The sequence below is a fragment of the Oncorhynchus keta genome, unplaced genomic scaffold (assembly GCF_023373465.1).
Source record: "Oncorhynchus keta strain PuntledgeMale-10-30-2019 unplaced genomic scaffold, Oket_V2 Un_scaffold_2232_pilon_pilon, whole genome shotgun sequence".
Taxonomy (NCBI): domain Eukaryota; kingdom Metazoa; phylum Chordata; class Actinopteri; order Salmoniformes; family Salmonidae; genus Oncorhynchus; species Oncorhynchus keta.
In genome coordinates, this window is record NW_026290868.1 from 282,501 (window position 1) to 333,114 (window position 50,614).

The window sequence follows — 50,614 nt, forward strand, 5'->3', positions numbered from 1 at the left end:
TACCACACACTAGAATGTAATAACTCTCAGATACTACACACTAGAATGTAATAACTACAGACTAGAATGTAATAACTCTCATATACCACACACTAGAATGTAATAACTCTCAGATACTACAGACTAGAATGTAATAACTCTCATATACCACACACTAGAATGTAATAACTCTCATATACCACACACTAGAATGTAATAACTCTCATATACCACACACTAGAATGTAATAACTCTCATATACCACACACTAGAATGTAATAACTACAGACTAGAATGTAATAACTCTCATATACCACACACTAGAATGTAATAACTACAGACTAGAATGTAATAACTCTCATATACCACACACTAGAATGTAATAACTACAGACTAGAATGTAATAACTCTCATATACCACACACTAGAATGTAATAACTCTCATATACCACAGACTAGAGTGTAATAACTCTCAGATACTACACACTAGAATGTAATAACTACACACTAGAATGTAATAACTACAGACTAGAATGTAATAACTACAGACTAGAATGTAATAACCCTCTGAGATGCTGTCTACACATTGATCCACTACCCTCTGAGATGCTGTCTACACATCGATCCCACTACCCTCTGAGATGCTGTCTACACATCGATTCCACTACCCTCTGAGATGCTGTCTACACGTCGATCCCACTACCCTCTGAGATGCTGTCTACACATTGATCCCACTACCCTCTGAGATGCTGTCTACACGTCGATCCCACTACCCTCTGAGATGCTGTCTACACGTCGATCCCACTACCCTCTGAGATGCTGTCTACACATCGATCCCACTACCCTCTGAGATGCTGTCTACACATCGATCCCACTACCATCTGAGATGCTGTCTACACATCGATCCCACTACCCTCTGAGATGCTGTCTACACGTCGATCCACTACCCTCTGAGATGCTGTCTACACATCAATCCCACTACCCTCTAAGATGCTGTCTACACATCGATCCCACTACCCTCTGAGATGCTGTCTACACATCGATCCCACTACCCTCTGAGATGCTGTCTACACATCGATCCCACTACCCTCTGAGATGCTGTCTACACATCGATCCCACTACCCTCTGAGATGCTGTCTACACGTCGATCCACTACCCTCTGAGATGCTGTCTACACATCAATCCCACTACCCTCTGAGATGCTGTCTACACATCGATCCCACTACCCTCTGAGATGCTGTCTACACATCAATCCCACTACCCTCTGAGATGCTGTCTACACATCGATCCCACTACCCTCTGAGATGCTGTCTACACATCGATCCCACTACCCTCTGAGATGCTGTCTACACATCGATCCCACTACCCTCTGAGATGCTGTCTACACATCGATCCCACTACCCTCTGAGATGCTGTCTACACACGTCGATCCCACTACCCTCTGAGATGCTGTCTACACATTGATCCCACTACCCTCTGAGATGCTGTCTACACATCAATCCCACTACCCTCTGAGATGCTGTCTACACATCAATCCCACTACCCTCTGAGATGCTGTCTACACACAGAGCTGATCCACTACCCTCTGAGATGCTGTCTACACATCGATCCACTACCCTCTGAGATGCTGTCTACACGTCGATCCCACTACCCTCTGAGATGCTGTCTACACATCGATCCCACTACCCTCTGAGATGCTGTCTACACGTCGATCCCACTACCCTCTGAGATGCTGTCTACACATCGATCCCACTACCCTCTGAGATGCTGTCTACACATCAATCCACTACCCTCTGAGATGCTGTCTACACATCGATCCCACTACCCTCTGAGATGCTGTCTACACGTCGATCCCACTACCCTCTGAGATGCTGTCTACACATCGATCCCACTACCCTCTGAGATGCTGTCTACACATCGATCCCACTACCCTCTGAGATGCTGTCTACACGTCGATCCCACTACCCTCTGAGATGCTGTCTACACATCGATCCCACTACCCTCTGAGATGCTGTCTACACGTCGATCCCACTACCCTCTGAGATGCTGTCTACACATCGATCCCACTACCCTCTGAGATGCTGTCTACACGTCGATCCCACTACCCTCTGAGATGCTGTCTACACATCGATCCCACTACCCTCTGAGATGCTGTCTACACATCGATCCCACTACCCTCTGAGATGCTGTCTACACATCGATCCCACTACCCTCTGAGATGCTGTCTACACGTCGATCCCACTACCCTCTGAGATGCTGTCTACACGTCGATCCCACTACCCTCTGAGATGCTGTCTACACATCGATCCCACTACCCTCTGAGATGCTGTCTACACATCGATCCCACTACCCTCTGAGATGCTGTCTACACATCGATCCCACTACCCTCTGAGATGCTGTCTACACATCGATCCCACTACCCTCTGAGATGCTGTCTACACATCGATCCCACTACCCTCTGAGATGCTGTCTACACATCGATCCCACTACCCTCTGAGATGCTGTCTACACATCGATCCACTACCCTCTGAGATGCTGTCTACACATCGATCCCACTACCCTCTGAGATGCTGTCTACACATCGATCCCACTACCCTCTGAGATGCTGTCTACACATCGATCCCACTACCCTCTGAGATGCTGTCTACACATCGATCCCACTACCCTCTGAGATGCTGTCTACACATCGATCCCACTACCCTCTGAGATGCTGTCTACACATCGATCCCACTACCCTCTGAGATGCTGTCTACACATCGATCCCACTACCCTCTGAGATGCTGTCTACACATCGATCCCACTACCCTCTGAGATGCTGTCTACACATCGATCCCACTACCCTCTGAGATGCTGTCTACACATCGATCCCACTACCCTCTGAGATGCTGTCTACACGTCGATCCCACTACCCTCTGAGATGCTGTCTACACGATCCCACTACCCTCTGAGATCCCACTACCCTCTGAGATGCTGTCACACATCGATCCCACTACCCTCTGAGATGCTGTCTACACATCGATCCCACTACCCTCTGAGATGCTGTCTACACATCAATCCACTACCCTCTGAGATGCTGTCTACACATCAATCCACTACCCTCTGAGATGCTGTCTACACATCGATCCCACTACCCTCTGAGATGCTGTCTACACATCGATCCACTACCCTCTGAGATGCTGTCTACACATCGATCCCACTACCCTCTGAGATGCTGTCTACACATCAGATCCACTACTACCCTCTGAGATGCTGTCTACACATCGATCCACTACCCTCTGAGATGCTGTCTACACATCGATCCACTACCCTCTGAGATGCTGTCTACACATCTGAGATCCCACTATCCCCTCTGAGATGCTGTCTACACATCAATCCACTACCCTCTGAGATGCTGTCTACACATCGATCCACTACCCTCTGAGATGCTGTCTACACATCGATCCCACTACCCTCTGAGATGCTGTCTACACGTCGATCCCACTACCCTCTGAGATGCTGTCTACACATCGATGCCACTACCCTCTGAGATGCTGTCTACACATCGATCCACTACCCTCTGAGATGCTGTCTTCACATCGATCCCACTACCCTCTGAGATGCTGTCTACACATTGATGCCACTACCCTCTGAGATGCTGTCTACACATCGATCCCACTACCCTCTGAGATGCTGTCTACACATCGATCCCACTACCCTCTGAGATGCTGTCTACACATCGATCCCACTACCCTCTGAGATGCTGTCTACACATCGATCCCACTACCCTCTGAGATGCTGTCTACACATCGATCCCACTACCCTCTGAGATGCTGTCTACACATCGATCCCACTACCCTCTGAGATGCTGTCTACACGTCGATCCCACTACCCTCTGAGATGCTGTCTACACATCGATCCACTACCCTCTGAGATGCTGTCTACACATCGATCCCACTACCCTCTGAGATGCTGTCTACACATCGATCCCACTACCCTCTGAGATGCTGTCTACACATCGATCCCACTACCCTCTGAGATGCTGTCTACACATCGATCCACTACCCTCTGAGATGCTGTCTACACATCAATCCACTACCCTCTGAGATGCTGTCTACACATCGATCCCACTACCCCTGAGATGCTGTCTACACATCAATCCACTACCCTCTGAGATGCTGTCTACACATCGATCCACTACCCTCTGAGATGCTGTCTACACATCGATCCCACTACCCTCTGAGATGCTGTCTACACGTCGATCCCACTACCCTCTGAGATGCTGTCTACACATCGATCCCACTACCCTCTGAGATGCTGTCTACACATCGATCCCACTACCCTCTGAGATGCTGTCTACACATCGATCCCACTACCCTCTGAGATGCTGTCTACACATCGATCCCACTACCCTCTGAGATGCTGTCTACACGTCGATCCCACTACCCTCTGAGATGCTGTCTACACTCTACACGCAGCCAGACAGCATTACTTTCGGCAGGCACACCAGCCAATGCATTCACGTGCTCGAGTGAGCATGCTGCTATGCTGTGGTAGGGTAAGCCTAACTAGCAGTGATGGAGGGAGGCTGGACTTGGAGCCAATGGTAACCCAGAGCTGTAACGACGGCCCCAGGCTCCAGCATCTCTTCTCTCTGACTAGAAACAGTCCGATGGTAACCCAGAGCTGTACCGACGCCCCCAGGCTCCAGCATCTCTTCTCTCTGACTAGAAACAGTCCGATGGTAACCCAGAGCTGTACCGACGGCCTCAGGCTCCAGCCCCATTCCCTATATAGTGCACTACTTTAGACCAGAGCCCTATTCCCTATATAGTACACTACTTTAGACCAGAGCCCTATTCCCTATATAGTACACTACTTTAGACCAGAGCCCTATTCCCTATATAGTGCACTACTTTAGACCAGAGCCCTATTCCCTATGTAGTGCACTACTTTAGACCAGAACCCTATTCCCTATATAGTGCACTACTTTGGACCAGAGCCCTATTCCCTATATAGTGCACTACTATAGACCAGAGCCCTATTCCCTATATAGTGCACTACTTTGGACCAGAGCCCTATTCCCTATATAGTACACTACTTTAGACCAGAGCCCTCTTCCCTAATAGTGCACTACTTTAAACCAGAGCCCTATTCCCTATATAGTGCACTACTTTAGACCAGAGCCCTCTTCCCTAATAGTGCACTACTTTAAACCAGAGCCATATTCCCTATATAGTGCACTACTTTAGACCAGAGCCCTCTTCCCTATATAGTGCACTACTTTAGACCAGAGCCCGTATCTGATCAGCCACTCTTCAATGACTAATGCCTGATGTGCATTGAGACACAGAACAGCTCTCGGTTGGAAGGGAAGGAAGAGACGGCAGCAGCCTCCCAAACAGCCATATGTCACCGAAGCTCTGTTAGTGTCTGTAGAACGAGGTGGACGGATGGTACGTGTGAGCAGACGGCTGAACAACACAGGCTGTGTTTATACCGTAGTAGTCTGTTATCATCACGTCTCACCAGAGGGGGAGTGCTGCGGGCCGCGGAGGCGGGCCCAAGCCTGATTGAAATGGATGTTTTGATTTTTAATTTTACCTTTATTTAACTAGGCAAGTCAGTTAAGAAGAAATTCTTATTTTCAATGACGGCCTAGGAACAGTGGGTTAACTGCCTTGTTCAGGGGCACCTTTACACTCTAACCACTAGGCCACCCTGCCACCTCTACACTCTAACCACTAGGCCACCCTGCCACCTCTACACTCTAACCACTAGGCTACCCTGCCGCCTCTACACTCTAACCACTAGGCTACCCTGCCACCTCTACACTCTAACCACTAGGCTACCCTGCCACCTCTACACTCTAACCACTAGGCTACCCTGCCACCTCTACACTCTAACCACTAGGCCACCCTGCCACCTCTACACTCTAACCACTAGGCCACCCTGCCACCTCTACACTCTAACCACTAGGCTACCCTGCCGCCTCTACACTCTAACCACTAGGCTACCCTGCCACCTCTACACTCTAACCACTAGGCTACCCTGCCGCCTCTACACTCTAACCACTAGGCTACCCTGCCGCCTCTACACTCTAACCACTAGGCTACCCTGCCACCTCTACACTCTAACCACTAGGCTACCCTGCCGCCTCTACACTCTAACCACTAGGCTACCCTGCCGCCTCTACACTCTAACCACTAGGCTACCCTGCCGCCCTACACTCTAACCACTAGGCTACCCTGCCGCCTCTACACTCTAACCACTAGGCTACCCTGCCGCCCTACACTCTAACCACTAGGCTACCCTGCCGCCTCTACACTCTAACCACTAGGCTACCCTGCCGCCTCTAAACTCTAACCACTAGGCCACCCTGCCGCCTCTACACTCTAACCACTAGGCTACCCTGCCACCTCTACACTCTAACCACTAGGCTACCCTGCCACCTCTACACTCTAACCACTAGGCCACCCTGCCACCTCTACACTCTAACCACTAGGCCACCCTGCCACCTCTACACTCTAACCACTAGGCTACCCTGCCGCCTCTACACTCTAACCACTAGGCTACCCTGCCACCTCTACACTCTAACCACTAGGCTACCCTGCCACCTCTACACTCTAACCACTAGGCCACCCTGCCGCCTCTACACTCTAACCACTAGGCCACCCTGCCACCTCTACACTCTAACCACTAGGCCACCCTGCCGCCTCTACACTCTAACCACTAGGCTACCCTGCCGCCTCTACACTCTAACCACTAGGCTACCCTGCCACCTCTACACTCTAACCACTAGGCCACCCTGCCGCCTCTACACTCTAACCACTAGGCTACCCTGCCGCCTCTACACTCTAACCACTAGGCTACCCTGCCACCTCTACACTCTAACCACTAGGCCACCCTGCCGCCTCTACACTCTAACCACTAGGCTACCCTGCCACCTCTACACTCTAACCACTAGGCTACCCTGCCACCTCTACACTCTAACCACTAGGCCACCCTGCCGCCTCTACACTCTAACCACTAGGCCACCCTGCCGCCTCTACACTCTAACCACTAGGCTACCCTGCCGCCTCTACACTCTAACCACTAGGCCACCCTGCCGCCTCTACACTCTAACCACTAGGCTACCCTGCCACCTCTACACTCTAACCACTAGGCCACCCTGCCGCCTCTACACTCTAACCACTAGGCTACCCTGCCACCTCTACACTCTAACCACTAGGCTACCCTGCCACCTCTACACTCTAACCACTAGGCTACCCTGCCACCTCTACACTGTGATAGACTACATCTATTTTGATGAATAAATGACATCGCCGAAGTCAAGGATTGGTCGGAAAGTCAGTTTTACGAGGGTATGTTTGGCAGCATGAGTGAAGGAGGCTTTGTTTGCGAAATAGGAAGCCGATTCTAGATTTAATTTTGGATTGGAGATGCTTAATGTGAGTCTGGATGGAGAGTTTACAGTCCAACCAGACACCTAGGTATTTGTAGTTGTCCACGTATTCTAGGTCAGAACCGTCCAGAGTAGTGATGCTAGTCGGGCGGGAGGGTGCGGGGCAGAGAATCGGTTGAAGAGCATGCACTTAGTTTTACTACTCTGACTCAGAGGGACAACATGCTAGTGTGTATGGAAGGATCTCACTGCGTTTATTTAGACTTTCAGAGAGGTGTGTGTGTGTGTGTGTGTGTGTGTGTGTGTGTGTGTGTGTGTGTGTGTGTGTGTGTGTGTGTGTGTGTGTGTGTGTGTGTGTGTGTGTGTGTGTGTGTGTGTGTGTGTGTGTGTGTGTGTGTGTGTGTGTGTGTGTGTGTGTGTGTGTGTGTGTGTGTGTGTGTGTGTGTGTCTTCACTCCTGAATCCTGACTCCTGTATGGTCAGGGCTGAGACTAGGGGAGTAGACAGACGTTGTGTGTGTGTGTGTGTGTGTGTGTGTGTGTGTGTGTGTGTGTGTGTGTGTGTGTGTGTGTGTGTGTGTGTGTGTGTGTGTTCACTCCTGAATCCTGACTCCTGTATGGTCAGGGCTGAGACTAGGGAGTAGACAGACGTTGTGTGTGTGTGTGTGTGTGTGTGTGTGTGTGTGTCTTCACTCATGAATCCTGACTCCTGTATGGTCAGGGCTGAGACTAGGGGAGTAGACAGACGTTGAAGGAGCTAAACCCTTCTAGTAAACCAGTACATTCGTCCATTCCACCAAGCTTCCACCCTTCACTTCCTTTGGGGAATATTACAATAGTTTGCAGCCTGACAGACAGACTCCATGCCGTATTTTCAAGGTAGGTTGCTAAACAAACACAGCACTAATTCACTGCTAATAATGCACATTTGTAAACGGTTTGCACTTTAAATTGCAACTCAAATCAGAGTTTATTTGTCACGTGACCCACAGGATACAACAGGACTAAACAGTAATGCTTTCTGGTGAGCTCTTCCTTAACAATGCAATTATACTATATCACCAAAAAGGAAACGCAAACATGAATAAGAAAGTTCTCGAGAATAGAAGACAGGTTAGTATCAGTACCAACCAATAGAAGACAGGTCGGTATCAGTACCAACCAATGGAAGACAGGTTAGTATCAGAACCAACCAATAGAAGACAGGTTAGTATCAGAACCAACCAATAGAAGACAGGTCGGTATCAGAACCAACCAATAGAAGACAGGTCGGTATCAGAACCAACCAATAGAAGACAGGTTAGTATCAGAACCAACCAATAGAAGACAGGTCGGTATCAGAACCAACCAATGGAAGACAGGTTAGTATCAGAACCAACCAATGGAAGACAGGTTAGTATCAGAACCAACCAATAGAAGACAGGTTAGTATCAGAACCAACCAATGGAAGACAGGTTAGTATCAGAACCAACCAATAGAAGACAGGTTAGTATCAGTACCAACCAATAGAAGACAGGTCAGTATCAGTACCAACCAATAGAAGACAGGTTAGTATCAGTACCAACCAATAGAAGACAGGTTAGTATCAGAACCAACCAATAGAAGACAGGTTAGTATCAGTACCAACCAATAGAAGACAGGTTAGTATCAGTACCAACCAATAGAAGACAGGTTAGTATCAGAACCAACCAATAGAAGACAGGTTAGTATCAGAACCAACCAATGGAAGACAGGTTAGTATCAGAACCAACCAATAGAAGACAGGTCGGTATCAGAACCAACCAATAGAAGACAGGTTGGTATCAGAACCAACCAATGGAAGGCAGGTTAGTATCAGAACCAACCAATGGAAGACAGGTTAGTATCAGAACCAACCAATAGAAGACAGGTTAGTATCAGAACCAACCAATGGAAGACAGGTTAGTATCAGAACCAACCAATGGAAGACAGGTTAGTATCAGAACCAACCAATAGAAGACAGGTTAGTATCAGTACCAACCAATAGAAGACAGGTTAGTATCAGAACCAACCAATAGAAGACAGGTTAGTATCAGAACCAACCAATAGAAGACAGGTTAGTATCAGAACCAACCAATGGAAGACAGGTTAGTATCAGAACCAACCAATAGAAGACAGGTCAGTATCAGAACCAACCAATAGAAGACAGGTTAGTATCAGAACCAACCAATGGAAGACAGGTTAGTATCAGAACCAACCAATAGAAGACAGGTTAGTATCAGAACCAACCAATAGAAGACAGGTTAGTATCAGAACCAACCAATAGAAGACAGGTTAGTATCAGAACCAACCAATAGAAGACAGGTTAGTATCAGAACCAACCAATAGAAGACAGGTTAGTATCAGTACCAACCAATAGAAGACAGGTTAGTATCAGAACCAACCAATAGAAGACAGGTTAGTATCAGAACCAACCAATAGAAGACAGGTTAGTATCAGAACCAACCAATAGAAGACAGGTCAGTATCAGAACCAACCAATAGAAGACAGGTTAGTATCAGAACCAACCAATAGAAGACACAGGTTAGTACAGGTCAGAATCAACCAATAGAAGACAGGTCAGTATCAGTACCAACCAATAGAAGACAGTATCAGAACCAACCAATAGGTAGTATCAGAACCAACTAATAGAAGTATCAGAACCAACCAATAGAAGACAGGTTAGTATCAGAACCAACCAATAGAAGACAGGTCAGTATCAGAACCAACCAATAGAAGACAGGTTAGTATCAGAACCAACCAATGGAAGACAGGTTAGTATCAGAACCAACCAATAGAAGACAGGTTAGTATCAGAACCAACCAATAGAAGACAGGTTAGTATCAGAACCAACCAATAGAAGACAGGTTAGTATCAGAACCAACCAATAGAAGACAGGTTAGTATCAGAACCAACCAATAGAAGACAGGTTAGTATCAGAACCAACCAATAGAAGACAGGTTAGTATCAGAACCAACCAATGGAAGACAGGTCAGTATCAGAACCAACCAATAGAAGACAGGTTAGTATCAGAACCAACCAATAGAAGACAGGTTAGTATCAGAACCAACCAATGGAAGACAGGTCAGTATCAGTACCAACCAATAGAAGACAGGTCAGTATCAGAACCAACCAATAGAAGACAGGTTAGTATCAGAACCAACCAATAGAAGACAGGTCAGTATCAGAACCAACCAATAGAAGACAGGTTAGTATCAGAACCAACCAATAGAAGACAGGTTAGTATCAGAACCAACCAATAGAAGACAGGTTAGTATCAGAACCAACCAAGAAGACCAGTATCAGAACCAACCAATGGAAGACAGGTTAGTATCAGAACCAACCAATGGAAGACAGGTTAGTATCAGAACCAACCAATAGAAGACAGGTTAGTATCAGAACCAACCAATAGAAGACAGGTTAGTATCAGTACCAACCAATAGAAGACAGGTTAGTATCAGAACCAATAGAAGACAGGTTAGTATAGAAGACAGGTTAGTATCAGAACCAACCAATGGAAGACAGGTCAGTATCAGTACCAACCAATAGAAGACAGGTTAGTATCAGAACCAACCAATAGAAGACAGGTTAGTATCAGTATCAACCAATAGAAGACAGGTCAGTATCAGTACCAACCAATAGAAGACAGGTTAGTATCAGTATCAACCAATAGAAGACAGGTTAGTATCAGAACCAACCAATAGAAGACAGGTTAGTATCAGAACCAACCAATAGAAGACAGGTTAGTATCAGAACCAACCAATGGAAGACAGGTCAGTAGCAGTACCAACCAATAGAAGACAGGTTAGTATCAGAACCAACCAATAGAAGACAGGTTAGTATCAGAACCAACCAATGGAAGACAGGTCAGTATCAGTACCAACCAATAGAAGGGATAGTTGTAGTCCTGTGAGAACGAATAACACAACGGTTTAGTACAGTTGATGAATGTTAATGTGTAGATCCAATGTTGTGAATCTGTAACAGACGAAACACAGTTGTACCCCTTTGCAGCCTGACAATACCTGCAACTCAGACACTAATGAGAGAGTCTGCGTGCTAAAAGCTCATTGTTCAAGTAATGTACAATAGGGATTTCAGTTGCTATTGTCTGAAGAGAATGCATGTTGAAGTCCCATAGTGTGTTTCCTGGAGGCCTCATGATGGGCTCGTTAGACACATAGTGGTTCAGTGGGGCACCAAAGTGGGGCACCACAGTGCAGTAGAGTATCATATGTGTCTAGGGCTATACAGACTATTCTGACGTGCAAACCGATATTTAATTTCACAATATTATAAGAATGTGGTTAGGGGGGTGGTCAGGTGTTTGGTTAAGGTTTAGGGTTAAGGTAAAAGTTCTGTTTTAGTTTTTTGGATCGTTGCAAGTCAGAAAAGTCCTTATAGATCTTCCTATCACGTTATATTAATTAATGGTCCGGTTGGGTTTGGGTTCGTGATCACCAAGTGACCAAGAGGACTTCCCTAAATGTAGGCTGTCTGTCGGTTCCTGCTGGAACATAGGCTGGTGGTGCGTCGCCAGTTTAGCAACCGAACCAACCACATCTCACGCTCATTAGTGCGTGAGTCTGAGCGAGAGAGAGAGAGAGAGAGGTGGATGAGTGCAAGGACGATAGATAAGGAAGAAGGCAACACCCAAACTTGTTGACCGACTTATGTATTTGCAGTGTATGTGAGAGCGAATGATGCCGCTTCTGTTGCATCTGACGTTCGAATGTTGCTTGTGTTGAAGAAGAAGAAAAAACACGGAGTTAGTTTGTTGTTGTACTGATCTACAGTAGCCTAGCGTGGGATATATATATATATGTTTTTGTATCTATAGGTTCGTGTTTTTGGGGTTGTATTTTCAAGCGATGGTGGCAGCAGAAGCCACATTTCAGCTGGTGTTGATGGAAGACGTCCCAGTTTTGCAGAGTTGCACGTTGCGAATGTAAGACTGGATGTAGCTGATTGGAGTAGCGACATCGGTGATCACACAGCCGAGTGGGAGGAGGGGAGATTCTGAAAGTGGGTTTTTCTGTGTGTGTGACTCTCCAGCGGCCATGTTATCCAAGAAGCCGTGCGCTGCCGTCTACCCAACTGGTAAGGAACAACAATATGGAGCCGAACGGGCTAAACAATACGGTTAAACTCACTTTGATCGCCGGAGGAATATTGTTGATGGATTTTATGCCTTTTTTGTCGGGTCCTTTGTAACAAGTTTATTACACGTTTACGCCGAGTCTTGCTTCGGGTTTTCCCTGGTCTGTTGAAGAGGGGGGGAGCCTTTGCTAAAATAGTGTATCCCTGCTCTATGTTTTGAGTAGTTAATGGCGATACATTCGGGGATTTTGTTTCTTTCTTTCTCTAAAAGCCTGAAGTGGGCTGTTTGCAAAACCAAAGTCAAATGCTGGTGTGTTATTTATCCCATATGACAGTATGTGTGTGTCAAGAGAGAACACAGGTTTATTTCTGCAAGCACGACGGAATCATATGCCCACTGGTTTCTGTGTTGTTTTTCCCGATCTCTATATGCTACACGACTATGGGGCGCAAAGGGATCTTACAACCAGGACAGCCTACACTCTGGCGGTCGTCATCTGTTTTTCCAAGCACACATCACGGGGAATTAACCTACCTGTTTTTGCCGAAGCCATTGTCGCAAGAAGGATTTCCACCTACAATGACCCCCTAAATGCCTGCTTAAATTACTATCCTTAAAAGGGATTAAGACAAGAGTCCATAGCCTACTTTACAGCCTGACAACTCTGAGGTGGCCTATATGTGGGTAAAATAGGCCCATTCAGATTAACCTCATTTCCTGTGTCATTTTGTACGATCTGCAGGCAAAGGGGGTGAGATCTGCCAGCTACAGTCTTCCCCCGGAATCGGAGTCGGGGGTCCCCGGGCCGTAGCAGCGACAGACCCGCCATCGCCCGTCACACTACCACCCCTCAGGAATATCAAGTCGCTCACGGTACGTAACCGACGGAGCCATGCTTGCTTGTGGGTTTACTGTGGACTAAACATCGGCTTCTTCTTTTAATAATAATACTAATAATAGTGTGGACCTGCTGCCTATTGCAATGGGATACAGTAGTTTCATTTACATCGTGCATCTCTTATCTATAGGCTATAGAGACCGGAAATGGTGTCTAATAAAAACATGTTTTGTTGCGAACAGGGGAGTGTCGTTACATGGTTGTTACAACGTAGCGCCGCGGTTTGGTTTAGATTCAGCTGAACGGAATGCAACCACGTAACAAGTAGTCCTGCCACACTGTCACGTGAGGTGTACATTATAGGGCATTAGCACGTGTAGGGTACAGCAGACAATACATAGATATCAAGCTATATAGCGTGTAATCCTAGATAACGCGTACGGTAGTAGCCCTATGTCACGTGTGCTTATAGTTTTGTTTATGACCGTGGAAGGGCTACACGGTATTCGTTCTTTACGGTGCTGTAACTTTTACGATGATCGTAGCAGGCTGGCAGAGGCTAGATTTCAAGCTTGGAGCTTTAACGTTAGTTAGACTTCTCAGTGATACAGTTGCAACTTGCAGAAACCCAATGCACCATATTTAGGATTTGTTATTGCTGTTGTTGTTGCTGTTGTTGTTGCATGCCTACAGCGTTGTTGAGTTGACAGTTAGTTACGATGTTTAGCATGTTGTCAGACTGGTATAAAATGTGAGGCCACACGATAAGAGTGTTGTCTCGAAGCCATGGCCAGTGTGTTGTGTGTCTGGGGAGGGGAGGGGGGCGCACATGGATTCAGGGAAATTGAAGGTTGAGATTTAATAGGAGTTTGCATGCTGTGGAAAAAGATACAGTTGTATTTATGGTTACGATAATCACGTTGACAGAGAGCCTCTGCTTACCTGAGTATATGTGTCTTGTGGAGGTTGAAACAACCCGTACCGTGTACAGTGTAGCTACGTTAGCCGACTGACTTATAGCCTACCCGATGTTTACACGTGATCTCAGACAGATATGTCTTTATTTTGACAATCGAGACTGTAAGGTTCATATGTTGGGGGGGGAAGGGTTGTGTAAACATGACCCAAATGTAAACATGAAATGATATTGTAATGTTTTAATACTGGTGGATAGTTGGTCCAGCAGGCTCTATAAAAGCGTGTCCTGAAGTAATGGAGGATTTGGACGCCAGTTAAATGAAGGAGGAGTTTCCAGTCCTTTATTTAGTCCTTCCTTCAAATAGCTATAAATATAGACTCGGCCAGAAGGACGAGCTCAGCAGCTCAGCAGCTTTCTCCTGACAGAGGATTTTATTGGGCCCTTGTGTTTATCTTCAACTATGATTTAAGGAAAATAAAAACCTGACCAGGAAGTTCAAATCAAAATGAGGAAGATTTATATGGGTCCTTCCTGAAATAGCCCCAGGGACAATGTTGTTAAGTTGTAAATAAACCACGGATATATTCCTCACCAGTGTCTGTCTGTCTCTGTGAGGAACAGACATATTCCTCACCAGTGTCTGTCTCTGTGAGGAACAGACATATTCCTCACCTGTCTCTGTGAGGAACAGACATATTCCTCACCTGTCTCTGTCTCTGTGAGGAACAGACATATTCCTCACCAGTCTCTGTCTCTGTTCTGTGAGGAACAGACATATTCCTCACCTGTCTCTGTCTTTGAGGAACAGACATATTCCTCACCAGTCTCTGTCTCTGTGAGGAACAGACATATTCCTCACCAGTCTCTGTCTCTGTTCTGTGAGGAACAGACATATTCCTCACCAGTCTCTGTGTCTGTGAGGAACAGACATATTCCTCACCTGTCTCTGTGAGGAACAGACATATTCCTCACCAGTCTCTGTGCTCAGGACAGGTATAATCAATGGCTCGTGTCTACCTCCACCGTTCTCTGAGTGCTGATACTATTTAATCAGGTAATCTGTTAATTGTCAGGTTCAGACAGTGTTAGGTGTTGTATCTGGTCACACAATGTGTAGACTGTATCATAAATTCACAATTTCGCTTTCTGATTTACTCAACTATTTACCTCTAGTCATCCAAAGAACAAGTACATAGATTTGAACATAGATTTGACCGAATCTGCAAAACTAACTTTCACTGGGGAGGAACAAGACAATTCTCACCAGTGTCTTGTCTCTGTGTCTGTGAGGAACAGACATATTCCTCACCTGTCTCTGTGAGGAACAGACATATTCCTCACCAGTCTCTGTGCTCAGGACAGGTATAATCAATGGTCGCGTGTCTACCTCCACCGTTCTCTGAGTGCTGATACTATTTAATCAGGTAATCTTTGTTAATTGTCAGGTTCAGACAGTGTTAGGTGTTGTATCTGGTCACACAATGTGTAGACTGTATCATAAATTCCAGTAGCTTTCCCTGTCAGGCCTGTCCTTTTTCTAGTAATTCCTATTTACCTCTAGTCATCCAAAGAACAAGTACATAGATTTGAACAGTAGTTTGTCCATTCCAAAACTAACTTTCACTGGGGTCAGGGTCCTTTGTTCAAGTAGTCCTGGTGTCCATTCCAGTACTACTTCCCTGTCAGAGAATGTAGTCTTGTTCAATCAGTAGTCTTGGTGTCCATTCTGCAACTTCCCTGTCAGGCCTGTCCTTTGTTCAAGTAGTCCTGTGTATTTGGAATCATGTCATTGTAGCTACTCTCCCTGTCAGGCCTGTCCTTTGTTCTAGTAGTCCTGGTGTCCATTCCAGTAGCTACTCTCCCTGTCAGGCCTGTCCTTTGTTCTAGTAGTCCTGGTGCCATTCCAGTAGCTACTCTCCTGTCAGGCCTGTCCTTTGTTCTAGTAGTCCTGGTGTCCATTCCAGTAGCTACTCTCCCTGTCAGGCCTGTCCTTTGTTCAGTAGTCCTGTCCTGTCAGGCCTGTCCTTTGTTCTAGTAGTCCTGGTGTCCATTCCAGTAGCTACTCTCCCTGTCAGGCCTGTCCTTTGTTCTAGTAGTCCTGGTGTCCATTCCAGTAGCTACTCTCCCTGTCAGGCCTGTCCTTTGTTCAAGTAGTCCTGGTGTCCATTCCAGTAGATACTCTCCCTGTCAGGCCTGTCCTTTGTTCAAGTAGTCCTGGTGTCCATTCCAGTAGCTACTCTCCCTGTCAGGCCTGTCCTTTGTTCAAGTAGTCCTGGTGTCCATTCCAGTAGCTACTCTCCCTGTCAGGCCTGTCCTTTGTTCAAGTAGTCCTGGTGTCCATTCCAGTAGCTACTCTCCCTGTCAGGCCTGTCCTTTGTTCTAGTAGTCCTGGTGTCCATTCCAGTAGATACTCTCCCTGTCAGGCCTGTCCTTTGTTCAAGTAGTCCTGGTGTCCATTCCAGTAGCTACTCTCCCTGTCAGGCCTGTCCTTTGTTCAAGTAGTCCTGGTGTCCATTCCAGTAGCTACTCTCCCTGTCAGGCCTGTCCTTTGTTCAAGTAGTCCTGGTGTCCATTCCAGTAGCTACTCTCCCTGTCAGGCCTGTCCTTTGTTCTAGTAGTCCTGGTGTCCATTCCAGTAGCTACTCTCCCTGTCAGGCCTGTCCTTTGTTCTAGTAGTCCTGGTGTCCATTCCAGTAGCTACTCTCCCTGTCAGGCCTGTCCTTTGTTCTAGTAGTCCTGGTGTCCATTCCAGTAGCTACTCTCCCTGTCAGGCCTGTCCTTTGTTCAAGTAGTCCTGGTGTCCATTCCAGTAGCTACTCTCCCTGTCAGGCCTGTCCTTTGTTCTAGTAGTCCTGGTGTCCATTCCAGTAGCTACTCTCCCTGTCAGGCCTGTCCTTTGTTCTAGTAGTCCTGGTGTCCATTCCAGTAGCCTGTCAGGCCTGTCCTTTGTTCTAGTAGTCCTGGTGTCCATTCCAGTAGCAGTAGTCCTGGTGTCCACAGTTCTCCATGTCAGTTCCTGTCCATTGTTCCAGTAGTCCTGGAGTCCAGGACAGAGCTACTAAGGTCCATGTTCAGGCCTGTTATTGTGGTAGAATTAGCCCATCTAATGCTGTCAAGGTTCCAGTAGCTCTCTGTCCCTCAGTCAGGCCTGTCCTTTGTTCAAGTAGTCCTGTTTGTCCATTCCAGTAGACTACCTCATCCCTGTTGGCCTGTCACATCTGTTCTGGAACCAGTGTCCATTCCAGTAGCTAGGTGGTGAAGACATCTGTTCAGGCCAGTCCTTTGTTCAGTAGTCCTGGTGACATCCATTCCACCAGAACTCTCCCAGTCAGGCCTGTCCTTTGGTCAAGTACATCTGTGTCCATTCCAGAACTCACAGTACAGACAGTTGCTCCATGTGTTCCAGACAGTCATTGTTATCCAGAGAGGAGAAGGACATCTGAGAACCAGAACCTCACAGTACAGTGAGGTGGTAGAATTGGCCCATCTGTGTCAAGGTTGAACCAGAACCTCTACAGTACAGAGATGGTGAAGACATCTGTTCCGGAACCAGAACCTGAACTACAGTACAGAGGTGGTGAAGACATCTGTTCTGGAACCAGAACCTCTACAGTACAGAGAGGTGGTGTAGACATCTGTTCCGGAACCAGAACCTCTACAGTACAGAGAGGTGGTGAAGACATCTGTTCCGGAACCAGAACCTCTACAGTACAGAGAGGTGGTGAAGACATCTGTTCCGGAACCAGAACCTCTACAGTACAGAGAGGTGGTGAAGACATCTGTTCCGGGAACCAGAACCTCTACAGTACAGAGAGGTGGTGAAGACATCTGTTCCAGGAACCAGAACCTCTACAGTACAGAGAGGTGGTGAAGACATCTGTTCCGGAACCAGAACCTCTACAGTACAGAGAGGTGGTGAAGACATCTGTTCCGGAACCAGAACCTCTACAGTACAGAGAGGTGGTGAAGACATCTGTTCCGGAACCAGAACCTCTACAGTACAGAGAGGTGGTGAAGACATCTGTTCCGGAACCAGAACCTCTACAGTACAGAGAGGTGGTGTAGACATCTGTTCCGGAACCAGAACCTCTACAGTACAGAGAGGTGGTGAAGACATCTGTTCCGGAACCAGAACCTCTACAGTACAGAGAGGTGGTGAAGACATCTGTTCCGGAACCAGAACCTCTACAGTACAGAGAGGTGGTGAAGACATCTGTTCCGGAACCAGAACCTCTACAGTACAGAGAGGTGGTGTAGACATCTGTTCCGGAACCAGAACCTCTACAGTACAGAGAGGTGGTGAAGACATCTGTTCCGGAACCAGAACCTCTACCCCATCGGCGCAATATGAGAATAGGCAGCTATTTGAGACATATTTGCAGTCAGATATTATCACTCTCTGAGTTGGGACACTAGGGGGGGTGATAAATGACTGAGGTACCCCCGGCCGTCTGCAGAGAGCTGGGTCTTGTTCATCGTGCCCCAAACGGACTGAAACAGGGAGGGACTGACTGAACACGTGTGGTTTGTGTGTGTGGTTTGGGCTACAGACCAGTGGTATCCTGTAATCTGCAGCTGTCGTCCTCTCTAGCCTCTCCCTGACCTGCCCCCCTTCCTGTCCACATCATGTCCCTGTTAACCAACCAAGACACAGGACAAGTGTTAAAAAGACAGCATTTAGAACAGCTATTGAGAGACACACACACACACGCACACACACACACGCACACACACACACACACACACACACACACACACACACACACACACACACACACACACACACACACACACACACACACACACACACACACACACACACACACACACACACACACACACACACACACACACACACACTGCAGATGGTCTCAGAGGCAACAATACATGGCTGATCATTTCATAGACACGCTAGTTGAACATGATGTGACTGTGTGTAGATAAATATCTTAGTAAGTGTTGTATAAGTATGGTGGAATAACTCACGTTGACATGGTGGAATAACTCTAGTTGACACGGTGGAATAACTCACGTTGACATGGTGGAATAACTCACGTTGACATGGTGGAATAACTCATGTTGACATGGTGGAATAACTCACGTTGACATGGTGGAATAACTCTAGTTGACATGGTGGAATAACTTTAGTTGACATGGTGGAATAACTCTAGTTGACATGGTGGAATAACTCACGTTGACATGGTGGAATAACTTTAGTTGACATGATGGAATAACTCTAGTTGACATGGTGGAATAACTCTAGTTGACATGATGGAATAACTCTAGTTGACATGGTGGAATAACTCTAGTTGACATGGTGGAATAACTCTAGTTGACATGGTGGAATAACTCTAGTTGACATGGTGGAATAACTCTAGTTGACATGGTGGAATAACTCTAGTTGACATGGTGGAATAACTCTAGTTGACATGGTGGAATAACTCTAGTTGACATGGTGGAATAACTCCAGTTGACATGGTGGAATAACTCTAGTTGACATGGTGGAATAACTCTAGTTGACATGGTGGAATAACTCCAGTTGACATGGTGGAATAACTCTAGTTGACATGGTGGAATAACTCTAGTTGACATGGTGGAATAACTCTAGTTGACATGGTGGAATAACTCTAGTTGACATGGTGGACATTGTGGAATAACTCTAGTTGACATGATGGAATAACTCTAGTTGACATGGTGGAATAACTCATGTTGACATGGTGGAATAACTAGTTGACATGGTGGACATTGTGGAATAACTCTAGTTGACATGGTGGAATAACTAGTGGACATGGAGGAATAACTCTAGTGGACATGGTGGAATAACTAGTTGACATGGTGGAATAACTCTAGTTGACATGGTGGAATAACTCTAGTTGACATGGTGGAATAACTAGTTGACATGGTGGAATAACTCTAGTTGACATGGTGGAATAACTCTAGTTGACATGGTGGAATAACTCTAGTTGACATGGTGGAATAACTCTAGTTGACATGGTGGAATAACTCTACTTGACATGGTGGAATAACTCTACTTGACATGATGGAATAACTCTAGTTGACATGATGGAATAACTCTAGTTGACATGGTGGACATGGTGGAATAACTCTAGTTGACATGGTGGAATAACTCTAGTTGACATGGTGGAATAACTCTAGTTGACATGGTGGAATAACCAGTTGACATGGTGGAATAACTAGTTGACATGGTGGAATAACTCTAGTTGACATAGTGGAAGCATTTATAGCTCCCCCACCTCTCAACCCTGTTCTGTAGTACAGAGACCAGCTGACAACCACCTAAACTCTGTTCTGTAGTACAGAGACCAGCTAACAACCACCTCTCAACCCTGTTCTGTAGTACAGAGACCAGCTGACAACCACCTCAACCCTGTTCTGTAGTACAGAGACCAGCTGACAACCACCTCTCAACCCTGTTCTGTAGTACAGAGACCAGCTTACACCACCTCAACCCTGTTCTGTAGTACAGAGACCAGCTGACAAACACCTCAACCCTGTTCTGTAGTACAGAGACCAGCTGACAACTACCTCAACCCTGTTCTGTAGTACAGAGACCAGCTGACAACCACCTCTCAACCCTGTTCTGTAGTACAGAGACCAGCTGACAACCACCTAAACTCTGTTCTGTAGTACAGAGACCAGCTGACAACCACCTAAACTCTGTTCTGTAGTACAGATACCAGCTGACAACCACCTCTCAACCCTGTTCTGTAGTACAGAGACCAGCTGACAACCACCTCTCAATCCTGTTCTCTAGTACAGAGACCAGCTGACAACCACCTCTCAACCCTGTTCTGTAGTACAGAGACCAGCTGACAACATACAGGCATCAGGAACAGGGTGACATGCTGAACATTTCAGAAGGGGTCTATAGTTTATGACCGTGGTGCTTTAAAAAGACACACAATGTAAGCCTGCGCATTTACATCAAGGACATGCTGGGACTGACTGTCCCCTTAACCCAGAGGAACTAGTACCAGCTCTGTCCTGTCTCTGTTCCAGGGGACTGATGGTCCCCTTAACCCAGAGGACTGGTACCAGCTCTGTCCTGTCTCTGACCCAGGGGACTGACTGTCCCCTTAACCCAGAGGACTAGTACCAGCTCTGTCCTGTCTCTGACCCAGGGGACTAGTACCAGCTCTGTCCTGTCTCTGTTCCAGGGGACTAGTACCAGCTCTGTCCTGTCTCTGACCCAGGGCACTAGTACCAGCTCTGTCCTGTCTCTGACCCAGGGGACTAGTACCAGCTCTGTCCTGTCTCTGACCCAGGGGACTAGTACCAGCTCTGTCCTGTCTCTGTTCCAGGGGACTAGTACCAGCTCTGTCCTGTCTCTGACCCAGGGGACTAGTACCAGCTCTGTCCTGTCTCTGTTCCAGGGGACTAGTACCAGCTCTGTCCTGTCTCTGTTCCAGGGGACTAGTACCAGCTCTGTCCTGTCTCTGACCCAGGGGACTAGTACCAGCTCTGTCCTGTCTCTGACCCAGGGGACTAGTACCAGCTCTGTCCTGTCTCTGACCCAGGGGACTAGTAGCAGCTCTGTCCTGTCTCTGACCCAGGGGACTAGTACCAGCTCTGTCCTGTCTCTGACCCAGGGGACTAGTAGCAGCTCTGTCCTGTCTCTGACCCAGGGGACTAGTACCAGCTCTGTCCTGTCTCTGTTCCAGGGGACTAGTACCAGCTCTGTCCTGTCTCTGACCCAGGGGACTAGTACCAGCTCTGTCCTGTCTCTGTTCCAGGGGACTAGTACCAGCTCTGTCCTGTCTCTTTTCCAGGGGACTAGTACCAGCTCTGTCCTGTCTCTGTTCCAGGGGACTAGTACCAGCTGTGTCCTGTCTCTGTTCCAGGGGACTAGTACCAGCTCTGTCCTGTCTCTGACCCAGGGGACTAGTACCAGCTCTGTCCTGTCTCTGACCCAGGGGACTAGTACCAGCTCTGTCCTGTCTCTGACCCAGGGGACTAGTACCAGCTCTGTCCTGTCTCTGACCCAGGGGACTAGTACCAGCTCTGTCCTGTCTCTGACCCAGGGGACTAGTACCAGCTCTGTCCTGTCTCTGACCCAGGGGACTAGTACCAGCTCTGTCCTGTCTCTGACCCAGGGGACTAGTACCAGCTCTGTCCTGTCTCTGACCCAGGGGACTAGTACCAGCTCTGTCCTGTCTCTGACCCAGGGGACTAGTACCAGCTCTGTCCTGTCTCTGACCCAGGGGACTAGTACCAGCTCTGTCCTGTCTCTGACCCAGGGGACTAGTACCAGCTCTGTCCTGTCTCTGACCCAGGGGACTAGTACCAGCTCTGTCCTGTCTCTGACCCAGGGGACTAGTACCAGCTCTGTCCTGTCTCTGACCCAGGGGACTAGTACCAGCTCTGTCCTGTCTCTGACCCAGGGGACTAGTACCAGCTCTGTCCTGTCTCTGACCCAGGGGACTAGTACCAGCTCTGTCCTGTCTCTGACCCAGGGGACTAGTACCAGCTCTGTCCTGTCTCTGTCCAGGGGACTAGTACCAGCTCTGTCCTGTCTCTGACCCAGGGGGGACTAGTACCAGCTCTGTCCTGTCTCTGACCCAGGGGACTAGTACCAGCTCTGTCCTGTCTCTGACCCAGGGACTAGTACCAGCTCTGTCCTGTCTCTGTTCCAGGGGACTAGTACCAGCTCTGTCCTGTCTCTGACCCAGGGGACTAGTACCAGCTCTGTCCTGTCTAACCCAGGGGACCCAGCTCTGTCCTGTCTCTGACCCAGGGGACTAGTACCAGCTCTGTCCTGTCTCTGACCCAGGGGACTAGTACCAGCTCTGTCCTGTCTCTGTTCCAGGGACTAGTACCAGCTCTGTCCTGTCTCTGACCCAGGGGACTAGTACCAGCTCTGTCCTGTCTCTGACCCAGGGGACTAGTACCAGCTCTGTCCTGTCTCTGACCCAGGGGACTAGTACCAGCTCTGTCCTGTCTCTGTTCCAGGGGACTAGTACCAGCTCTGTCCTGTCTCTGACCCAGGGGACTAGTACCAGCTCTGTCCTGTCTCTGTTCCAGGGACTAGTACCAGCTCTGTCCTGTCTCTGACCCAGGGGACTAGTACCAGCTCTGTCCTGTCTCTGACCCAGGGACTAGTACCAGCTCTGTCCTGTCTCTGACCCAGGGGACTAGTACCAGCTCTGTCCTGTCTCTGTTCCAGGGGACTGTACCAGCTCTGTCCTGTCTCTGACCCAGGGGACTAGTACCAGCTCTGTCCTGTCTCTGTTCCAGGGGACTAGTACCAGCTCTGTCCTGTCTCTGACCCAGGGGACTAGTACCAGCTCTGTCCTGTCTCTGTTCCAGGGGACTAGTACCAGCTCTGTCCTGTCTCTGACCCAGGGGACTAGTACCAGCTCTGTCCTGTCTCTGTTCCAGGGGACTAGTACCAGCTCTGTCCTGTCTCTGACCCAGGGGACTAGTACCAGCTCTGTCCTGTCTCTGACCCAGGGGACTAGTACCAGCTCTGTCCTGTCTCTGACCCAGGGGACTAGTACCAGCTCTGTCCTGTCTCTGTTCCAGGGGACTAGTACCAGCTCTGTCCTGTCTCTGACCCAGGGGACTAGTACCAGCTCTGTCCTGTCTCTGTTCCAGGGGACTAGTACCAGCTCTGTCCTGTCTCTGACCCAGGGGACTAGTACCAGCTCTGTCCTGTCTCTGACCCAGGGGACTAGTACCAGCTCTGTCCTGTCTCTGACCCAGGGGACTAGTACCAGCTCTGTCCTGTCTCTGTTCCAGGGGACTAGTACCAGCTCTGTCCTGTCTCTGTTCCAGGGGACTAGTACCAGCTCTGTCCTGTCTCTGACCCAGGGGACTAGTACCAGCTCTGTCCTGTCTCTGACCCAGGGGACTAGTACCAGCTCTGTCCTGTCTCTGTTCCAGGGGACTAGTACCAGCTCTGTCCTGTCTCTGACCCAGGGGACTAGTACCAGCTCTGTCCTGTCTCTGTTCCAGGGGACTAGTACCAGCTCTGTCCTGTCTCTGACCCAGGGGACTAGTACCAGCTCTGTCCTGTCTCTGTTCCAGGGGACTAGTACCAGCTCTGTCCTGTCTCTGACCCAGGGGACTAGTACCAGCTCTGTCCTGTCTCTGTTCCAGGGGACTAGTACCAGCTCTGTCCTGTCTCTGACCCAGGGGACTAGTACCAGCTCTGTCCTGTCTCTGTTCCAGGGGACTAGTACCAGCTCTGTCCTGTCTCTGACCCAGGGGACTAGTACCAGCTCTGTCCTGTCTCTGTTCCAGGGGACTAGTACCAGCTCTGTCCTGTCTCTGTTCCAGGGGACTGACTGTCCCCTTAACCCAGAGGACTGCTACCAGCTCTGTTCTGTCTCTGACCCAGGGGACTGACTGTCCCCTTAACCCAGAGGACTAGTACCAGCTCTGTCCTGTCTCTGACCCAGGGGACTAGTACCAGCTCTGTCCTGTCTCTGACCCAGGGCACTAGTACCAGCTCTGTCCTGTCTCTGTTCCAGGGGACTAGTACCAGCTCTGTCCTGTCTCTGTTCCAGGGACTAGTACCAGCTCTGTCCTGTCTGTGACCCAGGGGACTAGTACCAGCTCTGTCCTGTCTCTGTTCCAGGGGACTAGTACCAGCTCTGTCCTGTCTCTGTTCCAGGGGACTAGTACCAGCTCTGTCCTGTCTCTGACCCAGGGACTAGTACCAGCTCTGTCCTGTCTCTGACCCAGGGACTAGTACCAGCTCTGTCCTGTCTCTGTTCCAGGGGACTAGTACCAGCTCTGTCCTGTCTCTGACCCAGGGGACTAGTACCAGCTCTGTCCTGTCTCTGTTCCAGGGGACTAACCCAGGGAGTACCAGCTCTGTCCTGTCTCTGACCCAGGGGACTAGTACCAGCTCTGTCCTGTCACTGTTCCAGGGGACTAGTACCAGCTCTGTCCTGTCTCTGACCCAGGGGACTAGTACCAGCTCTGTCCTGTCTCTGACCCAGGGGACTAGTACCAGCTCTGTCCTGTCTCTGACCCAGGGGACTAGTACCAGCTCTGTCCTGTCTCTGACCCAGGGGACTAGTACCAGCTCTGTCCTGTCTCTGTTCCAGGGGACTAGTACCAGCTCTGTCCTGTCTCTGACCCAGGGGACTAGTACCAGCTCTGTCCTGTCTCTGACCCAGGGGACTAGTACCAGCTCTGTCCTCTGTTCCAGGGGACTAGTACCAGCTCTGTCCTGTCTCTGACCCAGGGGACTGGTACCAGCTCTGTCCTGTCTCTGTTCCAGGGGACTAGTACCAGCTCTGTCCTGTCTCTGTTCCAGGGGACTAGTACCAGCTCTGTCCTGTCTCTGACCCAGGGGACTAGTACCAGCTCTGTCCTGTCTCTGACCCAGGGGACTAGTACCAGCTCTGTCCTGTCTCTGACCCAGGGGACTAGTACCAGCTCTGTCCTGTCTCTGACCCAGGGGACTAGTACCAGCTCTGTCCTGTCTCTGTTCCAGGGGACTAGTACCAGCTCTGTCCTGTCTCTGACCCAGGGGACTAGTACCAGCTCTGTCCTGTCTCTGTTCCAGGGGACTAGTACCAGCTCTGTCCTGTCTCTGACCCAGGGGACTAGTACCAGCTCTGTCCTGTCTCTGACCCAGGGGACTAGTACCAGCTCTGTCCTGTCTCTGTTCCAGGGGACTAGTACCAGCTCTGTCCTGTCTCTGACCCAGGGGACTAGTACCAGCTCTGTCCTGTCTCTGACCCAGGGGACTAGTACCAGCTCTGTCCTGTCTCTGTTCCAGGGGACTAGTACCAGCTCTGTCCTGTCTCTGTTCCAGGGGACTAGTACCAGCTCTGTCCTGTCTCTGACCCAGGGGACTAGTACCAGCTCTGTCCTGTCTCTGACCCAGGGGACTAGTACCAGCTCTGTCCTGTCTCTGACCCAGGGGACTAGTACCAGCTCTGTCCTGTCTCTGACCCAGGGGACTAGTACCAGCTCTGTCCTGTCTCTGACCCAGGGGACTAGTACCAGCTCTGTCCTGTCTCTGTTCCAGGGGACTAGTACCAGCTCTGTCCTGTCTCTGACCCAGGGGACTAGTAGCAGCTCTGTCCTGTCTCTGACCCAGGGGACTAGTACCAGCTCTGTCCTGTCTCTGTTCCAGGGGACTAGTACCAGCTCTGTCCTGTCTCTGACCCAGGGGACTAGTACCAGCTCTGTCCTGTCTCTGACCCAGGGGACTAGTACCAGCTCTGTCCTGTCTCTGACCCAGGGGACTAGTACCAGCTCTGTCCTGTCTCTGACCCAGGGGACTAGTACCAGCTCTGTCCTGTCTCTGACCCAGGGGACTAGTACCAGCTCTGTCCTGTCTCTGTTCCAGGGGACTAGTACCAGCTCTGTCCTGTCTCTGACCCAGGGGACTAGTACCAGCTCTGTCCTGTCTCTGACCCAGGACAAGGGAACTAGACAGTCGGTCCCCTGGAACTGGACAATCAACACCTCTAGGAGACCAGTCTCTAGTACTGTCCTCTGATACGTTGTGATGAATTATCACACAGTGACCTCTAGGAGACCAGTCTCTAGTACTGTCCTCTGACAGTGGATGAATTATCACACAGTGACCTCCAGGAGACCAGTCTCTAGTACAGGACAGTAATACGTTATGATGAATTATCACAGACAGACTCTAGTCTAGGAGACCAGTCTCTAGGACAGTAATGGTTTTTCTAGTCTACAGACAGGACAGTAATGGGTTGTGGAGACAGACTCTAGTCTACAGACAGGACAGTAATGGTTTTTCTAGTCTACAGACAGGACAGTGATGGTATGTCTAGTCTACAGACAGGACAGTAATGGTTTGTCTAGTCTACAGACTGGACAGTGATGGTTTGTGGAGACAGACTCTAGTCTACAGACAGGACAGTGATGGTTTGTCTAGTCTACAGACAGGACAGTGATGGTTTGTGGAGACAGACTCTAGTCTACAGACAGGACAGTGATGGTTTGTCTAGTCTACAGACAGGACAGTGATGGTTTGTGGAGACAGACTCTAGTCTACAGACAGGACAGTGATGGTTTGTCTAGTCTACAGACAGGACAGTGATGGTTTGTGGAGACAGACTCTAGTCTACAGACAGGACAGTAATGGTTTGTCTAGTCTACAGACAGGACAGTGATGGTTTGTGGAGACAGACTCTAGTCTACAGACAGGACAGTGATGGTTTGTCTAGTCTACAGACAGGACAGTAATGGGTTGTCTAGTATACAGACTGGACAGTGATGGTTTGTCTAGTCTACAGACAGGACAGTAATGGGTTGTCTAGTCTACAGACAGGACAGTGATGGTTTGTCTAGTCTACAGACAGGACAGTAATGGGTTGTCTAGTCTACAGACAGGTCAGTGATGGTTTGTCTAGTCTACAGACAGGACAGTAATGGTTTGTCTAGTCTACAGACAGGACAGTGATGGTTTGTGGAGACAGACTCTAGTCTACAGACAGGACAGTGATGGTTTGTCTAGTCTACAGACAGGACAGTAATGGGTTGTCTAGTATACAGACTGGACAGTGATGGTTTGTCTAGTCTACAGACAGGACAGTAATGGGTTGTCTAGTCTACAGACAGGACAGTAATGGTTTGTGGAGACAGACTCTAGTCTACAGACAGGACAGTGATGGTTTGTGGAGACAGACTCTAGTCTACAGACTGGACAGTAATGGTTTGTGGAGACAGACTCTAGTCTACAGACTGGACAGTAATGGTTTGTGGAGACAGACTCTAGTCTACAGACAGGACAGTAATGGGTTGTGGAGACAGACTCTAGTCTACAGACTGGACAGTAATGGTTTGTGGAGACAGACTCTAGTCTACAGACAGGACAGTAATGGGTTGTGGAGGGAGAGAAGAAGGACTCTAACCATGCAAATTCAGTGTGTGTGTGTGTGTGTGTGTGTGTGTGTGTGTGTGTGTGTGTGTGTGTGTGTGTGTGTGTGTGTGTGTGTGTGTGTGTGTGTGTGTGTGTGTGTGTGTGTGTGTGCGGTGTGTGGAAGCAGTAGGACAGGGGGAACAGACAATCCCCTGCCTGAACGAAGCAACAGGATGTTGCAGAGAAAACAAGATGTCTGCCGAACGAGGAGGTAATCACCTCATCTCCTAGGGAAGGGTCTGGTGGGGAGGCAGCTCAGGAACACAGGAAGTACACTAATAGCGTTCACGCTAAATATTTATAGGAAAGAAGGAGCTAGATATACACAGAGTATTGAAGTTAGCATGAAATAACATTTCCCCCCAAAAACAACCTAAAACTTCTCTCTACGCATTCTGAATGCAGGGGCATATTGTACATGTCATTCTCTATGGATTTACTGGGAAGTTTATAGTGACTAGTCTGACCTGGTAGTTAGTCTAGTGACTAGTCTGACCTGGTAGTGAGTCTAGTGACTAGTCTGACCTGGTAGTGAGTTTCTAGTGACTAGTCTGACCTGGTAGTGAGTTTCTAGTGACTAGTCTTACCTGGTAGTGAGTCTAGTGACTAGTCTGACCTGGTAGTGACTAGTCTGACCTGGTAGTGAGTTTCTAGTGACTAGTCTGACCTGATAGTGAGTCTAGTGACTAGTCTGACCTGGTAGTGAGTTTCTAGTGACTAGTCTGACCTGGTAGTGAGTCTAGTGACTAGTCTGACCTGGTAGTGAGTCTAGTGACTAGTCTGACCTGAGTCTAGTGACTAGTCTGACCTGGTAGTGAGTTTCTAGTGACTAGTCTGACCTGATAGTGAGTCTAGTGACTAGTCTGACCTGGTAGTGAGTGTCTAGTGACTAGTCTGACCTGATAGTGAGTCTAGTGACTAGTCTGACCTGGTAGTGAGTTTCTAGTGACTAGTCTGACCTGATAGTGAGTCTAGTGACTAGTCTGACCTGGTAGTGAGTTTCTAGTGACTAGTCTGACCTGATAGTGAGTCTAGTGACTAGTCTGACCTGGTAGTGAGTTTCTAGTGACTAGTCTGACCTGGTAGTGAGTTTCTAGTGACTAGTCTGACCTGATAGTGAGTCTAGTGACTAGTCTGACCTGGTAGTGAGTCTAGTGACTAGTCTGACCTGATAGTGAGTCTAGTGACTAGTCTGACCTGTAGTGAGTCTAGTGACTAGTCTGACCTGATAGTGAGTCTAGTGACTAGTCTGACCTGATAGTGAGTCTAGTGACTAGTCTGACCTGGTAGTGACTAGTCTGACCTGGTAGTGAGTCTAGTGACTAGTCTGACCTGGTAGTGAGTCTAGTGACTAGTCTGACCTGGTAGTGAGTTTCTAGTGACTAGTCTGACCTGGTAGTGAGTCTAGTGACTAGTCTGACCTGATAGTGAGTCTAGTGACTAGTCTGACCTGGTAGTGAGTTTCTAGTGACTAGTCTGACCTGGTAGTGAGTCTAGTGACTAGTCTGACCTGATAGTGAGTCTAGTGACTAGTCTGACCTGATAGTGAGTCTAGTGACTAGTCTGACCTGGTAGTGAGCTGACCACGTTGTCTATTATCTCCCACTTGGCTGCTGACAGATTCACCGGCTCGGCCGGGGGAGAGACGGAGGCCCTCTTCCTTATGGAACATAGAACATGTCATTATTCAAACACATAATGCAGTATGTCATTGACACAATGCAGAGAGACAGAGAGAGGGAGGAAGATAGAGGAGAGGGAGGGGGTAGAGAGGAGAGGAGAAGGGGAGAGAGAGGAGGGAGAGAGAGGAGGGAGAAGGGAGAGAGAGAGAGAGAGGGGGAGAGAGAGAGGAGGGAGAAGGGAGAGAGAGGGGGAGAAAGATAGAGGAGAGGGAGGGGTAGAGAGGAGAGAGGAAAAGGGGAGAGAGAGAGAGGAAAGAAAAGGGGAGAGAGAGAGAGGAAAGAGAAGGAGAGAGAGAGGAGGGAGAAGGGAGAGAGAGAGAGAGGGGAGAGAGAGGGAGAGAGAGGGAGAGAGAGAGGAGGGAGAAGGGAGAGAGAGAGAGGGAGAGAGAGGGGGAGAGCAAAACAGACCAGTTGGATGAGGCAGGGTTGTATTACGGTCTATGAGGTCATCAGATATGCATCAGCCCGGGTATAGGGCTGGGCTGGTCAGTTATGTTATGCAGAGTAAGGGAGGGTATAGGGCTGGTCAGTTATGTTATGCAGAGTAAGGGAGGGTATAGGGCTGGTCAGTTATGTTATGCAGAGTAAGGGAGGGTATTGGGCTGGTCAGTTGTGTTATGCAGAGTAAGGGAGGGTATAGGGCTGGTCAGTTATGTTATGCAGAGTAAGGGAGGGTATAGGGCTGGTCAGTTGTGTTATGCAGAGTAAGGGAGGGTATAGGGCTGGTCAGTTATGTTATGCAGAGTAAGGGAGGGTATAGGGCTGGGCTGGTCAGTTATGTTATGCAGAGTAAGGGAGGGTATAGGGCTGGTCAGTTATGTTATGCAGAGTAAGGGATAGGGCTGGGGTTATGTTATGCAGATGAGGGAGGGCTGGGCTGGTCAATTATGTTATGCAGAGTAAGGGAGGGTATAGGGCTGGGCTGGTCAGTTATGTTATGCAGAGTAAGGGAGGGTATAGGGCTGGTCAGTTATGTTATGCAGAGTAAGGGAGGGTATAGGGCTGGTCAGTTATGTTATGCAGAGTAAGGGAGGGTATAGGGCTGGTCAGTTATGTTATGCAGAGTAAGGGAGGGTATAGGGCTGGTCAGTTATGTTATGCAGAGTAAGGGAGGGTATAGGGCTGGTCAGTTATGTTATGCAGAGTAAGGGAGGGTATAGGGCTGGTCAGTTATGTTATGCAGAGTAAGGGAGGGTATAGGGCTGGTCAGTTATGTTATGCAGAGTAAGGGAGGGTATAGGGCTGGTCAGTTATGTTATGCAGAGTAAGGGAGGGTATAGGGCTGGTCAGTTATGTTATGCAGAGTAAGGGAGGGTATAGGGCTGGTCAGTTATGTTATGCAGAGTAAGGGAGGGTATAGGGCTGGTCAGTTATGTTATGCAGAGTAAGGGAGGGTATAGGGCTGGGCTGGTCAGTTATGTTATGCAGAGTAAGGGAGGGTATAGGGCTGGGCTGGTCAGTTATGTTATGCAGAGTAAGGGAGGGTATAGGGCTGGGCTGGTCAGTTATGTTATGCAGAGTAAGGGAGGGTATAGGGCTGGGCTGGTCAGTTGTGTTATGCAGAGTAAGGGAGGGTATAGGGCTGGTCAGTTATGTTATGCAGAGTAAGGGAGGGTATAGGGCTGGGCTGGTCAGTTGTGTTATGCAGAGTAAGGGAGGGTATAGGGCTGGTCAGTTATGTTATGCAGAGTAAGGGAGGGTATAGGGCTGGTCAGTTATGTTATGCAGAGTAAGGGAGGGTATAGGGCTGGTCAGTTATGTTATGCAGAGTAAGGGAGGGTATAGGGCTGGTCAGTTATGTTATGCAGAGTAAGGGAGGGTATAGGGCTGGTCAGTTATGTTATGCAGAGTAAGGGAGGGTATAGGGCTGGTCAGTTATGTTATGCAGAGTAAGGGAGGGTATAGGGCTGGTCAGTTATGGTCAGGTTGGGCTGGTCAGTTGTTATGCAGAGTAAGGGAGGGTATAGGGCTGGTCAGTTATGTTATGCAGAGTAAGGGAGGGTATAGGGCTGGTCAGTTATGTTATGCAGAGTAAGGGAGGGTATTGGGCTGGTCAGTTATGTTATGCAGAGTAAGGGAGGGTATAGGGCTGGTCAGTTATGTTATGCAGAGTAAGGGAGGGTATAGGGCTGGTCAGTTATGTTATGCAGAGTAAGGGAGGGTATAGGGCTGGTCAGTTATGTTATGCAGAGTAAGGGAGGGTATAGGGCCGGGCTGGTCAGTTATGTTATGCAGAGTAAGGGAGGGTATAGGGCTGGTCAGTTATGTTATGCAGAGTAAGGGAGGGTATAGGGCTGGTCAGTTGTGTTATGGAGAGTAAGGGAGGGTATAGGGCTGGTCAGTTGTGTTATGCAGAGTAAGGGAGGGTATAGGGCTGGTCAGTTATGTTATGCAGAGTAAGGGAGGGTATAGGGTTGGTCAGTTGTGTTATGCAGAGTAAGGGAGGGTATAGGGCTGGTCAGTTATGTTATGCAGAGTAAGGGAGGGTATAGGGCTGGTCAGTTATGTTATGCAGAGTAAGGGAGGTTATTGGGCTGGTCAGTTATGTTATGCAGAGTAAGGGAGGGTATTTGGCTGGGCTGGTCAGTTATGTTATGCAGAGTAAGGGAGGGTATAGGGCTGGTCAGTTATGTTATGCAGAGTAAGGGAGGGTATAGGGCTGGTCAGTTATGTTATGCAGAGTAAGGGAGGGTATAGGGCTGGTCAGTTATGTTATGCAGAGTAAGGGAGGGTATAGGGCTGGTCAGTTATGTTATGCAGAGTAAGGGAGGGTATAGGGCTGGTCAGTTATGTTATGCAGAGTAAGGGAGGGTATAGGGCTGGTCAGGGAGGGTATAGGGCTGGTCAGTTATGTTATGCAGAGTAAGGGAGGGTATAGGGCTGGTCAGTTATGTCATGCAGAGTAAGGGAGGGTATTGGGCTGGTCAGTTATGTTATGCAGAGTAAGGGAGGGTATAGGGCTGGTCAGTTATGTTATGCAGAGTAAGGGAGGGTATAGGGCTGGTCAGTTATGTTATGCAGAGTAAGGGAGGGTATCAGGGCTGGTCAGTTGTGTTATGCAGAGTAAGGGAGGGTATAGGGCTGGTCAGTTATGTTATGCAGAGTAAGGGAGGGTATAGGGCTGGTCAGTTATGTTATGCAGAGTAAGGGAGGGTATAGGGCTGGTCAGTTATGTTATGCAGAGTAAGGGAGGGTATAGGGCTGGTCAGTTATGTTATGCAGAGTAAGGGAGGGTATTGGTCCTGGCAGCGAGCAGCAGGCAGTACTTCTAACTGAGGAGGTGATCACTACCTAAGAGCCTCGTCTCCATGGCAGCTGATCTCTTGAATCCTGTTGAGTCTGGAAATACAGATAGTTCACCATTGTGTCCTATTTCAATCCTCCTGCAGCTCACACACACACACACTTCACGCTTAATCAGCTGCACTAGCACGCACACACGCACTACAGCTTCCTGGTTCCACACACACACACACACACACACACACTGGTTCCTTAATCACACACACACACACACTCTCACACACACGCACAGTAACACAACACTCCACACAGCTTCACACACTTAATCAGCACTAGTATAGTAACACAACACTCACACACACCTGGTTCCTTAATCAGCTGGACTAGTATACACACACACACTTGATAGGCTCTGTTCTTAATCAGCACAACTCTCCCTTAATCAGCTGGACTACACTCTCCCTACAGCTTCCTTCCTGGTTCCTTAATCAGCTGGACTAGTATAGTAAACAACTCTCCCTACAGCTTCCTGGTTCCTTAATCAGCTGGACTAGTATAGTAACACAACTCTCCCTACAGCTTCCTGGTTCCTTAATCAGCTGGACTAGTATAGTAACACAACTCTCCCTACAGCTTCCTGGTTCCTTAATCAGCTGGACTAGTATAGTAGTAACACAACTCTCCCTACAGCTTCCTGGTTCCTTAATCAGCTGGACTAGTATAGTAACACAACTCTCCCTACAGCTTCCTGGTTCCTTAATCAGCTGGACTAGTATAGTAACACAACTCTCCCTACAGCTTCCTGGTTCCTTAATCAGCTGGACTAGTATAGTAACACAACTCTCCCTACAGCTTCCTGGTTCCTTAATCAGCTGGACTAGTATAGTAACAACTCTCCCTACAGCTTCCTGGTTCCTTAATCAGCTGGACTAGTATAGTAACACAACTCTCCCTACAGCTTCCTGGTTCCTTAATCAGCTGGACTAGTATAGTAACACAACTCTCCCTACAGCTTCCTGGTTCCTTAATCAGCTGGACTAGTATAGTAACAACTCTCCCTACAGCTTCCTGGTTCCTTAATCAGCTGGACTAGTATAGTAACACAACTCTCCCTACAGCTTCCTGGTTCCTTAATCAGCTGGACTAGTATAGTAACACAACTCTCCCTACAGCTTCCTGGTTCCTTAATCAGCTGGACTAGTATAGTAACAACTCTCCCTACAGCTTCCTGGTTCCTTAATCAGCTGGACTAGTATAGTAACAACTCTCCCTACAGCTTCCTGGTTCCTTAATCAGCTGGACTAGTATAGTAACACAACTCTCCCTACAGCTTCCTGGTTCCTTAATCAGCTGGTTCCTTAATCAGCTGGACTAGTATAGTAACACAACTCTCCCTACAGCTTCCTGGTTCCTTAATCAGCTGGACTAGTATAGTAACACAACTCTCCCTACAGCTTCCTGGTTCCTTAATCAGCTGGACTAGTATAGTAACACAACTCTCCCTACAGCTTCCTGGTTCCTTAATCAGCTGGACTAGTATAGTAACACAACTCTCCCTACAGCTTCCTGGTTCCTTAATCAGCTGGACTAGTATAGTAACACAACTCTCCCTACAGCTTCCTGGTTCCTTAATCAGCTGGACTAGTATAGTAACACAACTCTCCCTACAGCTTCCTGGTTCCTTAATCAGCTGGACTAGTATAGTAACACAACTCTCCCTACAGCTTCCTGGTTCCTTAATCAGCTGGACTAGTATAGTAACACAACTCTCCCTACAGCTTCCTGGTTCCTTAATCAGCTGGACTAGTATAGTAACACAACTCTCCCTACAGCTTCCTGGTTCCTGGTTGTGTAATCTAAGGAACGCGTGTGATTGCGTTCTTTAGAACCAGACACACACACACACTACTCCCTGCTAAGATCCTTCACACACACACACACACACACACACACACACACACACACACACACACACACACACACACACACACACACACACACACACACACACACACACACACACACACACACACACTACTCCCTGCTAAGAGCCTTATCCTGCAGATCAGTACGGCGAGCTAGATAAAGCTTTAGTCTGCTATAGATACAACACCACTGTCATGTAGATGCTGTAACGTCTTCATAAAACCTAAGACCTAGACCAGCTAAGACCTAGACCAGCTAAGACCTAGACAAGCTAAGACCTACACAAGCTAAGACCTAGACAAGCTAAGACCTACATAAGTTAAGACCTAGACAAGCTAAAACCTAGACAAGCTAAGACCTAGACAAGCTAAGACCTACACAAGCTAAGACCTAGACCAGCTAAGACCTAGACAAGCTAAGACCTACACAAGCTAAGACCTAGACCAGCTAAGACCTAGACAAGCTAAGACCTAGACAAGCTAAGACCTAGACAAGCTTAGACCTAGACAAGCTAAGACCTAGACAAGCTAAGACAAGCTAAGACCTAGACCAGCTAAGACCTAGACCAGCTAAGACCTAGACCAGCTAAGACCTACACAAGCTAAGACCTAGACCAGCTAAGATCTTGAAAAGCTAATACATAAGACATAGACCAGCTAAGACCTAGACAAGCTAAGACAAGCTAAGACCTAGACAAGCTAATACCTAGACCAGCTAAGACCTAGACAAGCTAATACCTAGACCAGCTAAGATCTTGACAAGCTAATACATAGACCAGCTAAGACCTAGACAAGCTAATACATAGACCAGCTAAGATCTTGACAAGCTAATACATAGACCAGCTAAGACCTAGACAAGCTAATACATAGACCAGCTAAGATCTTGACAAGCTAATACATAGACCAACTAAGATCTTGACAAGCTAATACATAGACCAGCTAAGATCTAGAAACACATCTAAAACCTAGACCAGGTGTTCCTGTCAGTGGTAGTTGGATTATATCTAGAAACACATCTAAAACCTAGACCAGGTGTTCCTGTCAGTGGTAGTTGGATTATATCTAGAAACACATCTAAAACCAGGTGTTCCTGTCAGTGGTAGTTGGATTATATCTAGAAACACATCTAAAACCAGGTGTTCCTGTCAAGTTGGAATATCTAGAAACACATCTAAAACCAGGTGTTCCTGTCAGTGGTAGTTGGAATATCTAGAAACCATCTAAAAAACCAGGTGTTCCTGTCAGTGGTAGTTGGATTATATCTAGAAACACATCTAAAACCTAGACAGGTGTTCCTGTCAGTGGTAATACATCTAGAAACCAGCTAAAATCAGGTGTTCCTGTCAAGCAGTGGTAGTTATATAGAAACACATCTAAAACCACATAGAAACCAGCTAAGACCTAGACAAACCAGGTGCTAATTATATCTAGAAACACATCTAAAAAGATCTTGTCAAGCTATTATATCTAGAAACACATCTAAAACCAGTTCCTGTCAGTGGTAGCTATTATATCTAGACCATCTAAAACCAGGTGTTCCTGACAAGCTCAGTGGTAGCTGGATTATATCTAAACACATCTAAAACCAGGTGTTCCTGTCAGTGGTAGCTGGATTATATCTAGAAACCAGCTAAAAAGTTCCTGTCAGTGGTAGATTAATCTAGAAACACATAAACCAGGTGTTCCTGTCAAGATCTTGAAACAATCTAAAACCAGGTGACCAGCTGGATTAGATCTTGAAACAATCTAAAACCAGGTGTTCCTGTCAGTGGTACATAGACCATCTAAGACCAGGTGTTCCTGTCAGTGGTAGTTGGATTATATCTAGAAACACATCTAAAACCAGGTGTTCCTGTCAGTGGTAGCTGGATTATATCTAGAAACACATCTAAAACCAGGTGTTCCTGTCAGTGGTAGTTGGATTATATCTAGAAACACATCTAAAACCAGGTGTTCCTGTCAGTGGTAGCTGGATTATATCTAGAAACACACTAAAACCATCAGTGGTAGTTGGATTATATCTAGAAACACATCTAAAACCAGGTGTTCCTGTCAGTGGTAGCTGGATTATATCTAAAACATCTAGACCAGGTGTTCCTGTCAGTGGTAGCTAGATTATATCTAGAAACACATCTAGCTGGATTATATCTAGAAACACATCTAAAACCAGGTGTTCCTGTCAGTGGTAGTTGGATTATATCTAGAAACACATCTAAAACCAGGTGTTCCTGTCAGTGGTAGTTGGATTATATCTAGAAACACATCTAAAACCTAGACCAGGTGTTCCTGTCAGTGGTAGCTGGATTATATCTAGAAACACATCTAAAACCAGGTGTTCCTGTCAGTGGTAGTTGGATTATATCTAGAAACACATCTAAAACCAGGTGTTCCTGTCAGTGGTAGTTGGATTATATCTAGAAACACATCTAAAACCTAGACCAGGTGTTCCTGTCAGTGGTAGCTGGATTATATCTAGAAACACATCTAAAAACCAGGTGTTCCTGTCAGTGGTAGCTGGATTATATCTAGAAACACATCTAAAACCAGGTGTTCCTGTCAGTGGTAGTTGGATTATATCTAGAAACACATCTAAAACCAGGTGTTCCTGTCAGTGGTAGTTGGATTATATCTAGAAACACATCTAAAACCAGGTGTTCCTGTCAGTGGTAGTTGGATTATATCTAGAAACACATCTAAAACCAGGTGTTCCTGTCAGTGGTAGCTGGATTATATCTAGAAACACATCTAAAACCAGGTGTTCCTGTCAGTGGTAGCTGGATTATATCTAGAAACACATCTAAAACCAGGTGTTCCTGTCAGTGGTAGTTGGATTATATCTAGAAACACATCTAAAACCAGGTGTTCCTGTCAGTGGTAGTTGGATTATATCTAGAAACACATCTAAAACCAGGTGTTCCTGTCAGTGGTAGTTGGATTATATCTAGAAACACATCTAAAACCAGGTGTTCCTGTCAGTGGTAGTTGGATTATATCTAGAAACACATCTAAAACCAGGTGTTCCTGTCAGTGGTAGTTGGATTATATCTAGAAACACATCTAAAACCAGGTGTTCCTGTCAGTGGTAGTTGGATTATATCTAGAAACACATCTAAAACCAGGTGTTCCTGTCAGTGGTAGTTGGAATCTATCTAGAAACACATCTAAAACCAGGTGTTCCTGTCAGTGGTAGTTGGAATCTATCTAGAAACACATCTAAAACCAGGTGTTCCTGTCAGTGGTAGTTGGAATCTATCTAGAAACACATCTAAAACCAGGTGTTCCTGTCAGTGGTAGTTGGAATCTATCTAGAAACACATCTAAAACCTAGACCAGGTGTTCCTGTCAGTGGTAGTTTATATCTAGAAACACACCTTTGTGTTGGTTGGAGATTCATTCAAATAATGTACCGTTTTAAACCCCATGAAATGTCCTGTATCTTTTAGAATCCAGAATTGGCGTGCTCGACTCACTAGTTCCTCAAAGTATTTGGGTGCAGGGTTCAAAGGGCATATCAACTGTTTCTGTCCGTTGTTTTCAGTTGGGTCTTTTCCTGTTGATGCTGCTGATTCTAAGGTCTTGTTCTGTCTCTCTGTTCTCTTCCAGGTTGGAGGCAATAAACACACCATGAGTGACCACATGCACGTGGGGAACCACCAACAGATCCACGTTCAACAGCTGTTTGAGGAGAACAGCAACAAACGGACAGTGTTGACTGCACAGCCCAATGGGTTGACCTCTGTGGGCCGGGCAGGTCTACCGCTGCCTGACCGACAGCAGCCCGACGTCACCACTACCACGGCCCAGTGTCGGCAGGGCAGCTCAGCCTCCCTCAAGTCCACCGACAGCAAGCCCCAGCCGGCCACCCTGACCCCGGAGCAGGCCATGAAGCAGTTCATGCCCAAGCTTACGGCCTTCGAGCACCATGAGATCTTCAGTTACCCAGAGGTGTATTTCGCTGGACCCAACGCCAAGAAGAGGCCGGGGGTGATCGGGGGGTCCAACAACGGAGGCTACGACGACGATCAGGGCTCCTACATCCAGGTGCCCCACGACCACGTCTCCTACCGCTACGAGGTCCTCAAGGTGATTGGCAAGGGCAGTTTCGGTCAGGTGGTGAAGGCCTACGACCACAAGGCCCACTGCCACGTGGCGCTGAAGATGGTGAGGAATGAGAAGAGGTTCCACCGCCAGGCGGCCGAAGAGATCCGGATCCTGGAGCACCTGAGGAAGCAGGACAAAGACTCCACCATGAACGTGATCCACATGCTGGAGAACTTCACATTCCGTAACCACATCTGCATGACCTTTGAACTCCTCAGCATGAACCTCTACGAGCTCATCAAGAAGAACAAGTTCCAGGGCTTCAGCTTGCCGCTCGTCAGGAAGTTCGCCCACTCTATCCTGCAGTGTCTGGACTCGCTGCACAAGAACCGTATCATCCACTGTGACCTGAAGCCAGAGAACATTCTCCTGAAGCAGCAGGGACGCAGCGGGATCAAGGTCATCGACTTTGGCTCCAGCTGCTACGAGCACCAGCGGGTTTACACCTACATCCAGTCTCGTTTTTACAGAGCTCCCGAGGTCATCCTGGGGTCGCGCTATGGGATGCCTATTGACATGTGGAGCCTGGGCTGCATCTTAGCGGAGTTGCTCACTGGGTACCCTCTCCTGCCGGGCGAAGATGAAGGGGACCAACTGGCATGTGTCATCGAGCTGCTGGGCATGCCCTCGCAGAAACTGCTGGACTCTTCCAAGAGAGCCAAAAACTTTGTGAGCTCCAAGGGTTACCCCCGGTACTGCGCGGTGACGACCCTGCCGGACGGCTCGGTGGTGCTGAACGGGGGGCGCTCCCGCCGGGGCAAACTGAGGGGACCCCCGGGGAGCAAGGAGTGGGTGACGGCCTTGAAGGGCTGCGACGACCCCCTGTTCCTGGACTTCATCAAGCAGTGTCTGGAGTGGGACCCTGCCGTGCGCATGTCCCCCAGCCAGGCCCTCAGACACCCCTGGCTCAGGAGGCGCTTGCCCAAACCTCCCACGGGGGACAAAACAACGGTGAAGCGGATCACCGACGGGGGCTCTGGCGCTATCACGTCCATCTCCAAATTACCTCCCACCTCGGGCTCCACCGCCAAGATAAGGACTAACCTGGCGCACATGACGGACGCCAACGGGAACATCCAACAGAGGACAGTGTTGCCAAAACTAGTCAGTTGAAGGAACTGTAAACGACAGCTAGTTCGTTGTCTCATCTAGGATCTCTCTTCTTACTGTTTTTGGTTTGTTTGTGTTTTTAAAATGGAGAGATGTGTCTCTGAGAGAGAGAGAAACAACCGGGGAAGCCGAACAGTACCAGTCACTGTACTCAACAGTGTGGTTTGTTTTAGACAGAGGGGTTTACTCAGCGTTATTAATTCATCGCGTCATTGTTTAGTAGCTCTGTAGCAGCTTTTATTATAAATATAAACGAGACAAAAACATGAAAGTGGTCATCATGAAGGGAACAATGCTTTTAGGTGTTTAGTCTCAGGACTGTGTGCTCTGATGGAGCAGGTGGCTGTCGTTCACACAATCTGGCCCAAGCAGAGACTGATAACCTGGGCGTGATAGTGTAGAACAACAGAATGGGTGGCTGGCCACGATGAACACATGACGATAACTAACTCATATCAGACAGTCTGAAGATATTTAGGCTCTGCTTCTCTACCTTATCTGATTGATATAGTGACATTAAATAGCTGTGAGAAAGTTTTTTTTTTTTTATAAGCTAAGATCATAGTATCTGAGATGAGGTTTTGGTCAAATAAATGTGAGGATGGAAAGTGGCTGTTTTAAGACTGTTAAGAGTTAAAGTGAGAGGTTGGACCGCGGTGTGGAAACATTTGTTTACCTGACAGACTATGCCTGTAATTCTCTTGACATTCCTTAAACAACTGAACTAGAACTAGAAATTAGTGCAGGTTTGTCTTGTTTTCACCTGTACCAGAAACAAGGGAGTGATACACGGAATAATGTGTTCTGTCAGAGGAGGAGAGGAGGGGAGGGGAGGGGATGGGAGAGGGGGAGAGAAGAAGGAGGAGGGAGAGAGGGGGGAGAGAAGAGAGGAGGGGAGGGGAGGGGAGAGGGGGAGAGAGGAGAGAGGGGGGAGAGAAGAGAGGAGGGGAGGGGAGGGGAGAGGGGAGAGGGGGGAGAGAAGAAGGAGAGGAGAGAGGGGGGGAGAGAAGAAGGAGAGGAGAGAGGGGGAGAGAAGAAGGAGAGGAGAGGAGAGGGGAGGGAGAGGGGGGAGAGAAGAAGGAGAGGAGAGAGGGGGGGAGAGAAGAAGGAGAGGAGAGAGGGGGGGAGAAAATAAGGAGAGGAGGGAGGGGAGAGAAAATAAGGAGAGGAAAGGAGGGGAGGGGAGGAAGAGGGGAAGGGAGAGAAGAGGGGGGAGAGAAATGGCATCTATCAAAATATGAGATGTTAACATAATAAGTTATTAGGTGCTATTCCTTGGTACAGCTGCTGTGAAATGTAATCTTCACTGCAGAACAATGGTGCTTTTTATTTGAAAACGGATGTAAAGAGGATCTTGGAGCAAAAAATGTCTACTTTGTTTTGTTCTATCAGATTATTGGACGATTATAAACTAAATGTGCTGAGGCAGAGTAGAGCTGAGGTGAAGTGGCTTTGTGATGATGACCTCATCAGAGAGGACTGTGGGTATTATAATGTCCTCATCAGAGAGGACTGTGTCTGTGATGAAGGACTGTGGATATTATAATGTCCTCATCAGAGAGGACTGTGGATATTATAATGTCCTCATCAGAGAGGACTGTGTCTGTGATGAAGGACTGTGTCTGTGATGAAGGACTGTGGATATTATAATGTCCTCATCAGAGAGGACTGTGTCTGTGATGAAGGACTGTGTCTGTGATGAAGGACTGTGGATATTATAATGTCCTCATCAGAGAGGACTGTGTCTGTGATGAAGGACTGTGGATATTATATTGTCCTCATCAGAGAGGACTGTGTCTGTGATGAAGGACTGTGGATATTATATTGTCCTCATCAGAGAGGACTGTGTCTGTGATGAAGGACTGTGGATATTATAATGTCCTCATCAGAGAGGACTGTGTCTGTGATGAAGGACTGTGGATATTATAATGTCCTCATCAGAGAGGACTGTGTCTGTGATGAAGGACTGTGGATATTATAATGTCCTCATCAGAGAGGACTGTGTCTGTGATGAAGGACTGTGGATATTATAATGTCCTCATCAGAGAGGACTGTGTCTGTGATGAAGGACTGTGGATATTATAATGTCCTCATCAGAGAGGACTGTGTCTGTGATGAAGGACTGTGGATATTATAATGTCCTCATCAGAGAGGACTGTGTCTGTGATGAAGGACTGTGGATATTATAATGTCCTCATCAGAGAGGACTGTGTCTGTGATGAAGGACTGTGGATATTATAATGTCCTCATCAGAGAGGACTGTGTCTGTGATGAAGGACTGTGGATATTATAATGTCCTCATCAGAGAGGACTGTGGATATTATAATGTCCTCATCAGAGAGGACTGTGGATATTATAATGTCCTCATCAGAGAGGACTGTGTCTGTGATGAAGGACTGTGGATATTATAATGTCCTCATCAGAGAGGACTGTGTCTGTGATGAAGGACTGTGGATATTATAATGTCCTCATCAGAGAGGACTGTGTCTGTGATGAAGGACTGTGGATATTATAATGTCCTCATCAGAGAGGACTGTGTCTGTGTTGAAGGACTGATCTAGGGTCGGCTGGGTAGGTAGGTAGGTAGGTAGGTAGGGGCTGGTAGGTCGATGAGGTGCTTACTACATGGGCATGACTGCATATACTTGAATAGAAGGTGTTCTTCAGAGCCTGGGGTTGTCTCAGTAATACTGAATAGTTCTTCAGAGCCTGGGGTTGTCTCAGTAATTCTGAATAGTTCTTCAGAGCCTGGGGTTGTCTCAGTAATACTGAATAGTTATTCAGAGCCTGGGGTTGTCTCAGTAATACTGAATAGTTCTTCAGAGCCTGGGGTTGTCTCAGTAATACTGAATAGTTCTTCAGAGCCTGGGGTTGTCTCAGTAATACTGAATAGTTCTTCAGAGCCTGGGGTTGTCTCCGCAATACTGAATAGAAGGTGTTCTTCAGAGCCTGGGGTTGTCTCAGTAATTCTGAATAGTTCTTCAGAGCCTGGGGTTGTCTCAGTAATACTGAATAGTTATTCAGAGCCTGGGGTTGTCTCAGTAATACTGAATAGTTCTTCAGAGCCTGGGGTTGTCTCAGTAATACTGAATAGTTCTTCAGAGCCTGGGGTTGTCTCAGTAATACTGAATAGTTCTTCAGAGCCTGGGGTTGTCTCAGTAATTCTGAATAGTTATTCAGAGCCTGGGGTTGTCTCAGTAATACTGAATAGTTCTTCAGAGCCTGGGGTTGTCTCAGTAATACTGAATAGTTCTTCAGAGCCTGGGGTTGTCTCAGTAATACTGAATAGTTCTTCAGAGCCTGGGGTTGTCTCCGCAATACTGAATAGAAGGTGTTCTTCAGAGCCTGGGGTTGTCTCAGTAATACTGACTAGAAGGTGTTCTTCAGAGCCTGGGGTTGTCTCAGTAATACTGACTAGAAGGTGTTCTTCAGAGCCTGGGGTTGTCTCAGTAATTCTGTATAGGTGATCTTCAGAGCCTGGGGTTGTCTCAGTAATTCTGTATAGGTGATCTTCAGAGCCCGGGTTGTCTCAGTAATTCTGTATAGGTGATCTTCAGAGCCTGGGGTTGTCTCAGTAATTCTGTATAGGTGATCTTCAGAGCCTGGGGTTGTCTCAGTAATTCTGTATAGGTGATCTTCAGAGCCCGGGTTGTCTCAGTAATTCTGTATAGGTGATCTTCAGAGCCTGGGGTTGTCTCAGTAATTCTGTATAGGTGATCTTCAGAGCCTGGGGTTGTCTCAGTAATTCTGTATAGGTGATCTTCAGAGCCTGGGGTTGTCTCAGTAATACTGTATAGGTGATCTTCAGAGCCTGGGGTTGTCTCAGTAATTCTGTATAGGTGATCTTCAGAGCCCGGGTTGTCTCAGTAATACTGTATAGGTGATCTTCAGAGCCCGGGTTGTCTCAGTAATTCTGTATAGGTGATCTTCAGAGCCTGGGGTTGTCTCAGTAATTCTGTATAGGTGATCTTCAGAGCCTGGGGTTGTCTCAGTAATTCTGTATAGGTGATATTCAGAGCCCGGGTTGTCTCAGTAATACTGTATAGGTGATCTTCAGAGCCTGGGGTTGTCTCAGTAATTCTGTATAGGTGATCTTCAGAGCCTGGGGTTGTCTCAGTAATACTGTATAGGTGATCTTCAGAGCCCGGGTTGTCTCAGTAATTCTGTATAGGTGATCTTCAGAGCCCGGGTGGTCTCAGTAATTCTGTATAGGTGATCTTCAGAGCCCGGGTTGTCTCAGTAATTCTGTATAGGTGATCTTCAGAGCCCGGGTTGTCTCAGTAATTCTGTATAGGTGATCTTCAGAGCCCGGGTTGTCTCAGTAATTCTGTATAGGTGATCTTCAGAGCCCGGGTGGTCTCAGTAATACTCTGGGTTGTAGTGAAAGGCAGTTAGTGTTATAACACGTGGTTATACAGCAGGACTTAAGGTTGACTCATGTAGCTCTTTGAATTGCTTAGTTTATACCATGTTGACTGTTGCAACTGTAGAGTTGTAGAGTTTTGTTTTTCATTTGCTCGTTTCTTTAATAATATTTTCAGCCCGATACGTGTCTCTGGCCAGAGTGTAAATTCCTAAAACGCTTGTTCCCTTGCACAGCCAAAATAAGTGTTCCCATATTCCCCTTTGCTTCATGTGGAAGGCAACCTGTAAAACAGACTCCTAAACCTGGTAATGAACATTTTCCCCAAATGTGTTGAACCTTCAGACTTTCTAAAGTATTTGACAAAGGTTTTTATTAGTTAACCATAAATCACACTGAGGCTTCTTTAAAGCTTTTGTCAAAGTTGTACTTGTTTATTTCACATAAAACAATATAGTCAAATAAAAGAGGCAATCTAAAAGAAATGAAACTGAACTTAGGGCTGAATAGAACAGAATGTTGTGTTGTTGTCTGATTGGTCGGTCGGTAACCACGGAGAGACTTATGACCTCATGCACAAGAACTATACTATGGGATCCTATCAGACTGTCACTGTGTGGATACTTGGAGGCTCCAGGACAACGAGCAGAAGACTCTGTTTGATTGGAGTTCAGAACAGGTGTGGCTGGCTGGGGATTGGATGGACGACCTGGTGACCTCATCAGGTCAGGGAGTAGAGCCCCGGCCTGCCCCGCTGACGATTGGTTCAGTGCCTGCCAGCTGCACACTGCTCAGTAGCCCCGCCCCCTTTGGAACCCATTGCCGCCTGCTGATTGGAGAACATCAGTGGGGAGGGGCAGGACAGGGGGCGGGGTCACAACGTTCTTTTGACTTTTTTAATTGTAGTTGTTTTGTGGATTGATAGTCGGGAGGAATCGTGTCCTTCGGTCGAATACAATGTGCCTTTTGGTTATTAATACCATTCATTTAGTAACCCGAGACCAGTAACATAATGACTTCATTCCCCTACATACACCTTCCTACAGCACATCTCCCCTGAACAGACATCCATTTCACAGATGTTTGAAATGTTTACAGTCATTTTCATGGATGTTTTCTTCAAGCCCAAAGACAGTCTTCCTGGCTTAACCTCTGATGTGGTAGCGAGGAGAAAGCCAAGCGGCCGCACAATGACAGGTATTACATGGGCTACATCCACAATGGCACCCTATTCTCTATATAGTGCACTACTTTTGATAGGGCTCTGGTCAAAAGTAGGGCGCCATTTCGGGGAAACAGCCGTGCAGTTTCGAGACAGAGCGTCAGATCTTTTGGGATGACTAACTCTCACCTGGAAACACCGTTTGCCAACAGGGAACGCTTAGTAAGAAGCAATCACCTTTATGCTCTGAAAGGGTCGAGGAACTGACAGCCTCTGTCTTGTCTTAACATCAAAACAATTCAAGGGGTTATAGCTGTTAGCTTCATTTTATTACTCCCGGAGAGAAGGACAAAAATACATTTGAATCTTTACCTCAGACTGTTGTGATAGATTTATCTTCTTATTGTGATTTGAATAACCCAGGGCATTTGGTTACATACCAAAGTGCATTTCTTTCTACGTTTGTGGCTATGAGGAAATGAAGCCAGTGGATTTTGACTCTTATTTTTCTGAGTAAAAAAATAAGGCACTCAAACCACTTTTGGTCATTCAAGGGCCATATCTATCTATCTATCTATCTATCTATCTATCTATCTATCTATCTATCTATCTATCTATCTATCTATCTATCTATCTATCTATCTATCTATCTATCTATCTATCTATCTATCTATCTATCTATCTATCTATCTATCTCTCTCTATCTATCTATCTATCTATCTATCTATCTATCTATCTATCTATCTATCTATCTATCTATCTATCTGGAGAATGCTTGTCTTCAGCTGAGAAGGAAGTAGGGAGATGGAGTACAGTGTTTATTTTATTACACCACTGTCTGAATGGCGTAGCACAGCTCCAAACCTCTGTGTGCTCCACACGGTTGGATGTAGCTTCTTTTCAGTGCAGTGTCAACTGTCCTATCACAATCTGCAGTCTGTAGTCGGTCAGCCCAATGTGCTACTCCACGGTAAGGTAACATAGCTGTGGCAGAATCAAGCGTTTGGCTATATTGTAAATGTTTTGAAAATGATTTTTTTTTTTTTAAATACTTTTTTTTTGCAACTTGTAAGAATTTTAACTCTTGACTGTCTCGGGAGTTCTACTACACAACTTTTAGAAGACTGTCTCGGGAGTTCTACTACACAACTTTTAGAAGACAGTCTTGAGAGTTCTACTACACAACTTTTAGAAGACTGTCTCTAGAGTTCTACTACACAACTTTTAGAAGACAGTCTCTAGAGTTCTACTACACAACTTTTAGAAGACTGTCTCTAGAGTTCTACTACACAACTTTTAGAAGACTGTCTCTAGAGTTCTACTACACAACTTTTAGAAGACTGTCTCTAGAGTTCTACTACACAACTTTTAGAAGACAGTCTCGAGAGTTCTACTACACAACTTTTAGAAGACAGTCTCGAGAGTTCTACTACACAACTTTTAGAAGACAGTCTCTAGAGTTCTACTACACAACATTTAGAAGACAGTCTCGAGAGTTCTACTACACAACTTTTAGAAGACAGTCTCTAGAGCTCGACTACACAACTTTTAGAAGACTGTCTCTAGAGTTCTACTACACAACTTTTAGAAGACAGTCTCTAGAGTTCTACTACACAACATTTAGAAGACAGTCTCGAGAGTTCTACTACACAACTTTTAGAAGACAGTCTCTAGAGTTCTACTACACAACATTTAGAAGACAGTCTCGAGAGTTCTACTACACAACTTTTAGAAGACAGTCTCTAGAGCTCGACTACACAACTTTTAGAAGACAGTCTCGAGAGTTCTACTACACACCTTTTAGAAGAAGGCAGTAAGAAAACAGAGTCTTGAACCGAGCAACAACGTTGATAGATGTTAGTACTCTGTACCACAGCCACGTACGCTGTACATATGTGAACTTTGCGATGGATTTAATGTGGATTTGTACATATGTATAATGTCTTTGTCTTGGTGAAATGCTGCTGGAAGCACTACATGAATGTTGTAGTGGGTTTTAAGCTTGGTCAGTTTTACTATAGTGTATGTAATGTACAGCTAATGGAAGGTCACACTTTTTTTTTTTTTTTTGTGATTATTTGTTAAATTTTATTGTTGTGGCCGGGAAAATGTTATTAAATAAAAAAAAGTTTTAATGTCCATCTTTATAAATGAATAGTTCACTGGTGGTTATTTGTCACAGGAAGGGTCATTCCAGGTTAAATGTTGTCAGGGAATGAGGTCCAAAGCTCTTGAATCGATGTAAAGGTTTGCTTCAGTAACGACTTCATTAAATCTAGTTGTAAAACTCATTTCTTAGTTCTGACTAAGTCATATATTTGTTTGTTTCTTTACAACGAATCATCATTGACCAAAGTACTGTCATATCTTACATCGATACAAGCCACTAGCACACAGCTCTGTGTGTTTTCATATTGAATAGATAGAGTACTAGCCACTAGCACACAGCTCTGTGTGTTTTCATATTGAATAGAGTACTAGCCACTAGCACACAGCTCTGTGTGTTTTCATATTAAATAGAGTACTAGCCACTAGCACACAGCTCTGTATGTTTTCATATTAAATAGAGTACTAGCCACTAGCACACAGCTCTGTGTGTTTTCATATTGAATAGATAGAGGTTGAAACCTGTCCTTTGGGCTGAGGGCTTTGCCTCAGTTGACTCCCTCTAAGAATACCGTATGACACAACAGCCGGTCATGAGACGGGACTGAGCCTGGAGCTCTGGCCAGAGACCTCTGTGCTGTACAGTGGCTGACTGTTTCACATAGCGTATGGTGCAGAGAAATGCATTACATGACAGGGTAATGCCGACACACACACACACTATATACACTGCTCAAAAAAATAAAGGGAACACTAAAATAACACATCCTAGATCTGAATGAATGAAATATTCTTATTAAATACTTTTTTCTTTACATAGTTGAATGTGCTGACAACAAAATCACACAAAAATTATCAATGGAAATCAAATTTATCAACCCATGGAGGTCTGGATTTGGAGTCACACTCAAAATTAAAGTGGAAAACCACACTACAGGCTGATCCACTTTAATTTTCCTTAAAACAAGTCAAAATGAGGCTCAGTAGTGTGTGTGGCCTCCACGTGCCTGTATGACCTCCCTACAACGCCTGGGCATGCTCCTGATGAGGTGGTGGATGGTCTCCTGAGGGATCTCCTCCCAAACCTGGACTAAAGCATCCGCCAATTCCTGGACAGTCTGTGGTGCAACGTGGCGTTGGTAGATGGAGTGAGACATGATGTCCCAGATGTGCGCAATTCGATTCAGGTCTGGGGAACGGGTGGGCCAGTCCATAGCATCAATGATTCCTCTTGCAGGAATTGCTGACACACTCCAGCCACATGAGGTCTAGCATTGTCTTGCATTAGGAGGAACCCAGGGCCAACCGCACCTGCATATGGTCTCACAAGGGGTCTGAGGATCTCATCTCGGTACCTAATGGCAGTCAGGCTACCTCTGGCGAGCACATGGACGGCTGTGCGGCCCCCCAAAGAAATGCCACCCCACACCAAGACCCGACCCACAGCCAAACCGGTCATGCTGGAGGATGTTGCAGGCAGCAGAACGTTCTCCACAGCGTCTCCAGACTGTCACGTCTGTCACATGTGCTCAGTGTGAACCTGCTTTCATCTGTGAAGAGCACAGGGCGCCAGTGGCGAATTTGCCAATCTTGGTGTTCACTGGCAAATGCCAAACGTCCTGCACGGTGTTGGGCTGTAAGCACAACCTCCACCTGTGGACGTCGGGCCCTCATACCGCCTTCATGGAGTCGGTTTCTGACCGTTTGAGCAGACACATGCACATTTGTGGCCTGCTGGAGGTCATTTTGCAGGGCTCTGGCAGTGCTCCTCCTGCTCCTCCTTGCACAAAGGCGGAGGTAGCTGTCCTGCTGCTGGGTTGTTTCCCTCCTACGGCCTCCATGTCTCATGATGTACTGGCTTGTCTCCTGGTAGCGCCTTCATGCTCTGGACACTACGCTGACAGACACAGCAAACCTTCTTGCCACAGCTCGCATTGATGTGCCATCCTGGATGAGCTGCACTACCTGAGCCACTTGTGTGGGTTGTAGACTCCGTCTCATGCTACCACTAGAGTGAAAGCACCGCCAGCATTCAAAAGTGACCAAAACATCATCCAGGAAGCATAGGAACTGAGAAGTGGTCTGGTCACCACCTGCAGAACCACTCCTTTATTGGGGGTGTCTTGCTAATTGCCTATAATTTCCACCTGTTGTCTATTCCATTTGCACAACAGCATGTGAAATGTATTGTCAATTAGTGTTGCTTCCTAAGTGGACAGCTACAATGATATTCTAGACAATTGTGTGCTTCCATCTTTGTGGCAACAAAGTTCCAGGCCTAATCGCCCAACATCAGTGTCCGACCTCACTAATGCTCTTTTCTCCCCTCCTTTATTTAACTAGGCAAGTCAGTTAAGAACAAATTCTTATTTACAATGACAGCCTAGGAATAGTGGGTTGACTGCCTTGTTCAGGGGCAGAACGACAGAATTTTATCTTGTCAGCTCGGGGTGGCTGAACAGAATCACCCTGTGGCTGAACAGAATCAAGTCCCTGCAGCAATGTTCCAACATCTAGTGGAAAGCCTTCCCAGAGGAGTGGAGGCTGTTATAGCAGCAATGTTCCTACATCTAGTGGAAAGCCTTCCCAGAGGAGTGGAGGCTGTTATAGCAGCAATGTTCCAACATCTAGTGGAAAGCCTTCCCAGAGGAGTGGAGGCTGTTATAGCAGCAATGTTCCTACATCTAGTGGAAAGCCTCCCCAGAGGAGTGGAGGCTGTTATAGCAGCAATGTTCCTACATCTAGTGGAAAGCCTTCCCAGAGGAGTGGAGGCTGTTATAGCAGCAATGTTCCTACATCTAGTGGAAAGCCTTCCCAGAGGAGTGGAGGCTGT

General features: G+C 47.3%; 1 protein-coding gene and 3 long non-coding RNA genes across 5 annotated transcripts; 1 reads left to right on the top strand and 3 right to left on the bottom strand.

The window, feature by feature from the left end:
* Positions 1–11,990: 11,990 nt before the first annotated feature.
* dyrk2 (dual-specificity tyrosine-(Y)-phosphorylation regulated kinase 2) lies at positions 11,991–40,963 on the top strand. The gene is made up of 3 exons (XM_052515258.1): positions 11,991–12,455; positions 13,199–13,329; positions 38,543–40,963. The coding sequence occupies exons 1-3, from the start codon at positions 12,416–12,418 to the stop codon at positions 40,151–40,153; spliced, it is 1,782 nt and encodes a 593-aa protein (XP_052371218.1). The 5' UTR covers positions 11,991–12,415; the 3' UTR covers positions 40,154–40,963.
* LOC127928171 (uncharacterized) lies at positions 17,862–18,673 on the bottom strand. The gene is made up of 3 exons (XR_008130780.1): positions 18,301–18,673; positions 18,061–18,252; positions 17,862–17,962 (listed from the first exon to the last, which is right to left on the bottom strand). It is a non-coding gene; the product is annotated as an uncharacterized LOC127928171 (long non-coding RNA).
* On the bottom strand, positions 19,515–24,689 carry LOC127928172 (uncharacterized). The gene is made up of 3 exons (XR_008130781.1): positions 24,482–24,689; positions 20,719–21,201; positions 19,515–20,635 (listed from the first exon to the last, which is right to left on the bottom strand). It is a non-coding gene; the product is annotated as an uncharacterized LOC127928172 (long non-coding RNA).
* On the bottom strand, positions 28,426–29,848 carry LOC127928170 (uncharacterized). 2 transcript variants are annotated; one of them, XR_008130779.1, is made up of 3 exons: positions 29,571–29,848; positions 28,989–29,228; positions 28,426–28,816 (listed from the first exon to the last, which is right to left on the bottom strand). It is a non-coding gene; the product is annotated as an uncharacterized LOC127928170 (long non-coding RNA). The 2 variants fall into 2 exon arrangements; XR_008130778.1 differs by lacking the exon at positions 29,571–29,848 and adding an exon at positions 29,315–29,359 and having other exon boundaries at positions 28,434–28,816; positions 28,989–29,257.
* Positions 40,964–50,614: the final 9,651 nt, after the last annotated feature.

Bases quoted from the DNA above. Each gene is read 5' to 3' on its own strand.
- dyrk2 (XM_052515258.1), top strand. From the start codon at position 12,416: ATGTTATCCAAGAAGCCGTGCGCTGCCGTCTACCCAACTG. The intron at 12,456-13,198 runs GTAAGGAACAAC...TACGATCTGCAG, and splicing joins CGCTGCCGTCTACCCAACTG to GCAAAGGGGGTGAGATCTGC. The intron at 13,330-38,542 runs GTACGTAACCGA...GTTCTCTTCCAG, and splicing joins GGAATATCAAGTCGCTCACG to GTTGGAGGCAATAAACACAC.